This window comes from Rutilus rutilus, assembly GCF_951802725.1.
Source record: "Rutilus rutilus genome assembly, chromosome: 3".
NCBI classification, from domain to species: Eukaryota; Metazoa; Chordata; class Actinopteri; order Cypriniformes; family Leuciscidae; genus Rutilus; species Rutilus rutilus.
The window spans coordinates 129,746-201,834 of NC_140211.1; the positions used below are offsets into that span (position 1 = coordinate 129,746).

Sequence of the window (72,089 nt, forward strand, 5' to 3'; positions counted from 1 at the left end):
ACGGGCTATGTTCATTCATAAACATTACCGACGTGTGTGCACTATCGGGAGTTTCCCCATGCTACTGTTTATTTACAAAAGACTGCAATAAGAATCGAGTGGTTATGCAAATGCAATGCATAGTTTAAAGAGATACATAGTGTATTGCAAGCTATGAATTTATGATTCTTTTATTGAATGTTGAAATAATTTTTTATATATATAAGCCTATATATATATAAATATATATTCAGCCTTTCATCCAGACTATGTTAACTTGTCTGGTTAAAAGCTTTTGCTGTTTGATTCTGAGGAATTAAATAAGTAGGCTGCATTTAAATTTGCATATCTGACTTTCATTAGTTAGATTCATGTATAAGTTCAGCATTTCATCCAGACCGTGTTAACTTGTCTGGTTGATCTTTTACTACATTTAATTGTGAGGAATTAAATGGTATAATTCGGTGCTGCAGCTGTCCACCTCCGAGGAGATGGATGTGCTGAGCATCGAGTTAAGGGAATTGAAGCTTCTCCATCTCAATCCCCTGTGTACAATGAGTTTTGGAGTTTATAGCTTCCAAGTCAGGGCTTTCCAGTTTTTCCCGATCTCTACTAATAAAAAATGATATCCCGGATCAACCCTTTCTACCTGGATTTTCAATTCAAAAAATTGATGTTTAATAAATTGAGTTGAAAGAGCTTGGGCATGGCCGATGCCAAAGGCAGAACAGATGCTTGCGAGCTATTAGTACTGTTACGGCTTAGGCTCCCCTTAAGGCTCGGCATTACTCTCCAGGCCAGTTAGAATCTCTTGCCGCTGTTGGGTAAGGCGTAAATAGGGCTGCTGTGCGGAGCAGCCCTGGCCATTAACAAACTCCTTGTACAGGACAGAGTATCTCATAAAGATTTGCGACCGGAATGGCATTCTCAACAGAAGCCTTTGAAGCAGAAGATGGATCTGAGGACCGTTTTTTCTGCGAAAAAGGCTTCGGCCAAGGTCCTGACGCCACTGGTGTCAGACCTCTGAGGGCAACCCTGACCGGGGTGGAGCGGTGTACACCTCAGTATACGGTGTACTCACCCGACAGAGTATCTGGGTTTTACAGCCGCTACTTTATTGCGTCCCATTTTAGATCTTCGTCTGTTGAATTGTGCAGTCATGAAACTCAAGTTCCAGATGCTCACACTCAAACAGATCGTGACCAAAATCAGATCTGAGGACTGGTTTGCCACGATAGATTTAAAAGACGCTTACTTCTATGTCTCCATACCTCAACACAGGAAGTTCCTGAGGTTTCCTTTTGGGGTAAAGAATACCATTATCGGGTGCTTCCATTTGGTCTAGCTCTATCACCCCGCACGTTCACAAAGTGCGTAGATGCAGCTCTGGCCTCGCTCAGGCTGCAGTTCATACGCATTCTGAACTACATCGACGACTGGCTGATTCTGCGGAATCAGAACAGTTAGCGGCCCGGCAATGAGATGTCGTCCCCGCTCACATAAGAAATTGGGGTTGAGACTCAATGCCAAGAAGAGTGTGCTTTCTCAACTACAGAGAGCCACTTTCCTTGGTGTGGTATGGGATTTAGTTACAATGCGAGCCACACTATCGCCCGTTCGTGTAGCTGCTATCCTCACAGCCACAAAAGAGTTGAAGCTAGGCCAGTCACTCACTGTGAAAAAGTTCGAGAAACTGTTGGGCCTCATGACAGCAGCGTCCAATGTGATACCCTTTGGCCTGCTGTACATGAGACCCTTGCAGTGGTGGCTCAGAACCAGAGGGTTCTTCCCGAGGGAAAACCCACTTCGTACAATTAAGATCACGCGCGGTGTCTCCACGCCTTGGTTATATGGAGGAAATACTGGTTCCTATCCTACATGAAGAAATTGGGGTTGAGACTCAATACCAAGAAGAGTGTGCTTTCTCCACTATAGAGAACCACTTTCCTTGGTGTGGTATGGGATTCAGTCACGATGCGAGCCACATTATCGCCCATTCGTGTAGCTGCTATCCTCACAGCCACAAAAGAGTTGAAGCTAGGCCAGTCACACAATGTGAAACAGTTTGAGAAACTGTTGGGCCTCATGGCAGCAGCGTCCAATGTGATACCCTTTGGCCTACTGTACATGAGACCCTTGCAGTGGTGGCTCAGAACCAGAGGGTTCTCCCCGAGGGGAAACCCACTTTGTACGATCAAGATCACGCGGCGGTGTCTCCGCGCCTTGGTTATATGGAGGAAATACTGGTTCCTATCCCAGGGTCCGGTGTTGGGAGCTCTTTGCCATCGAGTTGCTATCTCGACAGATGCTTCCCTCACCGGCTGGGGAGCGGTAATGGAAGGCCGCTCAGCCCAGGGCCTGTGGAGGAGTCATCATCTTTCTTGGCACATAAACTGCCTGGAGATGATGGCAGTCTTCAATGTGTTGAGACATTTCCTCTCAGACCTGAGGGACCATCATGTGCTTGTCCGTACAGACAACACATTGGTGGTCTCTTACATAATCGGCAGGGGGTCTGCGTTCTAGTCCACTATGCAAACTGGTGCACCAGATTCTCTTGTGGTCCCCAGGGAAGCTGCTCTCCCTGAAAGCAGTTTATTTCAAGGGCATCAGAATGTAGGAGAAGACATCCTGTTGAGGCAGAGGCTGAGGCCCGGGGAATGGAGGCTCCACACTGAGGTGGTGGAGCACATTTGGGGGGTTTATGGCCAGGCACAAGTGGATCTCTTCGCGTCTCAGGATACGACGCATGGTCCACTTTGGTTCTCCCTCACACACCCAGCTCCATTGGGGCTGGACGTTGTGGTATTTACATGGCAGAGGCTACTTCTGCACATCTTTCCCCGATTACTTTGCTCCCAGGAGTTCTGGAGAAGGTCCGCCGGGACGGAATAATTCTACTACTAGTAGAACCGTACTGGCCGAGCTGACTGGTTCTCGGACCTGGTGTCTGTCCTCAACGGCTCTCCCTTGGAGATTCCAGTCAGGAGGGACCTTCGGTCTCAAGTGGAAGGGGTGAGCCTTTACCCCAGCCCAGAGATTTGGAACCTGTGGGTTTGGCCTCGGAGGGGGCCCAACTCATTGACTTTGGTCTCTCAACTGAGGTTGTGGAGACCATACTTCACTCCAGAGCTCCCTCCACGAGGAAACTGTATGTATTAAGTGATGGGTTTTCACTTCATATTGTGGATCTCGGACAGTGGGGCCCAGTTTACTGCCCGATTGGTACAGTGCTGGAGTTACTGCGGGTTCGTTTTTTCGCAGGGTTATCCCCTTCCACACTGAAGGTGTATGTGGTGGCCTTAGTGCCTACCATGTCCCTTTTGGTGGTACTTCCCTGAAAGGAGGGAAACCTTCCTCCGTGGTGCTTTTAGATCAGGACAGGAGTATGGCGGCTTAGAAGTCTTATTATATATGTAGATATCCCTGTAGGATGTGGTATGCGGCAGGCTGGTCCTCTCCGCTCACATTCGTAAGGCTTTCCAACTTCGACGTGGGCGCGTCCCCAGGTTCTCAGGTGCTCTTGTCTTAGTTGTGCAGTATTCACACAGACAGCCTGGAACAGCCTTCCTACCATTGTCCGGGAAGCAGACACACTCTGTCAGTTCAAATCTAGATTAAAGACACATCTCTTTGACATAGCGTTCACATAATACATTATAGACTTCTATAATTCAATATTAGGCTGCATAGATTAGGTCAGCTGGAACCGGGAACACTTCCCATAAATCCTGATGTACTTGTTACATCATGAGAAGAATGGCATCTACGCTAATTTTAGTGTCTTTGTTTATCCCAAGGTTTTCCCGCAGCCTGCCGGATCCAGGCCGTTTCCAGATCTGATGAAGGACCTTCGCCTGGACCCGGTGTCAACGCAGTGCTGAAGTGCCAACTAGTCTCTCCCTATGGAGGATCCCTTTCCCACTCTACAGATAACGCGTCATCGGGAAAACTCAATTTGCGTATCTACCCCGAATTGATAAAATAAAATAAAATTCTGAATCAAAACTATAAGGAAACACCAGTAATTTGTTTAGGTTTGGTTTGTAGGGAATTCCAAACCTGCACACATATATTCAAACGCACATAACTATAGAACCCGTTCTTAATGCGCATCTGAACGCCATCAGCGTTTCTCACAGGTTCGCGTTTAAAGTCTGTGTAGAGAGAATGGTGTCGTCTTGGCGGCCCTAATTTAAAAACAAATGATCGTTGCGACGGAAGCGAATCAATCAAAACTAACTTTAGCTGGAAAATAACTTTATTAAAGAACCGCTATAAAGCCAAAACAATCTTACGTTAAATTATACATTTATCTCTGTAAAGCTGCTTTGAGACAATCTTCATTGTTAAAAGCGCTATATAAATGAAAATGACTTGACTTGACTTGACAGGCTCTGGTTCGTATGCCGTTTTGGTATTCTCATTCCCAAAGCATCATTGATGCATCGCGAGTTCCCTCGAAAGGGAACGTCTCAAGTTACGACTGTAACCCTAGCTCCCTGAGAAGGGAACGAGACGATGCGTCACTTTGCCATACTTCCTACATCCCTGTGATCGACTTGCTTCGGCCCTTTTCGAAGCTAGCGCGGTTCTATTCCGGATGTGCTTTCTCCTTTCCTGGTCGTGACGTCACCCGCCCATGACGCCCACTCTCGTCATTGGACTAGTTGACACAAGTGCTTCAGACGCAATCACGCAGGAGCGTTCCCAAAGCGTCATTGACGCATCGTCTCGTTCCCTTCTCAGGGAACTAGGGTTACAGTCGTAACCTGAGACGTTCACTACATGCTATTCATGAGACTGGATCGGGTGAGTTAATGTTGAAATTAAGTGTTATTTCAAGTTTTCTGATTTAATGGATAGGTTAGGTTAAACAAAACTAGAGGTTTTTCGCATTCCGTGGAGAGAGAGCATGACTTTGTACAGAAAGGCCTTGAAACTGCTAGATCTGCTTATTTTTCAACCTTCTAAGAAGAAAACAATTATTTAAAACAGTGGCTAAATTAACAAGAATTAAAGCTTTAACCCCAGTTGTTTCCAAACAGCACAGCAGTAATGAGTTTATGAACTTACTTACAAGATTGATAATTGTGGCGAGCACGACGAGGTCGAGGGCCGTGGGAGGACGGCGCGAGGCCGGTGGCGCGATTGATAATGAGCGACACGTGCGCGACGCACCGGTCTCGCATCTCTCACGGAGGAGCGGAAGCATAAAGGAGGAGCGACGACAGTGAAGAGCGAGAGAGGACAGGCCTGTGTTTTAGTTGATGTTTTGTTTTTGGTTTATGTTGCCAGCAGTCGTCCGTGAGGGGCTGCTGGCTTTTACTTTTATTTTGTATTTGTGTCATTTTATTCATTAAATATTGTTGAATGTTCGCCGGTTCCCGCCTCCTTCTTCCCGTAACAACATACCTCGTTACACTGGTGCCGAAACCCGGGAAGAAGGAGGGACACACTGTCGGAGAGCCCTCGCTGCTGGGGGGGATCGCGGTGCTGAGGAGGTCGGGCAGCACGAGGGAGCGATGGCCGCCGATTGCTGCCCGAGGCGATGGTGCTGGAGCGATGGAAGAACTGGGGGGACGGAGCTCGAGCTCGCTGCCGTGCTCCTGGGTCGAGGAGGGGTGGCTGCCGTCCGAGAGGGAGCGGAGGAGTCCCGTTTGCCGTGGGCCGGAGCCTGTTGCCGTCGGCCATGATGGGGGCGGAGCAGGGAACGGGAGACTCGCTGCCGGCTGCCCTCAACCGGAGGAGCCATCGCCGTCCGCCAGGAGGCGGAGGAGCGTCGAGCTGTTCCCCAACGGATGTCCAGTACCATCGCATGGCACCGCGAGTGACTCTCAGCTGGTTGAGGACCGAGCGGCAGTGTGTCCGGGAACCGGATCAAGAAATATTTTTTTTTTTTTTTTTTTTTCCTCTCTCCCCTCTCTCGTCTCTGTCGCTCCTCGTGCTTCCGTCTCCTTTTCCCTCACCTCGTCTATCCATACCTCCAGCCCAGGTACCGCAGCCGCCGTGATCGGTCCCCCCGGGGAGGGGGGGAGGGGGAGTAAGCGCAGTCTCGTGGGTGCCCCCCGGCCTGCGAGGGGCGATGGGGGTATGTGGCGAGCACGACGAGGTCGAGGGCCGTGGGAGGACGGCGCGAGGCCGGTGGCGCGATTGATAATGAGCGACACGTGCGCGACGCACCGGTCTCGCATCTCTCACGGAGGAGCGGAAGCATAAAGGAGGAGCGACGACAGTGAAGAGCGAGAGAGGACAGGCCTGTGTTTTAGTTGATGTTTTGTTTTTGGTTTATGTTGCCAGCAGTCGTCCGTGAGGGGCTGCTGGCTTTTACTTTTATTTTGTATTTGTGTCATTTTATTCATTAAATATTGTTGAATGTTCGCCGGTTCCCGCCTCCTTCTTCCCGTAACAACATACCTCGTTACAATAATATTAGAGAGAAAATTATAACTATGCAACCGTATACTACAGTATCGCATCAGATAGTGCATTGTAGTCTCCCTGAGGAAAAAATCGATTTGTTGCTTTTTTCTAAACTCGTTAAATCATCTAAATCGACAACATGTATGTTAGACCCTATACCGACTAAGCTACTGAAAGAGATGCTTCCAGAGGTCACAGATCCTCTTCTTAATATCATTAATTCATCTTTGTCATTAGGATACGTACCGAAAACTTTTAAGCTGGCTATGATTAAACCGCTTGTTAAAAAACGAAACTTGATCCTACAGAATTAGTCAATTACAGGCCGATCTCGAATCTACCTTTTCTGTCAAAGATACTAGAAAAGGCAGTATCTTCATAACTATGTTCTTTTTTTTGAAAGAAATGGAATCTGCTAGGATTTCCAGTCAGGATTTAGACTGTACCATAATACTGAGACAGCTCTCATTAGAGTTACAAATGATTTGCTCTTATCATCCGATCATGGTTGTATCTCTCTATTCGTGTTACTCGATCTTAGTGCTGCATTTGACATTATCGACCACAACATTCTTTTAAATAGACTCGAAAATTATGTTGGCATTAGTATGGTTTAAACCATACTTATCTGACCGTTATCAGTTTGTAGCAGTAAACGAAGAGAAGAGTCATATCAATCACAAGTTCAGTATGGAGTACCACAAGGCTCAGTACTAGGACCACTGCTGTTCACTCTGTACATGCTACCCTTGGGAGATATCATTAGGAAGCATGGAATTAGTTTTCACTGTTATACTGATGATACTCAGCTCTATATTTCTTCACGCCCTGACGAAACGTACCAATTCACAAAATTAACGAAATGCATAGCTGATATAAAAATCTGGATGACTAGTAATTTCCTACTACTAAACTCTGAAACAACAGAGATTCTAATTATTGGACAAAAACCTCCGCACGTAATAACCTAGAATACTGTCTAACACTTGATGGCTGCTCTGTCAAGTCTTCGTCATCGGTTGCAAACCTGGGTGTGCTCTTTGATACCAATCTTTCATTTAAAAGCCACGTTTCTAGTATCTGTAAAACCGCATTCTTCCATCTTAAAATATATCTAAATTACGTCATATGCTTTCAATGAAAAATGCGGAACAGTTAGTTCATGCGTTCATGACATCAAGGCTAAATTATTGTAATGATGTTATGGGTGGTTGCACTGCACGCTTAATAAACTACAGCTGGTCCAAAACGCAGCAGCTCGAGTTCTTACCAGAACCAGGAAGTATGACCATATTAGCCCAGTTCTGTCAACACTGCATTGGCTCCCTATTACACATGGTATACATTTTAAAATATTGCTAATTGCTAAAGAACTAAATGGTTTAGCTCCGCAGTACTTGAGCGAGCTCTTAACACATTATAGTCCTTCACGTCTATTGCGATCTCAAAATTCTGGCCAGTTGATAATACCTCGAATATCAAAATCGGAGGACACGATGACAACGCAGTCCTGAAGTGTCAACTAGTCTCTCCCCTGTGAAGGCCTCAAAATTATTCCAGTTCGCATGGATACATGGAAACGACAAAAAAAGCTGTATTATGGCCACACAAGTACGCCCCTGCGCACATATATATTCAAACGTGCATATCTATAGATTAAACACGTAATACACATGTACATGCCGTCACCGTTTCCACAGATTTACGTTTTTGAAGTTTACACAAAGATGATCACGTTTTTCAAAATGTTTCAAAACTTGCACCTTGGATCCTGTTTCAAAGATGGGTGTCGGTGTCGTGTAAGCGGCTCCTAAATTAATAAGCAATGATTTTTACAACGGAAGTGAATCAATCAAAACTAACTTTAGCTGGACTATAACTTTGTTCTAGATCTGCTGTAAAGCCAAAACAATCTCTGTTACTGTCATTTCCTATCATCACTGTAAAGCTGCTTTGAAAAAATCTGTATTGTTAAAAGCGCTACATAAATGAAGGTGACTTGACTTGACTTAAAGGCAAAGTCTTAACATCTCTCATATATCATTGTTTACTAGCCTGTTGTGTTTTTTTTAGGATGAGCCTTTAAACATGAGGCATCATGTCAGGTTCACAGTGAAGTAAATGCTGGACCTTCAGTCATCTTGATATGAGGAAAAGAAGTTCCAAACATTTAGATCTGGTTTCATTTGGCCTTCTGTCACCTGCAGGAGATGTTCATCATTTGTAGGTCAGCTTCAGTAAAACCATCTGCTAAAAAGTAAATGTAAATGTGCTGCATTAAAACATATTTTTAACATTAATAAGTATTGTATGAATTCCATGTGAAAAGCATAAAGTAGTAATAAAAATATAGACCTTTTCCTCCAGTTATAGTTTGAGAAGGTTATACATGTGAGGGTTTTGACCCACTCAAGATGAAGTTTTCTTTGAACTGCATGTGACTTGATCAGTCTCCTGTTGAGAGCCAGCCGCCAGCAGCAATAACAGGCTCTGAGATGAATGTGGGCATGTGTACGTGTGTGTGTGTGCGTGCGTGTGTTGTGTGTGTGTGGCTGTTCTGCTCCTGACCGCAGGGTTTGAAGGCTCCGGGTCTCTCCGAGCTCTAGTTTGTTTAATTGCCTTCCTCAGTCATTGATCAGCAGTGGCGGCCATTTTGCTGCAGAGTCTGAGAGAAACTGTGAACGGCAGGGGCTCCAATCTGTTACACTGTGACTGTCCATCAAAGTCATGCTCCCAGGCAACCCTGTCGCCTGGCAACCTTCATGGTTCACACACAGACAGAGAGAGAGAGAGAGAGTGAGTGAGAGAATCTCTCTACAAACCTATCTATCTATCTATGAGGTTTCCATATCTCATATCAGGTCAGTTTGGTCTTTCTTGGATTTCATTGTTTCCAGTGGTTGTAAACGCTCTTTGGGCCCTATTTTAACGATCTGAAACTTAAGTATCAAGCGCAAAACGCAAGTAACTTTGTGGGCGGGTCTCGGGCGCTGTTGCTATTATACCGGCGGGATAAATGACTCTTGCGCCCGACGCAAATCGAAAATGGGTTGGTCTGAAGTAGCTTCATTACTCATAGGTGTGGTTTGGGTGTAACGTGAAATAAACCAATCAGAGCGTCATCTCACATTCCCTTTAAGAGCAGGCGCGCTTGTTCCATGGCGGACTGCTATTATAACGGCGGATTTGCCAGACGCGCGCCAGCAGCGGTTCACAGCCGAGGAGACCGACGTTCTCGTCAGGGCCGTAAAACACAGAGAAGTGACATTGGGGATGGAGAAACACACACAAATTAGCTTCGGTTAAACAGGCGTATAATAATTTGGGTAAATGTGTAAGCTAGATTTATGCCTATTTTTTCACATCTTCATGGACACCACAATGATTTCCCTCGTGTGGTAATATTTTTCCTTGTAATAATTTATGATTTGCAAAAATGAAAACTGCTGCTTCTGTGTAGATGAGAGAATCAAAGTGTATGCGCGTTGTGCACACGCTACATTGATTATGGCCAAGCATGCGCCCTTAAAATAGCATATGAATAACATAATCAACGCGCCACTGACTTTAGACGAGGTTTCTCCTGGTCAGTGGCGGAATTATTGAAACTGCAAAATAGCACCAGGGAAAGTTTGCGCTGGAACACGCCTCCTCTTTGCGCCGGAACACGCCTCCTCTTTGCGCTGGAACACGCCTCCTCTTTGCGCTGGAACACGCCTCCTCTTTGCGCTGGAACACGCCTCCTCTTTGTGCTGGAACACGCCTCCTCTTTGCGCTGGAACACGCCTCCTCTTTGCACTGGAACACGCCTCCTCTTTGCGCTGGAACACGCCTCCTCTTTGCGCTGGAACACGCCTCCTCTTTGCGCTGGAACACGCCTCCTCTTTGCGCTGGAACACGCCTCCTCTTTGCGCTGAACCGCCCCCGGGAGCGCAAATGCATTTCCTAATTTACCGACGTGCGTCTGTGGAGGGAAAATAGTGCGCGGGTGAGAAATTGGAATGATAGATGCGTCGCTGTACAAAGTCAATTGCGCTGGGTGCGAGATAGGGCCCATTGTCAGTAAAAGTTTTATATTTCTATAACAGGTTCATATGAAATTCACATCATACATAAGCAGTTCTAATGGACTTCTGAGACCAATGAGATGAAAAATGAAAAATCTTGGGCCAGATTTCCATCAGGCTTTCAGCGTTCACAATCAAAACTTGAGCCTAACATCACGATGAAAATGGAGGGAAAGAATATTACTTGACTTTACTTATGTTTCTTCATGAGATTTTGAGACAAAAGCAGAGCAAAATAGTCATGAAGCCACTAATCCAGCCCTGCTGTTGTGATATGACAGATATTGCAGCAGTGTGTGCATGAGTGTGTGTGTGTGTGTGCGTGCGTGGGTGTGTGTGCATGAGTGTGTGAGTGTGAGTGTGTGTGTGTCTGTGTGTGGGTGGGTGGGGGAGCGCTGATGGAGGCGTCAGAGCTTTTACACACTTCAGCCGCAATTACCTGCTAACAGCTGGTTACTGCATAGCAATCAGCAAACCATTAACACTCCACATCCAACAGGCCGAGAGCTTTTACTCTCTCTTTCTTTCATCCTCCTCCTTTTTCTGTTCACAAAATGTTGCATTTTGTCACAGACCTTCAGCAAAAGCGACATTTACCTATATAGGATCCAACTTTTCCCCGACTATGCACATAATCTGATTATCATGTCTTTGCTTGGGATTCCTGAAGGGTCAGTGAGGGTATAAGACACAAAGTATAGAAATGCATGATGGGATTGCTGTGTAATGTAGTGTGATTTGTTTAAAGACACTTGTTTACTGTAGTGTCACCCCAACATTTCACACCAAATGTGAGACCACAGGTATATGACAAGCTGAAAGAAACATATGACTAAATTAACAAATATACTAACATTGAGTTTCTTGTGATGAAGAAAAAATGTAAATGCAACTGGCTTATTTACTCAAATAGAAATTATAGCATTTCATTCTGTTCTGTGACTTTGGTGCATCTAGTTTCAAAGCAGAAAGAACTTAATTGTTAACAAGACATTACGATCCTAAAATGAATAAATGTTCTATAATCATTTAACCATTACAAATCTAATATTTATTTTGTTTGCTGTGGAAAAAAACAACCTCAAACGCACCAAAAAAAATCATAAACATAAAATTTTCATCATGTGCTGTAATTAAAATATTCTAAATCCATATGATTGTGTTGTGTGAGAAACAGTTCCAAATTCTTTCTTCGGCTACAACCTCCGTAACAGTGAAAATGTAACTATAAATGAAACCTGCATAATTCCCTGCGGTTCATCATATAAAGAGGCTTCACTTTCAGTCCTAACAGACACCGCTTCTACTGCGTTACTACTTCTACCGCTCTCACATACTCTCACATACTTTCACCTGCTCTCACCTGCTCTCACCTGCTCTCACCTGCTCTCACCTGCTCTCTCCTGCTCTCACATACTCTCACCTGCTCTCACCTGCTCTCACCTGCTCTCTCCTGCTCTCACATACTCTCAGCTGCTCTCACATACTCTCACATACTCTCAGCTGCTCTCACATACTCTCACATACTCTCTCCTGTTCTCACATACTCTCACCTGCTCTCACATACTCTCAGATGCTCTCACATACTCTCACATACTCTCAGCTGCTCTCACATACTCTCACATACTCTCTCCTGTTCTCACATACTCTCACATACTCTCACATACTCTCTCCTGTTCTCACATACTCTCTCCTGCTCTCACATACTCTCACATGCTCTCACATACTCTCACATACTCTCACATACTCTCACATACTCTCAGCTGCTCTCTCATACTCTCACATACTCTCACCTGCTCTCACATACTCTCAACAGCTCCCACATACTCTCACATACTCTCACCTGCTCTCACATACTCTCACATACTCTCACCTGCTCTCACATACTCTCTCCTGTTCTCACATACTCTCACCTACTCTCACATGCTCTCACATACTCTCACATACTCTCAGCTGCTCTCACATACTCTCACCTGCTCCCACAAACTCTCACATACTCTCACCTGCTCTCACATACTCTCACATACTCTCACCTGCTCTCACATACTCTCACATACTCTCACATACTCTCAGCTGCTCTCACATACTCTCACATACTCTCACATACTCTCACCTGCTCTCACATACTCTCACATACTCTCACATACTCTCAGCTGCTCTCACATACTCTCACATACTCTCTCCTGTTCTCACATACTCTCACCTGCTCTCACATACTCTCACCTGCTCTCACATACTCTCACCTGCTCTCACATACTCTCACCTGCTCTCACATACTCTCACATACTCTCACATACTCTCAGCTGCTCTCACATACTCTCACATACTCTCTCCTGTTCTCACATACTCTCACCTGCTCTCACATACTCTCACATACTCTCACATACTCTCACATACTCTCAGCTGCTCTCACATACTCTCACATGCTCTCACATACTCTCACATACTCTCACATACTCTCAGCTGCTCTCACATACTCTCACATACTCTCAGCTGTTCTCACATACTCTCACATACTCTCACATACTCTCAGCTGCTCTCACATACTCTCACATACTCTCTCCTGTTCTCACATACTCTCACCTGCTCTCACATACTCTCACATACTCTCAGCTGCTCTCACATACTCTCACATACTCTCACATGCTCTCACATACTCTCACATACTCTCACATACTCTCAGCTGCTCTCACATACTCTCACATACTCTCACATACTCTCAGCTGCTCTCACATACTCTCACATACTCTCACATACTCTCAGCTGCTCTCACATGCTCTCACATACTCTTAGCTGCTCTCACATACTCTCACATACTCTCAGATGCTCTCACATACTCTCAAATGCTCTCACATGCTCTCACATGCTCTCACATGCTCTCACATGCTCACATACTCTCTCCTGCTCTCACATACTCTCACATACTCTCACATACTCTCACCTGCTCTCACATACTCTCACATACTCACATACTCTCTCCTGTTCTCACCTGCTCTCACATACTCTCTCCTGCTCTCACATACTCTCACATACTCTCAGCTGCTCTCACATACTCTCACATTCTCTCACATACTCTCTCCTGTTCTCACCTGCTCTCACATACTCTCACATACTCTCATCTGCTCTCACATTCTCTCACATACTCTCACATACTCTCACATGCTCTCACATACTCTCACATACTCTCACCTGCTCTCACATACTCTCACATACTCTCTCCTGTTCTCACATACTCTCAGCTGTTCTCACATACTCTCACATACTCTCACATGCTCTCACATACTCTCAGCTGCTCTCACATACTCTCACATTCTCTCACATACTCTCACATACTCTCAGCTGCTCTCACATACTCTCACATTCTCTCACATACTCTCACATACTCTCACATTCTCTCACATACTCTCGCATACTCTCAGCTGCTCTCACATACTCTCACATTCTCTCACATACTCTCAGCTGCTCTCACATACTCTCACATTCTCTCACATACTCTCACATACTCTCACATACTCTCACATTCTCTCACCTGCTCTCACATACTCTCACATACTATCACCTGCTCTCACATACTCTCACATACTCTCACCTGCTCTCACATACTCTCACATGCTCTCACATACTCTCACATACTCTCACCTGCTCCACATACTCTCACCTGCTCTCACATACTCTCACATACTATCACCTGCTCTCACATACTCTCACATACTCACATACTCTCACATACTCTCACCTGCTCTCACATACTCTCACCTTCTCTCACATACTCTCACATACTATCACCTGCTCTCACATACTCTCACATACTCTCACATACTCTCACATGCTCTCACATACTCTCACATACTCACATACTCTCACATACTCTCACCTGCTCTCACATACTCTCACATACTCTCACCTGCTCTCACATACTCTCACATACTCTCACCTGCCCTCACTTACTCTCAAATGCTCTCACCTGCTCTCACATGCTCTCACATACTCTCACCTGCTCTCACATACTCTCACATACTCTCACCTGCTCTCACATGCTCTCACATACTCTCACCTGCTCTCACATACTCTCACATACTCTCACCTGCTCTCACATTCTCTCACATACTCTCACATGCTCTCACATACTCTCACATGCTCTCACATACTCTCACATACTCTCACATACTCTCACCTGCTCTCACATACTCTCAGATACTCTCACCTGCTCTCACATACTCTCACATACTCTCACCTGCTCTCACATTCTCTCACATACTCTCACATGCTCTCACATACTCTCACATGCTCTCACATACTCTCACATACTCTCACATACTCTCACCTGCTCTCACATACTCTCAGATACTCTCACCTGCTCTCACATACTCTCACATACTCTCACCTGCTCTCACCTGCTCTCACATACTCTCACATACTCACATACTCTCACCTGCTCTCACATACTCTCACATACTCTCACCTGCTCTCACATTCTCTCACATACTCTCACATGCTCTCACATACTCTCACATGCTCTCACATGCTCTCACATACTCTCACATACTCTCACATGCTCTCACATACTCTCACATACTCTCACATACTCTCAGCTGCTCTCACATACTCTCACATACTCTCACATACTCTCAGCTGCTCTCACATACTCTCACATACTCTCACATACTCTCAGCTGCTCTCACATGCTCTCACATACTCTTAGCTGCTCTCACATACTCTCACATACTCTCAGATGCTCTCACATACTCTCAAATGCTCTCACATGCTCTCACATGCTCTCACATGCTCTCACATGCTCACATACTCTCTCCTGCTCTCACATACTCTCACATACTCTCACATACTCTCACATACTCTCACCTGCTCTCACATACTCTCACATACTCACATACTCTCTCCTGTTCTCACCTGCTCTCACATACTCTCTCCTGCTCTCACATACTCTCACATACTCTCAGCTGCTCTCACATACTCTCACATTCTCTCACATACTCTCTCCTGTTCTCACCTGCTCTCACATACTCTCACATACTCTCATCTGCTCTCACATTCTCTCACATACTCTCACATACTCTCACATGCTCTCACATACTCTCAGCTGCTCTCACATGCTCTCACATACTCTTAGCTGCTCTCACATACTCTCACATACTCTCAGATGCTCTCACATACTCTCACATACTCTCTCCTGTTCTCACATACTCTCACCTGCTCTCACATACTCTCACCTGCTCTCACATACTCTCACCTGCTCTCACATACTCTCACCTGCTCTCACATACTCTCACATACTCTCACATACTCTCAGCTGCTCTCACATACTCTCACATACTCTCTCCTGTTCTCACATACTCTCACCTGCTCTCACATACTCTCACATACTCTCACATACTCTCACATACTCTCAGCTGCTCTCACATACTCTCACATGCTCTCACATACTCTCACATACTCTCACATACTCTCAGCTGCTCTCACATACTCTCACATACTCTCAGCTGTTCTCACATACTCTCACATACTCTCACATACTCTCAGCTGCTCTCACATACTCTCACATACTCTCTCCTGTTCTCACATACTCTCACCTGCTCTCACATACTCTCACATACTCTCAGCTGCTCTCACATACTCTCACATACTCTCACATGCTCTCACATACTCTCACATACTCTCACATACTCTCAGCTGCTCTCACATACTCTCACATACTCTCACATACTCTCAGCTGCTCTCACATACTCTCACATACTCTCACATACTCTCAGCTGCTCTCACATGCTCTCACATACTCTTAGCTGCTCTCACATACTCTCACATACTCTCAGATGCTCTCACATACTCTCAAATGCTCTCACATGCTCTCACATGCTCTCACATGCTCTCACATGCTCACATACTCTCTCCTGCTCTCACATACTCTCACATACTCTCACATACTCTCACCTGCTCTCACATACTCTCACATACTCACATACTCTCTCCTGTTCTCACCTGCTCTCACATACTCTCTCCTGCTCTCACATACTCTCACATACTCTCAGCTGCTCTCACATACTCTCACATTCTCTCACATACTCTCTCCTGTTCTCACCTGCTCTCACATACTCTCACATACTCTCATCTGCTCTCACATTCTCTCACATACTCTCACATACTCTCACATGCTCTCACATACTCTCACATACTCTCACCTGCTCTCACATACTCTCACATACTCTCTCCTGTTCTCACATACTCTCAGCTGTTCTCACATACTCTCACATACTCTCACATGCTCTCACATACTCTCAGCTGCTCTCACATACTCTCACATTCTCTCACATACTCTCACATACTCTCAGCTGCTCTCACATACTCTCACATTCTCTCACATACTCTCACATACTCTCACATTCTCTCACATACTCTCGCATACTCTCAGCTGCTCTCACATACTCTCACATTCTCTCACATACTCTCAGCTGCTCTCACATACTCTCACATTCTCTCACATACTCTCACATACTCTCACATACTCTCACATTCTCTCACCTGCTCTCACATACTCTCACATACTATCACCTGCTCTCACATACTCTCACATACTCTCACCTGCTCTCACATACTCTCACATGCTCTCACATACTCTCACATACTCTCACCTGCTCCACATACTCTCACCTGCTCTCACATACTCTCACATACTATCACCTGCTCTCACATACTCTCACATACTCACATACTCTCACATACTCTCACCTGCTCTCACATACTCTCACCTTCTCTCACATACTCTCACATACTATCACCTGCTCTCACATACTCTCACATACTCTCACATACTCTCACATGCTCTCACATACTCTCACATACTCACATACTCTCACATACTCTCACCTGCTCTCACATACTCTCACATACTCTCACCTGCTCTCACATACTCTCACATACTCTCACCTGCCCTCACTTACTCTCAAATGCTCTCACCTGCTCTCACATGCTCTCACATACTCTCACCTGCTCTCACATACTCTCACATACTCTCACCTGCTCTCACATGCTCTCACATACTCTCACCTGCTCTCACATACTCTCACATACTCTCACCTGCTCTCACATTCTCTCACATACTCTCACATGCTCTCACATACTCTCACATGCTCTCACATACTCTCACATACTCTCACATACTCTCACCTGCTCTCACATACTCTCAGATACTCTCACCTGCTCTCACATACTCTCACATACTCTCACCTGCTCTCACATTCTCTCACATACTCTCACATGCTCTCACATACTCTCACATGCTCTCACATACTCTCACATACTCTCACATACTCTCACCTGCTCTCACATACTCTCAGATACTCTCACCTGCTCTCACATACTCTCACATACTCTCACCTGCTCTCACCTGCTCTCACATACTCTCACATACTCACATACTCTCACCTGCTCTCACATACTCTCACATACTCTCACCTGCTCTCACATTCTCTCACATACTCTCACATGCTCTCACATACTCTCACATGCTCTCACATGCTCTCACATACTCTCACATACTCTCACATACTCTCACATGCTCTCACATACTCTCACATACTCTCACCTGCTCTCACATACTCTCACCTGCTCTCACATACTCTCACCTGCTCTCACATACTCTCACATACTCTCACCTGCTCTCACATACTCTCACATACTCTCACCTGCTCTCACATACTCTCACATACTCTCACCTGCCCTCACATACTCTCACATACTCTCTCCTTTTCTCACCTGCTCTCACATACTCTCACATACTCTCACCTGCTCTCACATACTCTCTCCTGTTCTCACCTGCTCTCACATACTCTCACATACTCTCACCTGCTCTCACATACTCTCACATACTCTCACCTGCTCTCACATACTCTCACATACTCTCACCTGCTCTCACATGCTCTCACATACTCTCACCTGCTCTCACATTCTCTCACATACTCTCACATACTCTCACCTGCTCTCACATACTCTCACATACTCACATACTCTCTCCTGCTCTCACATACTCTCACATACTCTCACCTGCTCTCACATACTCTCACATACTCTCTCCTGTTCTCACATGCTCTCATATACTCTCAGCTGCTCTCACAAGCTCTCGCATACTCTCAGCTGCTCTCACATACTCTCACATACTCTTACATACTCTCAGCTGCTCTCACATACTCTCACATACTCTCTCCTGTTCTCACATACTCACATTCTCTCACATTCTCTCACATACTCACACCTGCTCTCACATACTCTCACATACTCTCTCCTGTTCTCACATACTCTCACATACTCTCACATTCTCTCACATACTCTCACATACTCTCAGCTGCTCTCACATATTCTCACATTCTCTCACCTGCTCTCACATTCTCTCACATACTCTCACATTCTCTCACATACTCTCGCATACTCTCCGCTGCTCTCACATACTCTCACATTCTCTCACATACTCTCACCTGCTCTCACATACTCTCACATTCTCTCACCTGCTCTCACATACTCTCACCTGCTCTCACATACTCTCACATACTCTCACCTGCTCTCACATACTCTCACATACTCTCACATACTCTCACATTCTCTCACATTCTCTCACCTGCTCTCACATACTCTCACATACTCTCACATGCTCTCACATACTCTCACATACTCTCACCTGCTCTCACATACTCTCTCCTGCTCTCACATACTCACATACTCTCACCTGCTCTCACATACTCTCACCTGCTCTCACATACTCTCACATGCTCTCTCCTGCTCTCACATACTCTCACATACTCTCACAAACTCTCACATACTCTCACATGCTCTCACATACTCTCACCTGCTCTCACATGCTCTCACACACTCTCACATACTCTCACATGCTCTCACATACTCTCACCTGCTCTCACATGCTCTCACACACTCTCACATACTCTCACCTGCTCACACATACTCTCACATACTCTCACCTGCTCACACATACTCTCACATACTCTCACATACTCTCACATGCTGTCACATACTCTCACATACTCTCACATACTCTCACCTGCTCTCACATAATCTCACCTGCTCTCATATACTCTCACATACTCTCACCTGCTCTCACATACTCTCACATACTCTCACCTGCTCTCACATACTCTCACATACTCTCACATACTCTCACCTGCTCTCACATACTCTCACATACTCTCACCTGCTCTCACATACTCTCACATGCTCTCACATGCTCTCACATAATCTCACCTGCTCTCATATACTCTCACATACTCTCACCTGCTCTCACATACTCTCACATACTCACATACTCTCACATTCTCTCACATACTCACATACTCTCACCTGCTCTCACATACTCTCACATACTCTCACATACACTCACCTGCTCTCACATGCTCTCACATACTCTCACCTGATCTCACATACTCTCTCCTGCCCTCACATACTCACATACTCTCTCCTGCTCTCACATACTCTCACCTGCTCTCACATACTCTCACATACTCTCACATGCTCTCACATGCTCTCACCTGCTCTCACATACTCACATACTCTCACATACTCACATACTCTCACCTGCTCTCACATACTCTCACCTGCTCTCACATGCTCTCACCTGCTCTCACATACACTCACCTGCTCTCACATACTCTCACCTGCTCTCACATACACTCACCTGCTCTCACATACTCTCACCTGCTCTCACCTGCTCTCACATACTCTCACATACTCTCACATACTCTCACATTCTCTCACATACTCACATACTCTCACATACTCACATACTCTCACCTGCTCTCACATGCTCTCACATACTCTCACATACTCACATACTCTCACATACTCACATACTCTCACCTGCTCTCACATTCTCTCACATGCTCTCACATACTCTCACATACTCACATACTCTCACATACTCACATACACTCACCTGCTCTCACTTGCTCTCACATACTCTCACATACTCTCACATACTCTCACATACTCACATACTCACATACTTACATACTCTCACATTCTCTCACATACTCTCACATACTCTCGCCTGCTCTCACTTACTCCCACATTCTCCCACATACTCTCACATACTCTCACCGGGCACAAGCGAATCACGTGCCCTACAGATCCACACCCGAAACATCTCATCGCTTCTGATGTTACATGCACAGTATAATAAAAATGTTCAACTTTAAACACCAAGTTTAATTCTTCATCACTCCTTTTTAAGAATCATGTGAACTTGTCTCCTAAAAGACACAACATGTTTAAGATGATGAGACTTACAGTACAGCTGATGGGAATCATCTTTATTGGAGACACTATTTTTCCGTGTCTCCCCAGCTCCTTTTCCAAAAGCTTGTTTTTCAGAAATGGGGGTACATTCGAAATAATTTTCCTTTTTAGCAGGACTTACTAGGGACAAAACTGGTGTATAGGAACCTTGAATCACACCTCCGCTCTCAAGTAGCTGTTTTATTTTGTCCATGTTTTCTAGAAAATCACAATAGCACTATTCATTCTGCAAGCAGATTTAACACTTTCTTATCCAACAATCTCACCTACTGCTAGACTTCACTCTTCAACCGAACACCATCAGAAGGAGACAGTTTAACAGCATGTCTGAGCGTCAGTTTGTGCGAGTTAAACTGTTCACCTGCGGCCATGCTGACCGGCCACAAAAATAAACCTCCACCAAACACTGTTTCTCAGAGAGAGAGAGAGAGAGAGAGCGAGAGAGAGACAGAGAGAGAGAGAGAGAGAGAGAGAGAGAGAGAGCGAGAGAGAGAGCGAGAGAGAGAGAGAGAGAGAGCGAGAGAGAGAGCGAGAGAGAGAGTGAGAGAGAGAGAGAGAGAGAGAGAGAGACAGAGAGAGAGAGAGAGAGAGAGAGAGAGAGCGAGAGAGAGAGAGAGAGAGAGAGACAGACAGAGAGAGAGAGAGAGAGACAGACAGAGAGACCAATTAGCCTTAGCTTTCATTTCCACACTGCTGGAGCTCAAGACTGTTTTACACAGCCAGGACTAAACACACACACACACACACACACACACACACACACACACACACACACACACACACACACACACACACACACACACAATCATTGAAACAATGTTGAGTCAATGTTGATGCTTCAATGCTAATGGCATTGAATTAACATTACAAAGTGATGTTGGTTCAATATCACTTTTGCACCTGCAATTAATGTTGAAACAATGGCGAAATTTCAACAACAAAAAAATCGATGGTAATGTCATTGCATCAACATTACATTTTGATTGATTATACATCACTGACGTTGAATCAATATTTAAATTAACAAAACTAATCAATGGTGATATTGCTGAATCAATGTTACACTATGATGGATTATAACATCACTGCTGTTGAATCAACATTGAAATTAACAAAAATAATCTTTGGTAATATTGTTCGAAAATGTTTACTATATGTGATATTGATTCTAAATAACTTTTGTTGAAACACTGAAAATACAACTATTGCAACTTAACTCAAGGGAAATATGAATAATTAATTAGAACTTGTTATAATTAATTATAAATGTTTGGATCCGTTAATAGAATTAACTTGATGTAGCTGAATTAATACCACAATCAATTAACCTGTTAGTCAAACAAGACTTAGACTAACCAGCTACACTTCAGTGTCATGTCAACAAATTCCTGACCATTTCAAAGTTTGGGGAAAACCTTTTAAAATATAAATGACACCTTTCCAGCAAGTGAGTCAATGACGAAAAAAATATAAATGATCATTCTTTTAAAAAAAAAGTGGGACAAAAGCATTACAATCTTTAAAAATAAAATTAGTTTCAGAAGTCTGATGTCATTATAACTACAGGTGGTCCAACGGTTCAGGCTTTACATCAGACGACTGCATCTTTTCCTTTGGCTTCCCTGAAATCTGAAAAAAGAAAGATGTTACTTAAGATCAATTCAGTCAATTCAGTTGTCATACAGTCACATTCAAGAATGTTAATATGCTAAACACAGTATGATTCACTTTCTTTAAATCGCTCAACACAAAATATTCTAACTATGATTGTAGTATCTATTTTTCTAAAAATGTATTGAGTCAATATCAAATGAAAGCACTTTGGCTGGGAAGTCCAATTTTTCCATCCAAGTTTATCCCAGCCCTAATTAAACAAACCTGAAGCAGCTGATCAAGGTCATTAGGATCAATGAAAACTTCCAGGCAGGAGTGTAGCTCAACTCTTCATGAAGAGGAATAAACACCTCTGAACTTCGGCCACCTCAGTTCATTTCCCAGTAAACTACAAAGCATTCAAGTGACACGTTTATCTTGTAGAATAAAAAAGCTTATGATTTCTTTAAAGCTCTGTTTAAATATCACAAAATAGCCATGTCAGTCAGTTTCTCATTAACACAAGATGTTTTTTGTGATTGTTTCAGTGGTAACATGCTAAACTGAATGGAAATCAGTTACATTAGTCAAATATAATAGTCATTGAGGAATATGAATGATTACCTGATTAAGCAGTAATCAGAGAGCAGGATAAAGCATCAAAGGTGATTATGCTGTCGACTACAACTCAATGTATAATCGATGTCAGCATTATCAGGAGGTGCATCTCATTTTTCAGTTGTCCATCCTCATCTGCCGTCACTAAAGGAGAGAAGGCAAGGTGTTCCGCAAGGCTTCTTGCAACAGACTTTTTGTCCAAAAAATCCTCAATTGTGTGGTGTCATTACGACTATTTCACTGCTCCCGATCGTGCTGGAGCCCGCACTATCCCAGATCGTAAATGTCAAACATGTTTGATATTTCTGACTCTGACATGAGACCCGCGATAGCCAATGAGAGCGAGCTTCACCAACCGACCTATTTAAGAAAATATTAATTTATTTATATAAATTTTGTGGATATATATATATATTATTTTGCTAAAAAATGACATTTTGTTGCCTGGGGTCTCTGAGACCCCAAACAGCCCAACTGTTAACTGTAAAAGAAAATGTTTTATCTATCTATATATCTCTATATATATATCTATATATATATATATATATATATATATATATATATATATCTATATATATATATTTATATATATATAAAAGACAAATAACAAAAATAACAGTGCATACAGACAATTTATGAACAGTAGATATGTAATTTAAAGGGTTAAGTTATGTTTATGCACTTAACAAGACCAATAACCTTGATTTATTAACCTATTAACACAGTATACCCATTTTCCCATTATATATCTTCTTTCAAGGCATCTGCCCACCAGCAACTATAGTTGCCGCTTGGACTTTTGACTAAGTATACAAAAAAACTATAGATCTCTTGTAAGATTTGTTTTGTTTGGATGATTCTAGAGACCTTCATGATTATATAGATATATATATATGTCAACAAAAAATACTTATTAGTAACATGAAAATGACCTTTCTTTGGGAGGGTTTGCCTTCACCATGCTTCCTGGAAGTAGGGGTAGGAAGTTGACAGCCTCATGTGACAGGAAGGAAGTGAATACCTTTTCTTCTTGAAATCCTTTATTTGGTTGTTTGCTTGCATTGTCATTGAGACATAAAACATGGATAACATCTAGAAAAATACTTACAAAAGGAAAATGACAACTATACACTGCGGCAATTGTAGTTGCCGGTGGGCTTAAATTAATAATCAATCATAAGTTGTTAAAATTGATTATGAATATTTGGATCAGTTACAGTTTTTCTCAATTGCTAAAACACTAAAACCCATTGGCTGAACAAAGTTCTCAGTTGCCTGAACTCATTTAGCTAATTGTGCAGTCTGTTGTCAATACCTTAAACCATTTCACATGGTAAAACCCAATTTGCAGATCTCACTTAGACTTTTCAGCAAAACTCTAAACACATTCTCATTCTCAAAACACATGTCATCCATACTGATAAACACAAGTGGCAACAATCAAATATAAATAGAGAACACACGTCATTGATTGAACACAACCTCTCAAAACTGATTTAACCTGTTTCAAATGATGCCCAAAGACAAGAAGAAGCTCATTGATCACATGTTTACTCCTTTGAGTTTGGTCTCTTTTAGTATTGTATACTGTAGTGCAGTGCATTGTAGGCTGTATACTGTACAGTGAACACATTGTATGGCCTGAACATTGTGCTTTCCATTTGTTAACAGCACTGACTGCTCAATAGATTTTGACTGGTTGCAGGTTCATATCAACAAAGAACAAGAATTACAGTATCACAGTCCTGTAAGAATAGGGGTACAAGGAGGAGGAAGAACACAAACAATTGCAAAGACCAAAGCAGAGTAGTAATATCTGATCATTTTTGAGCTACTATGATAGAACATATTTTCGTTCATCAAAAGACAATGACGGAAAAATATGAATTTTTTTTTAGATTAACAATGTACTTCTGTCACAGTGTCTGGTTTGTGTTCCCCGAGTAAACACTAGAGGTCCTCTTCCTCCACAGTGTCATTCACTCATTTGACTACATTTCCCATCATCCTGTTGTGTCTATTCATTGATCATTGCACACAGCTGTTTCCCGTCACCTTGTTAGTTTCTGTGTATTTATACCCTTGCTGTTTCAGTGATTGTGATGGAGTCCTTGTTTAATGTCACACCACTTCCTGAGGTCTGTTCTTGCTTGTTTCTCGTCTGTTTCTTGTTTTGTTCTTGTTTTTGGATTGCCTGTATGGATTTTGACCCTTGCCTGGACTGGATTACGAATACGGATTACCCAATAAAATACTGCAATTGGATCTACCTTTTCCGTGTGTGTATCGTGACAACTTCTCCCTGAACTTTTTGATGGTACAGTAAGGTGTCACGGGTAAGTCTACAAACAGAATAGCAGTCCATAGATATCTTTCGAGAACTATATGTTTTGAACAATGTGTTTTCTATTATTTGGTGTATTGTTTACTGGCTGCTTGATAGTGTATATCATTTTGATCACTTTGTCAATGATTTGAGAGCAGTGTTAGATTTTGAACACAGGTAAAACTGTTTTGAGGTGAAAGTTTCATTTTGCAAGAGGAGTCAGAGGTTTTGTAAATAGTGCTTGAAGACGAGGTTTTGTGTTTAATGTTTTCAGAAAATGGAGCAAGGTTTCAGAAATTGTGTTTAAGCAATTGAGAATACCTGTAATGTAGTAAAATTAACATTACTATCAATCCACCTGTTCGACCCGTGAACACTCAGTGTTAATTGTTTATTAATTCTAAGAAATGTTCATTTCTTTCTGTACAGTACTATAGTCAGTACGAGTAAGAGCCTGTAGTCAAAATCTAAATCATAAAATAAATTTTGTTGCAAACAGAGAATCAGAACCAAATACGTATTGTGCACAAGTTCTGTCAACTAAATCACAAACATAAGTAAACTAAACACACATACATAAATGCCTAGGTAAAATGGTGAGTGACAGAATGAAACCGGAAGCAGGAAATGGAACTATGAAAAGAACCATGAGTTTATCATTTTCAGAGCACCTCATTAAATGTATACTTGCATGGCCTTTGCAGTGAAACATTTCATGAAGTTCCTGAAGAAGGATTTTGATGGTCCCATGAGTCTCAACTGATTTCTTCGGCGTTGACTGAAGAATTGGTGATAAACTTGCGTGGTTGGTTTGACTCTGTTCCCATGGCTGGAGTGCCGATTGTGGCCTGGGCCAGAGAGGACATGCAGAGCAAACAGGAGAAGGGAGAAAGTCGGAGTTGATGGTTGGAGTTGTGATGGACTTCTGTTGGGAGGATTTATGGCTCTGTCTCAAGTGTGGTTAGACATAGGCCTTGCTGTTTGTGTTCATTTATACTCAGATAGATATAACAAACACACACTGCATTCTATGAGAAGGGAATGTACACTAAAGTGTGAGTCATTAAAGGATTAATTAGATAGGAGACATGATACATGTTGGTTCTATCATAAAATACATTGTATCAAAAGACACTACACAAGACAGTAAATCATTCACTCAGTGTCCTGGGGTGCATGTTCATTTACAGATCAGTTTGTCCATAAAATAATGCAGGAAAGTCTGTTTTAAGGGCTGTGGGTCTTTCCTATGGCCTCTGCTTTTTCAACGTGACCACATTTTTAACAGCAATAAAAACAACTTATCTGATCGTAGTCATGGTAACCAAGACCCTTCTTGCCCATGTTGGGGGGATTGGACCATAGATCAGATTATTTGTTAAATATAACAAATAATTGTGTCTGATTTGTCTCAGTCGTTACACTATATGGTGATGACGTTGCATTGTTAGGTGTACGCCAACAACAACCACAGCATGGAGGGGTTTGGAACACAGCTGTGGTCTTATTTACACCATGAACACATGTATCCGGCGCGCTGGACGACTGCATCTTCAGCGGCAGAACCGGAGGAGGTGTGAGCGACTTTATTCAGTCCTGTCGTCTCCACTGGTTTAAAAAAAGTCTCTGTTATATTGTCTTTTTCTGCTCGTCCGGCACCTTTACGTTTTACTTGCCGTGTAAACCATGCAAATCCGATCAGAGCAGTCAGACTGAAATGGATTTCTAGAAATGAGATTTGAATAGTATTTCAAACCACATATTAATGTAGCTTGTAACTGAACTGCTGTCCACACTTGCTAAATCTGATTTCAATCTGATATGCACAAAAATCAGACTTGGACTGACATAGTCTTAGACTACTAAGAAGTGCACATGCAAAACCAAATTGGGCGTTTACCAATCAGTGGCCATTTGCAATGGATGTTTTTCAACCAGTTTCAACAGACTTGATAAAATCATTATGGCCCAGCCCTAAACCAAACGGATTAATCAAATTGGGTAAAGCAGTTGGAAATGCCCATCATGCCCCATGATTGAGTAACACCCACTTGTGTCCTGCAGAGACACTTACCTGCATGATCTTGTGGTCATCAACTACCAATCAATGTTAGTTCAGTGTCACTGTCTCCAACCATGTGTGCTGTCGGCTTTCATCAAAACTGCAGGACTGCTCGACAGGCAGTAATGAGTGATAAAGACCTGGCTACGGATCGTAGTGTTCACTGGGAAATGTGCTAACTTCTACATTAGCTAGCTGCCTGTTTTAAATGGACTAAGTGTCTGTGCTTTAAGTGGCTTATAGTGTTTTAAATGGGCAATGTCAGTTCATTGAATGGCAAATCTCTCTGTCTGCTTTAAATGGACTGAATTTCTGATATGTATGAGAAGTTTGATGGAGTTTTAAAAGCGTATGTGTGGCAAGGTTTAATGACTCATTACATGTTGAGAGAAAGAGAGATTGGGACTGACATATTGCTGTATACTATAGTAACTGGTGCGGAAGGCAAAATCAGACATTCACTACCTCATTCCTGCCACTCCTTTTCAAATTGAAAAGAGAGATTTGTCAGGTAATATTACAGGCATTTAATACCAGCTGTTTTAAATGTTAAAAATGCCATTCTAAATTTAAATGTTGGAATTTCAGAAATTCAGCATATCTCTAAAATTTTAAATGAATGAATGACTTTTTTGCAATGACAACAAATTGGCATACAGGGATGGGCAGTATTTTAAAATACGTATTTGAAATACAAAATACTATTTTGTGTTTAAAAGCCTACATATTTTAACATATTTAAATACATTTAAGTTTAGTATTTTCAAAATACTTTGTGCCCGTCAACCTCTTTATTAGGCTGCTGATTTCCTATATCAACTAGTTCAGGCCCCCAAACCCCAACTTTCATGCATGTGAGCTGCAGCCCTACGACTCCATCTAGCAGTGGGTGAGCGAATTTCTGTATTATTGAGGTTTAAGATCAGGTGAGGATGTCATGGTCGATTCGACTTGTTGATTAAGGTTAAAACGAAACATCAATCTGATTTTCCCTCAGTTAACATGAAGGAATAAAAGAGCACTGGCAAGGGGGAAATAGCATTAGCCAGTCAGTCTTAATAATTAATTAGTTGTTTGTTTTCTAAATAGTAAGTCAAATGTCTTTAAGCATTGTAGGAGCCATTTATGTGCCTTATTTGAAGGATAATTGTATTAATCTTTGTTTTCTTGAGATGTGCACCCTCTGCAGGACAGGAGGATCTTAAAGGCCTGGCTGTGGCTTGTTGGAGTGTGGCCTGCTGGGAGCACAGGGTCTTCAGACCTTCTGTTTGCTTGCCAGCCAAAGTTGTTTGATTCCATTAAGTTTGCATTACCTTTTCTAAAAGTTTTATTTTCTCAGTTTATTTTTCTGTAATCAAGTTTATAATAAACAACAAGAAGAGCATGTGCAACTTGGTGGACAATGGATCTTACGAACAGACTCACAGGAGTGTGGGTGAGGTTTCGCCAGGAGCCGGTTGGAATCATGAGTGGCATTGAAGCAATGTTTCACCAACTAAAGGGTAGCAGAAGAACATGTTGACTTCTTAAGATTTCTCTGGTGGCCATGAGGTGATGTGAGTCTCACTCCCTTCGAGTATCGCATGACAGTAGATATCTCAGGAGCCGTAACCTCACCCAGCTGTGTACGTTATGCACTTAGAAAAACAGCAGAGGACAACAAGCAGTATTACATGCCTGAAGTGACTGACACCATCTTATCTCATTTCTCGGTGGATGACTATTTGAAGTCTGTAGTCACCAAGGAGGAAGCAATCTTACTTATCCAAGACTTGACAGCTGCCTGTGAAAGAGGAGGATTTCATCTTTCCAGAAGGGTAAGCAACAGTCGATTGGTGCTGTCCAGCATTCCAGAACCTGATTGAACCAGGGAAATAAGAAACCTAGACTTGGACAAAGACAAACTTCCATTAGAGGGAGCACCGTGTGTATATTGGTGTGTGGAAAGTGATAATTTTACATTCAATGTCACGATCCAACCACAAACACATACCAGACAAGGAATACTGTAAGTTTAATATATGACCCTCTCTGGTTCCTTGCTCCTTTCACTCTACCTGATAAGCTGCTGTTACAAGAACTTTGCAGAATGAATATCGGCTGGGATGAAGAGAGACCAAAGAGCTTAAATGAAAAGTGGGTGAAATGGAAAGATGATCAAGGGCAAATAACCAACTTCCAAGTAAGCAGTTGAGTAAAGCCTAAACATGTTGGCACGCATACACAAGCACATCTTCACCACTTTGCTGATGCAAGCGAGTAAGGGCATGGAACTGTGAGTTAACTCAGACTTGTGAATGAACAAACTGCAGTGCATATTACCTTCCTGGTGGGGAAATCCAGAGTTTGCCCTCTGAAAAATTCCACAGTTCCCAGACTGGAGCTATGAGGTAGCAGTTCTAGCTATGAAGGTAGACAAGGTAATCAAAGCTGAGCTGCAGCTGATCTTAGGAATGTCCATTTTTTGGACAGACAGTGAATCTGTACTGAAATATATAGCCAACAAACACACAAGCATCCACACCTTCGTTGCAAACCGAGTCTCCCTGATAAGAGAAGCAACAGAATTGTCGCAATGGAAATTTGTAGACAAAAACAAACCCTGCTGATGAAGTCTCAAGAGGTCAGAATGCAGAAAGGCTCCTGCAGAATAAAAGATGGATTCATGGTCCAGACATCCTTTGGAGAACAGAATGTGACTGGCCCTCAGTAACGCACATGAAAACCCACTCTCTGTCTGAAGATGATCCAGAAGTAAAGAAAAGTCCAACTGTGAATGTAAATATCTAAAGAAGGCCTGCATACGGTATTATGTGAAGTAGAGGCTATTTTAATACTCGTCCAATATCTACAGTATCTGATGATCCTCAAGATTTAGAGCCTCTCACTCCAAACCACAGTCTGCTCTTCAAATCCGAATCAGTCTTTCCACCTGGATTATTTCGCAAGACGGACCTGTACATAAGATGAAACGCACATGTACACTACCATGTCATCAGTCATTTATTTAATCATTTATTTTGTGTTACTGAGTAATTGTTACTAAGTGAGAAGTGATGATGGTGATGGAAAGATGTAATTGTACTTCTTTTCTTTTTTTGTAATTAAGGTGCAGATAGATTTCAGCCTAATAGAGATACTTCACTGAATGTCCAACTTCACAAAATATTGTGCAATAATATTTCACACAGGTGATACAGATGAACTGATAATGGCAATGAAGATGACAGGCAACTAAACAAAACACAACTGTGACAGCTATAGTTATTTTGTGTTGTTTTATCTCATTTCTGTCAACTCATTACAAATGAGACAAAAAGAAGCAAATTACAAACAATAGGGAAAATAAAATATAACTGTAATCAGAACATTTTATTTAACATGTAGTTAGAATTAGTACAGAAATGTAATAATCAAATATAAAAATAAAATATTCATTGTATGAATTAAACGTACATTTATTCTTATTAAAGCCCCAAAAAGTTAAGGTTAGGATTAGAGAACTGAATTTGCGATGTCATGCTGACCACATTGAGTGCTCGTATCACTCTTTTTAGCATCAAGCATGTCCCAATCTTTAGATTCTCACCATATATTAGGGCTTGGCGGTTTGACGATATATATTGTTAATATATGTATTACGTGTGTGTGTTTAGGTTAATCAGTACACAGATAAATGTATGAATGATGGAAGGGAACAGAAAGACAAAACAAAGCACCATCACTGACATTATCTTTGACTTTCAAAAAAGAATTCTGCATATCAATGACTGTGTGAAATAATGACCTACTCCTCACTAAAATCTCTCAGCCCTGGTAAACGATTCATAAACACCAACCAATCGCCAAAAATGTGCTGCAGTTTTGATTGCACTTCGATCTGGACATTTGTGTCAGCCAAAGGCAATTACTATGTCAGACAGAAACAGGCCACTCTGAGACGAGAACACCTACTGACAGCACCATTAACGTCATGCTAATGTCAGCGCTTTGCTAACCCCCATGTATGCATATGACTCAAGCTAGCAGACAGTAATGGAGGCACAGGCATCGAGACTCCCTGATCTAAGAATATTTCAGACCAGATAGCTCATACTTTTCAGAAAATGGCCAGTGCCATTAGATGTCATTACATGGTGAATGTGGTAAATCTACATCACAACTATATGCTGCTATGAAGTTCTGCTCCAATCCAAGCATTTACTGGTTTCCCTGTGCCGTAAATGTGAATGACTGCATGAACTGTGTGACGGAGAAAGCTGTTGTTCCTCCAGATGAAGCTTCCCCTGATTTATGCTGTGAAAGTTCAGTATGAGGGTTTGTAACATGCGTTTGAGTTTCCCACGAAACGCAGTCACGCGTGTCGGACTGATCCTCCTCTCTCGAGTGATGGAGCATATGGAGGAAAGCAGAAGAGTGAAGGTTTGGGTGAGGTGATTGGCACAGCCTGACATTACAGAATGAGTCCAGGGGTTTGGAGGCTTGCTGGTCTGTCTGGCTCTCGTCAGGCCTCAGAGTGCATGCTGGGTAATGAGTGATAACCCCCCCCCCCCCCCCCCCCCCCCAACTGATCCGTTTCAACTCAAATTAAAGTACTTCATTGGCATGACTGTGTCTACATGCAATATTGCCAAAACATTATACACACAACCTGTTTATATAAATGCTTCTGCTTAAATGTTTGAAATCAGTTTTGTAGACAATATATATATATATTAACTTCTTTACAAAACTGAAAAATAAATGAGTTCATGAAGGAAACTTAGTCATTTAAAAAAGTTTGAAACTGAAGGACATTTAATATTCAACAATAATATTGATCTCCTGCATTGACACCATTATATGAGAACTGAACTGAGCTGGACGATGACATCACGGTTTTCTCCAGAGCGGCTATATATATATATATAAATGAACTAAATTAATAACTTTTTTACAACAGAAATGAACCATCACTGAACTGACTTAAGCTGGACTGTGACGCTATTTTCTTCTGGAAACAAACTTTGTTGCATTATTTTCCTGTTATCTCTGTAAAGCTGCTTTGAAACACTCTGTATTGTAAAAAGCGCTGTATAAATAAATGTGACTTGACTTGAAACTCATAATCACACTTGAGTTTAAAGCATCCCAGGAGGCTGACGCTGCTGATGAAAGTCCAGAATCTAGACTGTCGAGAGGCTGGGATCACATCACACACACTGTTTGATCACTTGCCAATGACTGGATTATTTCTGTTCTCCAGATGTGATAATAACAGTAAAGAATGGGGTGGTGAGTCGAGACCTTTGATCGCTCCTGTATCTCTTCATCCTGTGATTCCAGCTGAAGGCTCGTTTGGTCTCTGTCCTCGCCGGCAGTAAATGATCTTGTCTTGTGGTGTTCAGATGTTACAGCTTTCCCACGCATGTCCTCCTGTCCTCTCAGTCCAGTGTGAGGTGATGATCTCTTTCAGTTTTACCTTTCTCTGTCCTTTAGGATCAACAGAGGAGAGAGAAAAGAAACTCTTCAGAAACAGAGTATGGTGGAGCATTGAGGTCAGTTGACAGAACAAGTGAAGGTCCATATGAACCCCAGGAGACGATCAGCTCCATTCTTTACTATTATTATAGCCTGTTTTATATTATTATATCAAATAGTCAGGTTTTTCTTCACACGCTATATTTAGTTCTTTGTCTTTTTTATGTATAATGTGATCTCTGGACTTTGACGTGACCTTTGACCCGTGATGCATCTCCTCTTTGCTGTTCCCATCTCTAGTGATGATAAAGTCCAGCATGAGCCTGTCAGACTCAGTCCCACTGTCCTAATGGCTTTCCCATGTTCCCACTTGTCTTTCCTGAGTTACATTCCCAGTTTCCAGCTCTCAGACTCTCTCAGATCTGACCTCTCATGTCTGATTTTACTTGATTTCCATTGGAGCAGAAGTGTGTGTTTCTATATGAAAGATGTTGCACTTGCTGGATATTTTATTTATCTTTAATGAAATGTTGTGGTAAAAAGAGGAAAGACATCTTTGTTGGATCTGATTTATGGAGTGTTTTATGTTCTCTTATTTAGTGTGATGGCCACGGTTAAACAGGATTCATTTCCACCTTGATCAATTTTCTCACAGACATTTTTCATGAGAGGAACAAGTGTATCTGGCCCTGCGAGGCAAGGGCTTATTTGCTAATAGAATCTCTGTGAGGGGTTTCATCAGCCGTTGAGCTGAAAACAGGGAACCACATCAACTGCCCAACAACTATTCTGAGCCATTAACATTTAAACGGCTTCCACGATTGATTGGTCATTTCTAAATGGTGAATTTACTGCACAAGTGATTTATCTGTGCTGTGTGACAGCGTGACATCAGATCTCACCTGCCACACACACACACACACACACACACACACACACACACACACACACACACAAACAGGCACACACACACACACACACACACACACACAAACAGGCACACACACACACACACACACTCAAAAAAATTCTCTCTCTCTCTCTCTGTCTCTCTCTCTCTGAGTCAGTAATGGTGATGTGTGTATTTCCTGTGGGACGACCACGACTCGAGCGAGGCATTTCCAGCGGTGTGTCCCTGTCCTCTCTGAATGCCTCCATTAGAGTCCCCACACACACACACACACACACACACACACACACACACACACATACACACACACACATACACATTCCCTTCCTCCAGACCAACAAAGAGACATTTGATTTCCTCCCCATAAATCCCAGCTATCGATTTCTGCTTTTCATTAGCTGGAACCGACACTGACGCTTCCAGGTGGACTTGTTTTGACTTCATTGTCTCAATCAAACATCCACTGAACTGGAGGAGTGACATTAACATTAACTCTAAAACACAGACAGTGCTGAAACAAACGTGCATATAGTAGTGTGTGTGTGTGTGTGAGGAGTGACATTAACATTAACTCTAAAACACAGACAGCGCTGAAACAAACGTGCATATAGTAGTGTGTGTGTGTGTGTGTGTGTGTGAGGAGTGACATTAACTCTAAAACACAGACACAGCACTGAAACAAACGTGCATATAGTAATGTGTGTGTGTGTGTGTGTGTGTGTGTGTGTGTGTGTGTGAGGAGTGACATTATAACATTAACTCTAAAACAGACACAGCGCTGAAATAAACGTGTAACAGGAGGACGAGACACAGATATGAGCTCTTCTCAGATGATGATCGTCCACAGTTCATTATTCTGAACCCGATCGTTACGGGAAAACAGTCTGTGCTGTTATATGATGTATATAATAATGTGTGTGTGTGTGTGTGTGTGTGTGAGAGAGAGAGAGAGAGAGAGAGTTTGTGTGCATATGTGTGTGTGTGGGAAAGGGAAATCCTGCAGTTGGTAAAGGAAAGTTGCCTCCTCCGGAAAGCGTGGAGGAAGGCCATGGACCACGAGAAGGAGAACTTTCATAATTTTTGGGCTCAGATTAAAACTAGACTCACAAGCCTGAGGCGAGCAGAGAGGATCATGAAACGCAGACACCGTAAGGAGAAAGCAAGGTCAAGCTTCTTCTGTGACCCTTTTAAATATGCCCAAGGCTTATTGGAGGAGAAGAAGAACGGGACTCTGCACACCACTGAACAGGAGTTGGAGGACTACATCAAGATGCAGATTAGTGACAGCTTGAAAGAAAGCCCCCTAGGTACCTTGGTACTGCTGGGGCACGTCCCTCGCCCACCAGAGCCGTCCATGCAGTTTTCGACACCACTCCTCCAAAGTGGTCAGAAGTTAAGCAGGTTGTGGAGCGAGCAAGAGCGGCCTGAGAAGGTGAGGCTGGTATTCAAGCTGAAAGACTCACCGGATCCGGCAGTGCAAAACACAAAGGCCCAAGTGCAGACTGGAAGGAAATGGAAAGCCTCGCAGTCGGTACAGCGGGCCATAACCCGCCTAAAACACCAGGAGGTTGTCAGATTGGTGCAACATAGCAGGGCAGGCCTTGGTTGAGGAAAATCACCTAAGATGTGGTCCAAAGCCTCAAAGACAGAGAGAAAAAAAACTGGTGATCTCCGAAGGCGTGAGGGAGGAAAAGGAGGGCTATAAGATCAAAGCAGTGAGCCAGGGAGATGGACAACCTGGGAGGCCGCCATCAACAGGGTCTTGACGAGGGCCGATTTATGGAGAATGTCTCAAGCAAGGCTGAGCTTCCTAATCAGGGCCATGTACGACACCCTCCCGAGCCCCCAGAATCTGCATCTCTGGTACAGCTCATAGGAGATCTGCAAGCTTTGCGGCCATCAGAACCCCAGCTTACAGCACACCCTGTCCAGCTGCAAAACAGCAATAACTCAAGGACGTTATGGATGGCGTCACGACCAGGTCCTGTGAAAATTAGCTGAATCCCTGCTGTCACCCGGAGGCAACTGGGAGCTGAGAGCTGATCTTGATCGCCAGCTGAAGTTCCCACAGCAGATCACCATAACCTCCCTCTGGCCATACATTGTGCTCTGGTCTACTTTCGCAAGAGCAGTCATTATGGTTAATCTGACTGTGCCATGGAAAGATGTCCTGGAGTCTGCTTTTGAGAGAAAGAAGGAGACGTATACAGACCTTTCAGCTGCATTCACAGAGGCAGGGTGGAGTGCTTTCACCTATCCAGTTGAAGTAGGCTGTCGAGGCTTCACTGGAACCTCCAGTCAGCGGTTCTTGAAGTCTCTTGGTGTCAGAGGCGCCAGGGTATCAAAGGCACTAAAGATGTGGCTGAGGAGGCAGAGCAAGGGAGCTTCTGGCTCTAGCTCCGGAGAAAGCACAAGGTGTGGGGGAAAGGAGGATCCTAGGGCTGGCTGCAGGGAGCGGTAGGGAGACTATGAAGATAAAACAGTAGCAAAACTCGAGAGCATGTAAATGTGAATTTGAGAACTTGTACAATAAATATTCGTACTTGTACATGAACATTTACACTCACAGCTCCAATGTGAAACCCTGTAAAATAAAAATCTGAAGTTGAATGTTGAAATTTGCACTCGCAAACAATAGTCACAAACCTGTATTCTGAATCTGAAGCTGCAGACAAGTAGACACAAATGTGTAAAATGCCATTCACAGAAATACAACGACAGACACAAACTTGTAATATATATTTTGCGTTTAATCTTACGTTCACATTCGTGGTACTTCCTCAATTAAGCACTTGCAGCTTCTCAAATCTGTCACTGCAATTTCAAATTTCGCGCCTTGACTTTTGCTACTCTTTTCGTGATATATCAGGTGCAAAACTAATTTGTGCACTTGAAACTCAGAGGCGGTGAGAGGGAAAGGGGGGCGGGAGGAGGGGGGGGGGGGGGGGGGGCAAAGGAGCCGTTTTATTGGTTGGCACCTAGCCAATGAAATGGGAGTTCGATGATGTCACGAAACCCGCGTGCACTGAAACACTAACATGGCTTAATGCATTAGACTGATATTAAAATAAATAAACGAAATTATCAAACTCAGTAGACACAATGCTAATGCATACTACAGAAAAGCAGATGAGCACAGAATATGACGTAAAACATATGACGTATGCCATATATATATATATATGCCCTATATATATATATGTATACCATAGACTGTAAAAGACACACACACACACACGTACGTATATATATATATATATATATATATAATTTATTTATGTTTCGTTTGTTTTTGTGTGTCCAACAGTTAGGCTAGGGTGAATATTTAAAACATTTACATTTTTCCAAAGCGACTTACATTGCATATTAAGGTATACATTTTACATTCTTATCAGATAATTTAGGTGCATTTTCATATTGCAATGGAATTGGCACATATATATATATATATATATATATATATATATATATATATATATATATATATATATATATATATGAAGAGTTCAGATGCAAAAGCCTCTAAATGCCATTTGAAATTTTCTTATAGAATGATCATTTTTATCAAGCTCATATATTTAAGTTCAGTAATTTCACTTGAATGATAATTAATAGGTAATCTTCACTGCCATTTAAGTGAAATTATTGAATTTAAATATACGAGCATCTGAACTCTTCATATATATATATATAAGCAAATGTGTGTTCAGTGCAAATAAACTTGCTGCCTAGTGTTTTATTATTAAAAGAACAAATTATGTGGGTTTTTTTATTGTTTTTAATTTTTATTTTATAACTGTTGGTCCATTAAGCCTCATTAAGCGTTTTCTTGGGTTTCGAGGAAAACGTACAATTAAACGCATTGCGTTCATATTCTGTGCTCAATTTTTTTCTGTATAGGCTATATGGTGTTTCCTGTTTGGTCTTTTAATACCACTGTCTCAATTAAACGCGTTGCATTCATATTCTGTAAAACTATTCCAGTAAGACTAATGATATTTCATAAAAATATTTTCCAAGCGTTTTAAAAAATAGCTGATACATATGCATACAAATGTTTGCATTGTGGCTGGCGTTGTTCATTGGTGAGGCATCGACCAATAAAATGACTTCATTCCGACCCCAGCCCCGCCCCCGACTCTGCTCTCTCAAGTTTGCATTTACAAGTGCACGAGTGAGTTTTGCTACAGGCATATCGCAAAAAGAGTAGCAAAAGTCAAAGCGCTAGGATTTGAAGCTGTACTGCCAGATATGAGAGGTTGTGAGTGCCGACTTGTGGTTGTACAACGAAACTGAACTAAAGCACAAAGATAAATGTGTAGTACACAATTGTGCCTGTCATTTTGTTTATGTAAATGACACTTTACACATTTGTAACTATTAATCTGCAACTTCGAATTCAAAACACAGGTGTTCTGAGTATTGTCTGTGTGTGCAAATCGATAGATGCAGCTTTTCACATCAGAGCTGCAAGTATAAATTTCAACTTACAAATACAAATATTAATTTTACAAGTTCTCACATTCAAATTAGCAAGCTCTCGAGTTTTGCTACTGTTTTACCTTCATAGGAGACGTCCCTGTCCTTGCTCCACCACCTGGAGATGTTCCGGGATTAAAGGAGCGAAACATCAACGATGGGTGGCTCCCGGCTGACGACTCTGCAGCCCAAATGGCACAGGCGGAGGTGCGTCAGGCAGAAATGCTTTGCAGGTATTCTTACTTGTGCTTACGTCTGTGTGTGTGTGTGTGTGTGTGTGTGAGACACAAGCTTAGAGTAAGAGGGAAAGAGTAGGAAAGTAAGAACACTTGAAGACTGACAGAAACAGAAACATGAGGTTTCGGTCTCAGCTGTTCATTCTCTCCCAGCAGCCCAACACACACACCTGGAAAAGATGAGGTACTTGTAATTTAAAAGCACTTGAGTGACATGAATGGAGTCTTCATGTAGACAAGCACTTTTTATCAATGTAGATCAGCTTTAGAAATGACCAAGAGAATAACCTTGTCTTCCTATCAGCAGAAAGTATAAGTCAAAATGACAAGTATTCAGAGAAAACATACCATATTTTTTTCATTTCGATTGCTTTTTCACACTCATTCATCAATGATTTTATCATCAGAGACTTTAAGCAATGAATTTCATTTCCAGACTTGAAAGAGAAATGATTTGCAATGAAGAGTTCACACATGTGTGTGTGTGTGTGTGTGTGTGTGTCATAACATGTTTTAAGCATTTTTCAAGCCTTCTAAAACCTTAAAAGATGAATACACAGATACATAATGAACTGTTGACAAACCAGGACAGCTAACGAGGATATTCAGATGTCTTTCAATAACAGCTATTCACAGGATTCAATAACCTTCAGTGTGACTCATAATATCACAAAGCTTGCCTTGCAGAACTGGCTGAATACACTCTCGTAACAGTGTTTGTATCGCTCCTTTATTCTGCTGGTCTCTCCCTCTGCTGACAGGTGGCATATCTGACTGAGGTAAACAGGGGTCCTGAGAGAGAGTGAGGATGACCCTGTGGATGCCTGACTGGATTACGCTCTCTGTAACTCCATTAGGGCTTCAGTCAGTCAGCTCCTCCTTCAGGGTCCTCGTGATCAGAACAGATGGCCTCGTTCTAGGAGCTCACGCTGCTCGCGATATGAGTCTGTCAGAATCATCAGCATACGATGGGACACACACTCAGAAGAGTGTGCCACGGATCTGAAGGGTCCAGGTCATGTGTGTGAAAAGCTTAAACCGGTGAGTACATAAATAGATTGTAACATACTGGTTTTTCTATTGTGGTGGCAAACAATTTTCTAATACTGAATAAGAGACAAACACGTATCAATTGTCTTTAACAATAATTTATTCCCTTGCAAGGAAAGGTCAGCAGTCATACAGTCATTACAAAGTGCCTGCAGAGTGTGACAACGAGTGGGGGGTATCCTTCATTCTTTATAGTTGTTCCTCCCCCAAGGTTGTTTTCCCGAGGCTACATCAAGATACATCTTAGCCATACCTAACATATTGTTTAGATTTGTCTATCTTATTTAATCATATTACACCCTTGAATGGAGACTCTCTGTCTCAGTCATACATTCAGTCACATTAACTTTTGTCCGGTCATATACAAGGACATACACATACGTATATTCATAAGGGTATGTATCGACACTACATTCATCTGATTATCATCATATTTCTAAGATTCTATGAATATAAGAAAATGCAAACATATAGAACATATTAAATTTCTTCTACACTATGTTTTCTAAAATAAAAAAATAAAAATAAAAAAATAAATCAAATGCAGCCAATTGTGGCTCAACTGACCTGCATCAGATTAATGTGATGACCTGAGAAAGGCCTCCTGGAAGTTTTCTAGGAAGGAGACACTGAACGAGAGATATACATCTACAACAGGCTGGAAAACAACATTCATCTGTGCAATAGCAGCATTGATCTCTATTCTGAACTGCCTTTTAAACAGGAGGCAGAATTGAATGTAAGAAAGTAGAACTTAAGTCAATTGAAATTGTTTTTAGAAAGAACAAGATACACTTAGAATGTTGGTTTAACGAAAAGCCTTATTTAGGAATTTGAAACCATTTAAAGAGCCTTGAAGTTTGAACAGAGATAGATAGATAGATAGATAGATAGATAGATAGATAGATAGATAGATAGATAGATAGATAGATAGACACTTTTGTTTCATTTAAGAAACAGCTTAAAAGATGGCTGAATAGCCAGCAGCCATATCACCCTGTAGCCCAAGACTGGTTGCCCACTGAAGCTAAGCAGGGCTGAGCCTGGTTAGTACCTGGATGGGAGACCTCCTGGGAAAACTAGGTTGCTGCTGGAAGAGGTGTTAGTAAGGCCAGCAGGGGGTGCTCACCCTGTGGTCTGTGTGGGTCCTAATGCCCCAGTGTAGTGACGGGGACACTATACTGCCAAAAGAGCACCGTCCTTCGGATGAGACGTAAAACCGAGGTCCTGACTCTCTGTGGTCATTAAAAATCCCAGGATGTCCTTCGAAAAAGAGTAGGGGTGTAATCCCGGTGTCCTGGCCAAATTTGCCCCTTGGCCTCTGTCCATCATGGCCTCCTAATCATCCCCATACACTGATTGGCTTCATCACTGTCTCCTCTCCACCAGTAAGCTGGTGTGTGGTGGGCGTTCTGGCGCAATATGGCTGCCGTCGCATCATCCAGGTGGATGCTGCACATTGGTGGTGGTTGAGGAGATTCCCCCCTTCCATGTAAAGCGCTTTGAGGTCTCAGAAAAAGCGCTATATAAATGTAACGAATTAACAATCAAAACTGTGAACATTAGGTAAGAACTATGTATAGGCACTTTAAAATAGGTACATTTATAACAAGCACTTTAGGATGTCTATGCACATGCACTTTAAAAGACACACTTTAAACAATTATTATAACAAGCACGTTATTTAAGCATAGTCACTTTTAACTCTTTTTAGCTCTATACGTCTGTTTGGTATTATGTTTGTTTTTTGTTTGTTTTCCATGTCTGGGACTATGGATGGAAATTAGCATTGTGCTAAATCCGGCGTATTTACGTTAATTTATATTGTACGTTCATCAATATGCATTGTCCCATCCAAACAAATGGAAAAAAAAAGAAAAAAGGAAGAAAAAAAAAGAAAAAAAGAAAAAAAAGATAGATAGACAGGTAGGTGGATGGATGGATGGATGGATGGATGGATGGATACCTCACGGCTTGGCATATTCCTTGTTAGTAAGTCGATGTCAGTTCCTGTTAGCGATTGCTGGATTATTATGCAGACGTAGTTTAGCCTGTTGAGGAGCAACTCCTGATGGCCATTATTTCATGAGATGATTAAGACCGTGGCTGCGGAGAGAGTGAGATACGCTGGCTAATGCGTGTGCTAACAGAACACGCTTCCAGAATCCGTCTTACATTTACATTTACATTTAGTCATTTAGCAGACGCTTTTATCCAAAGCGACTTACAAATCAGGACTAAATTAAGCGAGTCATCATGAAGAGGCAAAAGACAACAACGCAAGAAGTGTTCAGAATACGAAGTTCAGGCATTATTCAGAGTAGCATAAGCATGATAAGTGGGATTTTAAGGGAAAGGTTTTTTTTTTATTTTTTTTTTTTATGAGTTTAGGTGCTCATGGAAGAGATGGGTTTTCAGCTGTTTTTTGAATGTTGTCAGGGATTCAGCATTCCGGATGAGGGTGGGGAGAGTGTTCCACCAGCATGGAACTGTGAATGAGAATGATCTGGAAAGTGATTTTGTGGCTTTCTGTGATGGAACCACGAGACGTCGCTTGTTGATTGATCGTAGGCGTCTGGTGGGGATGTAGGCTCGTAGGAGTGAGTGAAAGTAGGAGGGAGCTGAGCCTGTGATAGATCTGTAAGCAAGCGTCAATGCCTTGAACTTGATGCGAGCAGCGAGAGGTAGCCAGTGCAGAGAGATTAACAGAGGAGTGACGTGGGCCCTCTTGGGCTCGTTGAAGACAAGACGAGCTGCAGCATTCTGGATCATCTGAAGAGGTTTGGTAGCACATGCTGGAAGTCCGGCCAGAAGAGCATTGCAGTAGTCAAGCCTAGAAATGACCAGGGCCTGGACGAGGAGTTGTGTTGCGTGCTCAGTTAGGAAAGGCCTGATCTTCCTGATGTTGTGCAGCGCAAACCTGCATGATCGAGCTGTCTTTGAAATGTGATCTGTGAAGGTCAGCTGGTCATCAAACGTTACTCCCAGATTTCTGACCGACCTTGATGGGGTGATTGATGATGAATCAAGCTGGATGGTGAAGTCGTGCTGTAGAGACGGATTGGCAGGGAGGACGAGCAGCTCAGTCTTTGCCAGGTTGAGCTGCAGGTGATGTTCCTTCATCCATGTGGAGATGTCTGCCAGACAGCTCGAGACCCGTGCAGCTACTGTGGGATCATCTGGTCGAAATGAGAGGAAGAGTTGTGTGTCATCAGCATAGCAGTGGTAGGAGAAACCATGTGCCTGTATGATGTGTCCCAGTGATGTAGTGTAGATGGAGAAGAGGAGGGGACCAAGAACTGAACCCTGGGGAACCCCTGTGGTCAGTTGATGTGCTCTGGATACCTCGCCTCTCCATGCGACTTTGAAGGACCTACCTGTGAGATAGGATTCAAACCAGTCGAGTGAAGTTCCTGTGATGCCCAGTGATGAGAGGCTGGACATAAGGATCTGATGGTTCACGGTGTCGAAGGCAGCAGACAGATCAAGGAGAATGAGGAGTGAAGATTTGGAAGCAGCTTTTGCAATCCGTAGGGCTTCTGTGACCGACAGTAATGCAGTCTCAGTTGAATGCCCTTTCTTGAAGCCAGATTGGTTGACATCCAGCTGGTTGTTTAGAGACAAGAAGGATGTTACTTGGTTGAAAACAGCTCTTTCAAGTGTTTTTGCAATGAATGGTAGGAGAGAGATGGGTCTGTAATTCTCTACAAAAGATGTGTTTAGCGTTGGTTTTTTAAGCAGTGGAGTGACCCGAGCCTGCTTGAATGCTGTAGGGAAGGTGCCAGTATGGAGGGATGAGTTGATGATGTGTGTGAGTGCTGGTAGAAGTGTGGGAGAGATGGCTTGTAGAAGGTGTGAGGGGATGGGGTCTAGAGGGCAGGTGGTAGGGTGACTGGAGAGGAGAAGTGTAGATACTTCTTCCTCTGTTAGCGGCGAAAAGGAGGACAGAGGGGTATTGGCTGTGGAAGGGGTCGGTCTGGGTTTCTGTGTGTGTGGAGCTGAGAATTGACTGCTGATAGTTGTTGTTTTGTTGGTGAAGAAGTTTGCAAAATCATCGGCAGTTAAGGAGGAGGAGGGTGGTGGTGGAGGTGGACAGAGGAGTGAGTTGAATGTCTTGAAGAGTAGTCGTGCGTTGGAGGAGCTGTTGATCTTGTTGTGGAAATAAGAAGATTTTGCAGCATGAACATCAGCAGAAAAGGACGAGAGGAGAGATTTATACATACTCAGGTCAGATGAGTCTTTTGATTTGCGCCATTTCCTCTCCGCTGCCCTGAGTTCGGTCCGGTGTTCACGGAGAACCTCAGATAGCCAGGGGTTAGAAGGAGTAGCGCGTGCTGGCCTGGAGGAGAGAGGGCAGATTTTGTCTAGAGTAGAGGTTAGTGTGGAGCATAGGGTATCCGTTGCAGTATTCACATCCAGAGATGAGAATTGTGAGGGTGGGGGAAGAGAAGAAGACACGGCAGAGGAGAGATGGGAGGGGGAAAGTGAGCGTAGGTTTCGCCTGAGGGTGACTGGTGGTGGGGTTGGTGGCGCAGGGGTAGCGAGTTGTAGACTGAAGGTGATGAGGAAATGATCTGAAACATGGAGAGGCCTCACCAAAATGTTGTCTGTGATGCAGTTGCGTGTGTAAACCAGGTCCAGTTGGTTGCCTGATTTGTGAGTACCTGTGGTGATGTGTCGTTTGAGATCGATGTGTCTTAGCATCATCATTAGCCTGCTAGCGAGTGTCTGTATATGCTAATGGAGCAGAGAGCCTCTTCACTGTACTGGACTGAAGTAATCTTTAATAAGGTGTCATAGGGATGCTGCTGGGGAATGCTAGTCTCTCCAATGTTCTCAGGGTCCTGCGTATCCCAGATTTATAATGAACACAAAACAGAGGCTGTACTGTATGTCCCCAGGATTAGGGTCAACGTCAGGGTTGCACAGGAGTTTAGATGGGAACACAGACACACTCCCGTTTGCCGGTGAACAGCATGGCTGACATATTACGCCCCTTTTCACAAGATGAAATATAAATCTATAGTGTCCCCAGAATGTGTCTGTGAAATTTCAGCTCAAAATACCTGTTTAGAAGAGGGTTGATCGATCCTTTACACGAGCTTCAGATACTCTGGTAATAACAAAACACACCAATCTCACTCATCCAAACTCTCAGAAATAACCAGTAGCGAGTGCAGCCTTACGGAGAGACTCAGGAAGAGTTTCACATTTAGACGTTTCTGAATGTTTGTGGAGACATTTATGTAGTTGTTGTGGAGTTACACTGATCATCTCATCATCATGTTGAACTTCTCCACAAGTGTCCACAGTTCCTGAGGTTCCTGCTGTCAGTCACACATATGGCGGTTCCTGCTCAGGTCAGTCGCACACGTATGACGGTTCCTGCTCAGGTCAGTCGCACACGTATGACGGTTCCTGCTGTCAGTCACACATATGGCGGTTCCTGCTCAGGTCAGTCGCACACGTATGACGGTTCCTGCTCAGGTCAGTCGCACACGTATGACGGTTCCTGCTGTCAGTCACACATATGGCGGTTCCTGCTCAGGTCAGTCGCACACGTATGACGGTTCCTGCTGTCAGTCACACATATGGCGGTTCCTGCTCAGGTCAGTCGCACACGTATGACGGTTCCTGCTGTCAGTCACACATATGGCGGTTCCTGCTCAGGTCAGTCGCACACGTATGACGGTTCCTGCTGTCAGTCACACATATGGCGGTTCCTGCTCAGGTCAGTCGCACACGTATGACGGTTCCTGCTCAGGTCAGTTGCACACGTATGACGGTTCCTGCTGTCAGTCACACATATGGCGGTTCCTGCTCAGGTCAGTCGCACACGTATGACGGTTCCTGCTGTCAGTCACACATATGGCGGTTCCTGCTCAGGTCAGTCGCACACGTATGACGGTTCCTGCTCAGGTCAGTCGCACACGTATGACGGTTCCTGCTCAGGTCAGTTGCACACGTATGACGGTTCCTGCTGTCAGTCACACATATGGCGGTTCCTGCTCAGGTCAGTCGCACACGTATGACGGTTCCTGCTCAGGTCAGTTGCACACGTATGACGGTTCCTGCTGTCAGTCACACATATGGCGGTTCCTGCTCAGGTCAGTCGCACACGTATGACGGTTCCTGCTGTCAGTCACACATATGGCGGTTCCTGCTCAGGTCAGTCGCACACGTATGACGGTTCCTGCTGTCAGTCACACATATGGCGGTTCCTGCTCAGGTCAGTTGCACACGTATGACGGTTCCTGCTCAGGTCAGTCGCACACGTATGACGGTTCCTGCTCAGGTCAGTCGCACACGTATGATGGTTCCTGCTGTCAGTCACACATATGGCGGTTCCTGCTCAGGTCAGTCGCACACGTATGACGGTTCCTGCTCAGGTCAGTCGCACACGTATGACGGTTCCTGCTGTCAGTCACACATATGGCGGTTCCTGCTCAGGTCAGTCGCACACGTATGACGGTTCCTGCTCAGGTCAGTCGCACACGTATGACGGTTCCTGCTGTCAGTCACACATATGGCGGTTCCTGCTCAGGTCAGTCGCACACGTATGATGGTTCCTGCTGTCAGTCACACATATGGCGGTTCCTGCTCAGGTCAGTCGCACACGTATGATGGTTCCTGCTGTCAGTCACACATATGGCGGTTCCTGCTCAGGTCAGTTGCACACGTATGATGGTTCCTGCTCAGGTCAGTCGCACACGTATGATGGTTCCTGCTGTCAGTCACACATATGGCGGTTCCTCCTCAGGTCAGTCGCACACGTATGATGGTTCCTGCTGTCAGTGCTGCTGATCTGAGATGATGGGGTCTAACCTTGAGGAAATGATGGATAGGAATCCCCCTCACAGGTTTATTAAGATCTGCTACAGACACACATTCACTAATGGTGTGGTAAAATAATGCACCTGTTATTTGCAGAAAGCACATTTGATTTTGTTGTCTAAAAGTGTGTCTGTCCTTTAGTGTATTTCAAAGACAAGTGTCTCCTCCATTCAGACTGCAGCTAAACCTGCTTAAAGATCCCATGTTGGTCCAAGCTGGATTATGCTGGTTTATCCTGGTTAGAGCTGGTGTAGCTGAAGACCAGCAGATCAGTGTCCCATGCTACACAAACCTTGTGCTGGAGAACAGAAACACTGGATTTTTCAGCAGGAAAATTGGCATTAAGTGGCTTTTTTTTTTTTTTACATACACACACTTACACACACACTTACACAAAGACACTTTTCTGTGTTTCTATATCCAGGTCACACGGGATCCGGTTTGAGGAATTTGTCTTGAGTCGGTTCTGTCGAACTCCAGAGAAAATGTCCTATTATTTTAAGATCTTTCCTCTTGTTGAAATATTCAGCATGATGACATTTCCACGAGTCCTCCAGCCGTACGAGCTCTCGAACTGCAGCACAGAACATTCTGTGAAGATCTGGAAATTATTAAAGCTCTCACAGGCCGTTCTGGGAGTCTACGCTGGGAGTATTTCATATTTCATACGCACTATATCAGAAGGCAGGATTTTGTTGCCTTTCTAATGGACTTTTTCTTCTTTGGTTTGCAAATGTGAAATTTCAAACCCAATTTTTTATTCAGTGTCGGGGAAAAACTGTGTGACGGCGCTTTCGTTGAAAAGCCCCTCGGCTCTCACTGATACCGCTCTCGTTCTCGTGAAGATAAGTGCTCGACAATTTACTCTCTTACACAGGAGCGCCGGCCGTTCAGACTCAGGCAACTTTATTTAATTCCAACTTTCACATTTTTGGTTAAAATATGTCGGATGAGTAGAACAGTGTGTGTTTAACAGGCGTTGCAGTGCAGGAGAGCAGAGAGAGAGCTTTACTATGTAGAAAAACAGGATGAGACACAGACACAGACACACACACAGACTTCTCACCTGAGAGGGCAGGCAGTCTGTGTAGTGGCTGACAGCATCTTCAACACACACACACACACACACACACTGACACAGACACAGACACACACACAGCATCTGTCTGCTGGATCACTGATACGTTTCCTATCTGGCTGTCGTGTTGTGGGACAAAACGACGCATCACAAACGACATAGAGCGATGGATGGAGAGGCAGATGGACTAAGATGAAACTGTCTGTCTGTCCTTCATACACACATACACACATATACACATTTTATATATATATATATATATATATATATATATATATATACACATACACACACACACACACACACACACACACACACATAGTTTATCACAGGTGTTTGTGTTAGAGGCTTGGTTGAAAAATCACAAACAATTATTGTACACGCATTGTGTCTCTGTGTGTCTGTGTCTGTGTGTGTGTGTGTGTGTGTGTGTGCGCGCGTGCATGTGTGTTTGTTTGACTACAGTAGTGTTAGGCTTTTGCTTCCTTTCAAAGCAGCTTTACATTGATAACAGGAAAAGAATGCAACAAATTTTGTTTCTAGAGGAAAATAGTGTCACAGTCCAGCTTAAGTTCAGTGATGGTTCATTTCTGTTGTAAGAAAGTTATTAATTTAGTTAATTTATATATATATATATAGCCGCTCTGGAGAAAACCGTGATGTCATCGTCCAGCTCAGTTCAGTTCTCCTATATTGTGTATGTACTATGAGGTAATTCTTGTATACGTGATGTAATGTTTTTTTTTTTTTTATGAGTGTATATTTATGTTTATTTGTATATTATTATATTTGATTAAGGTGTAAGTAAAAGTGAGAGATCTCTCTCTCTCTCTCTCTCGACAGTCCAGTCGCTCACTACAGCTGACGGTGTGGAGAAAAAGCTGACCTTTGACCTGCGTGATCGTCCTCTCCCAGCTGTGTGTTGTGTTTTGGCTGCTGTCCATGTACACTTTCAATCCCATCAAACAGAACTGTGCGTGTGTTTTACGCCAGGGACGCGTCATTGACTTCTGCTCACAGTAATTGATGTAAATGGACTCTTTATGTGCTGCCTGTGATGTTCTCATAATGACTTTCTATATGATTTGGCTGTTCTGCAATTTCAGATAATAACATGGAGATGGAGATGGAGAAGATGGAGAAGGCGGAACGATGGGCTCTAAAGGCACCCAGCTGTCCATCGCTTCTAATCCCAAACCATCCATCCAGTGATGGCCATCAGACCAATGGAGAAGCTAACAGAGTTATAACCAGGTTTAAACCCTAACCCTAACCCTCCAGGTGTTATAACCTCCTTATGTCTGAACCTTCAGTTCTTGTCTTGTGCTGCACCTGAGTTGAGTTTATGCTACCAGAGGGGCAGCTGAAGTAACGGAAGAGGGTGATGACGTAACGAAAGAGGGTGATGACGTAACGAAAGTGGGTAATGACGTAACGAAAGTGGGTGATGATGTAACAAAAGAGGGTCATGACGTAACCAAAGAGGGTCATGACGTAACGAAAGAGGATCATGGAGTAATGAAAGAGGGTCAAGGAGTAACGAAAGAGGGTGATGACGTGACCAAAGAGGGTGAAGACGTGACCAAAGAGGGTGATGACGTAATCAAAGAGGGTGAAGACGTAACCAAAGAGGGTGAAGACGTGACCAAAGAGGGTGATGACGTGACCAAAGAGGGTGATGACGTGACCAAAGAGGGTGATGACGTGACCAAAGAGAGTGATGACGTAACCAAAGAGGGTGAAGACGTGACCAAAGAGGGTGATGACGTGACCAAAGAGGGTGAAGACGTGACCAAAGAGAGTGATGACGTAACGAAAGAGGGTGAAGACGTGACCAAAGAGGGTGATGACGTGACCAAAGAGGGTGAAGACGGGACCAAAGAGAGTGATGACGTAACGAAAGAGGGTGAAGACGTGACCAAAGAGGGTGATGACGTGACCAAAGAGGGTGAAGACGTGACCAAAGAGAGTGATGACGTAACGAAAGAGGGTGAAGACGTGACCAAAGAGGGTGATGACGTGACCAAAGAGGGTGAAGACGTGACCAAAGAGAGTGATGACGTAACGAAAGAGGGTGATGACGGGACCAAAGAGGGTGATGACGTGACCAAAGAGGGTGAAGACGGGACCAAAGAGAGTGATGACGTAACGAAAGAGGGTGAAGACGTGACCAAAGAGGGTGAAGACGTGACCAAAGAGGGTGAAGACGTGACCAAAGAGAGTGATGACGTAACGAAAGAGGGTGAAGACGTGACCAAAGAGGGTGAAGACGTGACCAAAGAGGGTGATGGCGTAACCAAAGAGGGTGATGGCGTAACCAAAGAGAGTGATGACGTAATCAAAGAGGGTGATGGCGTAACCAAAGAGGGTGATGGCGTAACCAAAGAGAGTGATGACGTAACCAAAGAGAGTGATGACGTAACCAAAGAGGGTGAAGACGTAACCAAAGAGTATATGACGTAATCAAAGAGAGTGATGACGTAATCAAAGAGAGTGATGACGTAATCAAAGAGGGTGATGGCGTAACCAAAGAGGGTGATGGCGTAACCAAAGAGAGTGATGACGTAACCAAAGAGAGTGATGACGTAATCAAAGAGAGTGATGACGTAACCAAAGAGGGTGATGACGTGACCAAAGAGGGTGAAGACGTAACCAAAGAGAGTGATGACGTAACCAAAGAGGGTGATGACGTAATCAAAGAGGGTGATGACGTAACCAAAGAGGGTGATGACGTAACCGAAGAGGGTGATGACGTATCCGAAGAGGGTGATGACGTAACCAAAGAGAGTGATGACGTAACCAAAGAGAGTGATGACGTAACAAAAGAGAGTGATGACGTAACCAAAGAGGGTGATGACGCAACCAAAGAAGGAGATGAAGTAACGAAAGAGGGTCATGACGTAACGAAAGAGGGTCATGACGTAACGAAAGAGGGTCATGACATAACGAAAGAGGGTGATGACGTAACGAAAGAGGGTGATGAAGTAATCAAAGAAGGAGATGAAAGAGGATGATGACGTAATCAAAGAAGGAGATGAAAGAGGATGATGAAGTAATCAAAGAAGGAGATGAAAGAGGGTGATGAAGTAATCAAAGAAGGAGATGAAAGAGGATGATGACGTAACGAAAGAGGGTGATGACGTAACAAAAGAGGGTGATGACGTAACGGTGATGACATAACGAAAGAGGGTGATGTCGTAACGGTGATGACGTAATGAAAGATGGTGTGACGTAGCGCAAAGCATTCCCAGCAATACACAAAGTGTCCCATTCACATTTTTGTTGGGCATAAATAAATCGCTACTATTATGAAACTAAAAGCTACCTAGACACTAACAGAGCAATATTACTACATAAAACAATAAGGGAAATTACCTAGGCCAACATATTTGAAAATGCAATTTTTTTTGCTATAGTAACATAATATACAGTAAACTAGAAAGCAAATGCAGTTGGTCAAGTCAAGTCACCCTTATTTCTATAGTGCTTTATACAACACAGATTGTTTCAACGCAGAAGGGTTGCAACACAACTACTAATTCCACTGCAGATAATTTCAAGAAAACTGTAACCCACAGCCTACATTTCCCAGCACCCCTAGCAGAGAGGTTAAAGAGTAAGTCATGCTTGATTGGTCAGCAGCTCTTACAAGTGATTTATTACATTTACATTTACGCATTTGGCAGACGCTTATATCCAAAGTGACTTACATTTAATTTCAAGGTACACATTTACATTCTTATCAGTTCTTGCTTTCCCTGGGAAACGAACCCATGGCCTTGGCGTTGCAAGCCCCAACGCTCTTCTGTTTGAGCTACAGGATTCGCACGTGTTTCTGAGTACATATGGTAATATGTGAAACCAAAGTCTGATAGTGAAAACAAATGGCTCATTAAACTCATTGTTTTGTCATTGTGCAGATGAAGAGCTCATGGAGTTAAAGCTAACGTTGTCGTTTCCCGCATGCATCTCCACGCTGAAATGGTGATGAATCATCAGAGCTGATATTGCCTTTCACATAATATTCTCTGGATTTATGGCCAGTGTCGTCTCAGCTGTTTTCTAATTTGGAAAATCTATTTTTCATTCTGTCTTCCTGCCTTCCAATTAGCTCTGAAACAGACCAACAGATTTCCCTCTTTGTCACAACACAAATGTGGCTTTTTGCAGATTTTTGGACACACACACACACACACACAGACACAGACACAGACACAGACACACACACACACACACACACACGTTGTGTTTTCATGTTTAAAGGGACTTTCCATAGACATAATGATTTTTATACTGTACAAACTGTAAATGATGTCCCCTTACAATAGCCCCACCCCTGAACCTACCCATCACACACAACTTTCTGCATTTTTACAATTTCAAAACACTTAACTTAGTATGAGTTATTAGCTGTTTTCTTCATGGTGACCCAAAAATGTCCCCGCAAGGATAAGGATTTCGGATATTGCCATCTTTGTGGGGACATTTTGTCCCGATTGTGTAGGGTTTACCATGACACACACACACTCCTGAATTCAGGTCCCATTCTCTCCAACCTGAACTTAATTAACAGTAAGGCTCAGCCATTACAGGCCAATATCTCCTGTTACAGAGACACAAAAGTCGCCCTTCTCTCCCTCTTCACCCTCTACCCTCTGAATTCACGCTTTCGCACCGAGATGAGGGAAAGAACTGCACAATGCAGCTGTCGGATCTGTCTATTCTCTGCTTTAATTGGTTTGTCTCTCCTGAGAGTAAGCTCAGATCTGCAGGTTCTTCAGTGTGGACTCAGATGATAACCGTGAGCTCTACTGAGAGCCTGGTCAGCCTGAGAACTACAGCTTTCAAAAACTCACTAGCTATGTTTCCTTCCACAGGTATTTTTATCAGATTTTTGGGATCTTGCATAAAAAAAAATGCTGGACGGAAATGCCAAGATGTGCATATATTCTAAAAATGCTGTGTAAAAAAAGGTTTATGCTTGATTGAGGGGGATCGTTTGTTCATCCGATAAGAAGACATGCGCATAAGCTACGATGGAAACTGAATAAATCCCTGATGCGCAACAACAATCTCAGGTGACTTTCCCTGAGATAACTGGAGTAACCAGTGGACCAATCACATCGCAGCATCTCAAATGTTGGTTTGGTATTTCTGAAAAGCCGGAGTCGAAGTGTGTGATCAGAATGATCTGGTTTAATTCCCTCCAGAAGCGTCTCACACGAGTGTGTTCCCGAACGCAAGAGAACCTGACAGCGTTTATTGTGTTTCGTCTGACACTCTGAGGCACACTCGTTTATGATGGAGGGAAAAAGAGCCCGATTGCAGAAACTTACTGTTTATTACTGATATTTTGCACCAATTTCCCTGGAAGTGATGATTTTGTTCTCTTAAACACATGGGATGGAAACAGAAGCAGACTCAAGAGATGGATAATGAAATTAACAGGAGTTTGTTGACAACACTGAGCGGAGACAGAATGCAAGTAAGTGATATGAACAATGATACTTTGGACAGCGGTGTGCAGGTGATGATTGGAATGGTTCTTCTTACAGGTATGGAGACTGATTGTGAGTGAGACGGATGGCAGGAACAAAGAACGCTGGAGATGGCGACGCTGGAGATGGCGACGCTGGAGATGGCGACGCTGGAGATGGCGACGCTGGAGATGGCGACGCTGGAGATTGGCGACGCTGGAGATTGGCGACGCTGGAGATTGGCGACGCTGGAGTGGAGCCTGGAGAATGGTCATTTGGAGAATCAAGGTTAGCGATAGCAGGGTAAGTAGTCTTCTTCCTATGAACTAGACCAGACAGTGAACTGAAGTGAAGAGTGAGTATTTATAGTGGTGGTGATGATGGTGATGATGAGGTGCAGGTGTGTGTGATTAGGAATGACTTGCAGGTGGGTACAGAGGAGAGTGATGGGAAGTGTAGTGCAGGAACCTGGCAGACATGTAACAAGTGCTTTATTTGAAATGTCTATATATATATATATATATATATCAGTTGTGGGCCGTCAGGGCCAGCAAGGCCTTCTCTGCTGACCTAAACACTATCAGAATCACTGACTTGCACTTTAATATATATATATTTTTCCCTGAATGCGTATTAAATTATTCCCAATAGTCCATTTTCTTAATTTCATAGATTTTCTCTTGGTTGCGCTGCTTCCAGTGGTGTATATTTATTTTAGTGATTTTATCCAATCATATTTCAGCCATCATGTGTTGCCAGGGTCAAATAAATCTGCCTTGAGGCCTTCAGAATCGACAATGTGGGCGCCTGTAGCTTAAAATGAATGGCAATGAAACCCTTGCTTTAACCAATCAGATTATCATTCAGATTGAATCAGCCAATCAGATTTTGATTTGACTGCAGTGGAGCCATCTAGCAGGCGTACAATAACGTCTGCATTTTCATGTCCTTTGATTGGATGGTCAGAGCGCGTACTATCACTGGTAGTCAGAGCTAGCTAACCGCATCTGTAGCGAACTGCATAAATTAAAATATATTCCTGTAGATTTAATCGTTTTTCAACCCACAAATTAATGTTTCTTTCCCTCCTCGACCCCCAGCAGATTCAAACCTACAGGAAAAAAAGGACACCACTGAAGGCCCAGGTGTGAAATGCATGGCCCGCATGCTTCAATGTCTTTGAGCAGCCAAAGGTGACTGAGGAAAAACTTTGTACGAAAAAAAAAAACTAAAAACATGGAGTTGTTTAGAGGAGCTCTTCCTTCTCTGGCATTAAATCAATGTCCCTAAAACCATGTCCTTTAACTCAATGGCACATGTATCACCGGTCGTCTGTTCATTAAGCACTGCAGTTATTTAGGCAGTGATCAAACTGTAAGGTAATGTTGTGCCGAGACCCTTTTACCAGCGTGGCTTTCGCACTGCCCTCATGTGCCTCATCTTCACTCTATGATTTTAACAGTAAATCACACTGGCACAGCAGAATCTATAAACGCTAGAGACAGACAGATTGAGGGAATAGATATCAGTGTGTTTGAAGGACGAGAGACGCTCTGAACAGTGATTGATGTGGGCTTCCCTGTCTCACTCTCTGTTCCTGTCTCACTCTCTGTCCCTGTCTCACTCTCTGTCCCTGTCTCACTCTCTGTCCCTTTTCACTCTCCATCTCTATCTCACTCTCTCTCCCTGTCTCACTCTCCGTCCCTTTCTCACTCTCCATCTCTATCTCACTCTCTCTCCCTGTCTCACTCTCCGTCCCTTTCTCACTCTCTCTCCCTGTCTCACTCTCCATCTCTATCTCACTCTCTGTTCCTGCCTCAATCTCCTTCCCTGTCTCACTCTCTGTCCCTGTCTCACTCTCCTTCACTGTCTCACTCTCTCTCCCTGTCTCACTCTCCGTCCCTTTCTCACTCTCTCTCCCTGTCTCACTCTCCATCTCTATCTCACTCTCTGTTCCTGCCTCAATCTCCTTCCCTGTCTCACTCTCTGTCCCTGTCTCACTCTCCTTCACTGTCTCACTCTCTCTCCCTGTCTCACTCTCTGTCTCTGTCTCACTCTCCATCCCTGTCTCACTCTCTGTCCTTGTCTCACTCTCGGTCCCTTTCTCACTCTCCATCTCTATCTCACTCTCTCTCCGTATCTCACTCTCCGTCTCTGTCCCTGTCTCGATATCTGTCCTTGTCTCACTCTCCTTCACTGTCTCACTCTCCTTCACTGCCTCACTTTCTGTTCCTGTCTCACTCTCTGTCCCTGCCTCAATCTCCTTCACTGTCTCACTCTCTGTCCTTGTCTCACTCTCTGTTCCTGTCTCACTCTCATTCACTGTCTCACTCTCCTTCACTGTTTCACTCTCCTTCACTGTCTGACTCTCTGTTCCTGTCTCACTCTCTGTCCCTGTCTCACTCTCTGTCCTTGTCTCACTCTCTGTTCCTGTCTCACTTTCCTTCACTGTCTCACTCGCTGTCCCTGTCTCACTCTCCTTCACTGTCTCACTCTCTGTCCTTGTCTCACTCTCCTTCACTGTCTCACTCTCTGTCCTTGTCTCACTCTCCTTCACTGTCTCACTTTCTGTTCCTGTCTCACTCTCTGTCCCTGTCTCACTCTCCTTCACTGTCTCACTCTCTGTCCTTGTCTCACTCTCCTTCACTGTCTCACTTTCTGTTCCTGTCTCACTCTCTGTCCCTGTCTCACTCTCCTTCACTGTCTCTCTCTCTGTCCCTGTCTCACTCTCTGTTCCTGTCTCACTCTCTGTTCTCTGTTCCTGTCTCACTCTCTGTCTCACTCTCCTTCACTGTCTCACTCTCTGTCCCTGTCTCACTCTCTGTCTCTGTCTCACTCTCTGTCCCTGTCTCACTCTCTGTTCCTGTCTCACTCTCTGTCTCTGTCTCACTCTCTGTCCCTGTCTCACTCTGTCCTTGTCTCACTCTGAACACTATATCATGTCTGTATATGTGTGTGTAAACCTGTGAAACTGTACATGTGTTGTCTTCCAGTGCCTTCTGTATCCTGTGATGTGATGGAGGGATGGAGGTGGCAGAGAGGATGAAGGAGCGGTCGTGGGGTAGAAAGGAGAACAGCAGTGTTCAGGCTCCTCAGTGCTGCTTAAATATGCAGTGTGTAATGAAGCGGTGAGTCCCTGTCCCTCCGCAGGCGTGAGTGAGAGAGTGTGTGTGTGTGTGTGTGTGTGTGTGTGTGTGTGTGTGTGTACACTGAGGAGCGACACCTGGTGTTTTCATCAGTCTGAGTCTGGAGCGAACATCTCTACAGTCCAGAGCAGGACAGGACAGGACAGGACAGACCAGCCGATCACTGATGACCACAGGTGTGTGTGTGCCTGAGAGTATGTGTGTGTGAGTGAGTGAGTGAGTGAGTGAGTGAGTGAGTGTGTGTGTGTGTGTGTGTGTGTGTGTGTGTGTGTGTGTGTGTGTGAGAGAGAAAGAGAGAGACAGAGAACACCAGTGACCTATCTATCTATCTATCCTGTAGCTCAAACAGCATAGGCAACATCAAGGTCATAGGTTTGACCAGTGAATGCATGAACTTATAAAATATCATCTTTGAATGCAATGAACTGTTAGTTGCTTTAGATAAAAGCGTCTTCCATGAATATGAATGAAATTGTTCATGGTCTTCCAAACTCAGACGCAGCCCAGATAAAAACCTCTCTTGTGTGCATCAGAGGTTTTGCTGTATGTAAACCTGAATAAAGCTCTAAAACTAATATCACTTACCATAGCTGACATGATGTCCAAACTAATATCATTTTATTTTACGATGTTTTCCAGCACATGTTTGGAGAAACGAGGCTTGTGTCCCACGGCTGTCTTCACCTCTTCCTCTCTGACATCAAAGCCCACGCTCACCTCAAACTCATCATGTCACAGCTTCAGTCAAATTATCTGCGGGCTTTACCACTATTCTGTCAAATATTTGTGTTTAACTGATCACTGTATCAGTGATTTCCCCCATATCGCTGCTGTTATTCTTTCCTCACCGAATAAAATCATTAACACTCTGATCAATATTAATCATTATTCCATGTCTGTTTTAATAGCGTCATGGTTTACTTTGCGATAATGAGTGATTAAAGGTTCATCCTCCCTTTTCTTTATTTGTCTTTTTCCTTGTACACGTAGATCTGATACTCACAGACAGACTTATTTACCAGGACAGCTCACAGCTTACAGGACTTTCATTTAAATTTGGACTTCAGGTTTGATTCAGTCGCGGATCCGGAGGGACCGTCAGTTTCCCGCATGCAGAAAAGAATTACGATAAAGGTTGTGAATGAATAAAATGTTTAAAGATTATTTCAAAAGCGCTCGCCCCGTAGGCCAAGCCTTCATATCAGGACAAGCGACTGGGAAAGAGAGATTTGAAGGTTTAGGGAGGACAGGCCAGGGATGAGGTCTACTTTAGATGTTTTACACACTGTACATGTACACGACATCTGACATCATCACTAACTGTGTCCTTTAAATAGTCGAGGAGACTCTGTGATGGACAGCTGGTGTCAAAGGTCAAGGCTGTCATTAAGGAATAATTCAAAGCATTTCTGAGCCATGTAAAACTGAATCAGTCATTTAACGTTGCTGGTTTCGCTGCTAGCTGTTAAAAACCACAAGTGTGCCTCATTTGGCGGATCACTCTGGGTTAATGGATGTTACGCTAGGCTAAAGTTCAGCCAGAAACCGTTGCTAAGTTACCATGGACTGCTCTGGGCCGGTCTCTCTGTGACATGCATTCTGTATTAGCCTGGAGACACACACACTTTTGGGGCCCTTAACATGCTCAAAAACTCTTGAAACTTTGCACACACGTTGAATCAGGGCCTGGCACAAGTTGACGTGGGGGGGTCATGGGGGGTCTGCAGCGGACCATTTTATATGGTTGTGTTTGGAGGGCTCTGTAACGTATGTCTTTTCACATACACTAACCAAACCTTATACACTTAAAGATCTCATCAAGCAGAACAACTTTCAAACTCAAAGTGATATGCCAGCCCAACAGGGAGTTGGCTATTATGGGCTGTTTGATGAATGCATGCTCTGGATTTTTTTTTTAACCAAACTCTGTCAATATGAAGCCAAGGCATTGAGGATGCTAAATTGCAAACGGATTTTTGATATCTCGAATGGTTTGGCCACGGCGAGGCAACAAATTTATGGCGAAATAAGGGAAACAGGAAGTTTGTTATAACTTCTGCATACGTTGACTGATCTTGATGAAACTTCAGCAGTGTGTTCGTTGTTGGAGGCCGATCACATAGATGTAAATATCGTGAGTCAAAGTTTTAGCGCCACCAACTGGTAGCAGTAAATGTGTCAAGTCAAGTCAAGTCAAGTATATTTGTATAGCGCTTTTCACAATACAGATTGTATCAAAGCAGCTTCACAGTATTAAATTAAAATAATACAACAAGGTTTGTTTCTAGTGGAATTTATTGATAAAATCAAATTAGATATCCCCAGAATATCCCCAACTGAGCAAGCCAAAGGCAACAGTGGCAAGGAACCGAAAAGTGACCTAATAGTGTCCTAAAACTCCATCAGGTGACCCAATGGAGAAAAAAAAACCTTGGGAGAACCCAGGCTCAGTCGGGGGCCAGTTCTCCTCTGGCGTTTATTAACTAGAGGCCGGATTGTAATTTGAACTGTAAGATTAAAAATATTATATGAATGCCTGGCTGAAGAGATGCGACTTTAATCTAGTTTTAAACTGGGAGAGCGAGTCTGAGCAACGAACAGTATCAGGAAGGCTATTCCAGAGTTTTGGAGCTAAATGTGAAAATGCTCTCCCTCCTTTGGTGGTTCTGGATATCCTAGGTATGACCAAAAGCCTTGAATTTAGTGATCTTAAAGAGCGCGATGGATTATAGGGCGATAGAAGATCCGTTAAATAGACTGGAGCTAAGCCGTTTAGGGCTTTATAAGTCAGTAGCAATACCTTGTAATTAATACGGAACTTTATAGGTAACCAATGCAGTGATGATAAAATCGGTGTTATATGATCATATTTTCTTGATCTAGTAAGAACTCTAGCGGCGGCATTTTGGACTAACTGTAGCTTGTTAATTGAGGATGCAGGACAACCGGCTAATAAAGCATTACAGTAATCTAGTCTCGAGGTCATGAATGCATGAACTAACTTTTCTGCATCAGAAACTGATAGCATATTACGTAGCTTAGCAATGTTTCTAAGGTGGAAAAAGGCGGTTTTTGTAACATATGAAATATGATTTTTGAAAGACAGGTTGCAATCGAGTATAACACCCAGGTCTTTTACTGTAGAGGATAAAGTAACAGGACATCCTACTATATTAAAGTTGTATTGCGAGAGGTTTTGTGGGCAGTTTTTTGAACCGATAAGTAGTACCTCTGTTTTGTCTGGATTTAATAAAAGAAAATTACGCGTCATCCAATCTTTTATATCTTTAACACACTCTGTCAATTTGGATAATTTATCGTTTTCATCTGGCCGTGATGAAATATATATTTGAGTATCATCAGCATAACAATGGAAACTAATTCCATGTTTCCTTATAATATTTCCAAGTGGCATCATATATACTGAGAATAATAGAGGGCCTAACACAGATCCCTGCGGCACTCCATAGTTTACTGGAGTTATGATCGATTTTTCTCCATTTAAATAGACAAAATGGTAGCGGTCAGATAAGTATGATCTAAACCAGCTTAATGCTTGTCCTTGAACACCAGTATAATTTTGTAGTCGATCTAAGAGTATTGTGTGATCTATAGTATCGAACGCAGCACTAAGATCAAGTAAAACTAGTATTGAGATACAGCCTTGGTCAGAAGCTAAAAGTAAATCATTTGTGATTTTAACGAGCGCAGTTTCTGTGCTATGGTGCGGCCTGAAACCTGACTGAAACTTCTCATAGATATCATTTTCTTGCAAGAAAGAACACAATTGAGCGGACACCACTTTTTCTAATATTTTAGACATAAATGGAAGATTTGAAATGGGTCTATAATTTGCTAGGTTATTATGATCTAATTGTGGTTTCTTAATGAGAGGTTTTATAACTGCCAATTTAAATGTTCTTGGAACATGACCTAAAGATAAAGACGAGTTAATAATATTAAGGAGAGGCTCTTCCACTACAGGTAACACTTCTTTCAGTAGTTTAGTTGGTATCGGATCTAATAAACATGTTGTTGTTTTAGAGGAAGTGATAAGTTTATTTATCTCTTTTTGTTCTATAGTTGTAAAGCACTGTAATTGTTCTTGCGGGGTGATAATTAAGGCTGAATTATAAGGCGCAACTGAAGATTGAACGTTTACAATTGTGGTTCTGATGCTTTCTATTTTCTCAGTGAAGAACTTCATAAAATCATTACTACTAAACTGTAACGCGATATTTTGTTCGGGTGATGTCTGTTTATTTGTTAGTCTAGCCACGGTGTTAAATAAAAACCTTGGATTATTTTGGTTATTTTCTATTAGTTTGCGGAGGTGCTCAGCCCTGGCTGCTTTTAGGGCCTTTTTATAACGTGACATACTGTCTTTCCACGCGATTCTAAAGACCTCTAAATTAGTTTGTTTCCATTTACGCTCTAAAATACGGGTTTCTCTCTTTAGAACATGCGTAGTATTGTTGTACCACGGTGCTTTAATTTTCTCTCTGACCTTTTTTAATCTAATAGGTGCAACAACATCCAATGTTCTAGAGAGAATAGTGCTCATAGTGCTAGTTAGTTCTTCTAGTTCATCTGTTTGTTTGGGTTCACTGAGCAGCTGAGACAGATCAGATAAGCAATTTGAGAAATTATCTATGGTGGATGGAAGGATTGTTCTGCCTGGTTGATAACGCGGCGCCGCATGACATATTACAGCAGTACGTAATATGCAAGTTACCATGTAATGGTCAGTGACTTCATCACTTTGCGGTATAATATCTATATCGGTTGGATCGGTTCCATGTGATATAATTAAATCTAGTGTATGATTAAGACGATGAGTTGGTCCGGTGACGTTTTGCTTGACCCCAAATGAATTTAATAAATCTGTAAACGCAGCCCCTAACGCATCATTTGGATTATCTACGTGTATGTTAAAATCTCCAACAATTAATGCTTTATCGACATTGACTAATAGGTCTGAGAGAAAATCTGCAAACTCTTTTAGGAAATCAGCGTAAGGCCCAGGCGGTCTATATACGGTAGCCAAGGCTAGAGATAATAGGGATGTTTTTCTAACATCTAAGAGCGTAACATTTAGTACAAGTACTTCAAACGAAATAAACTTATAACCCGTTTTCTGAGTAACATTGAGAATATCTCTATAAATTGTCGCAACACCACCGCCACGACCAATCAGACGGGGCTCATGCTTATAGGAGTATCCAGGAGGAGCAGACTCATTTAGACCGAAATAATCATTTGGTTTAAGCCAGGTTTCAGTTAGGCAAAGTACATCGAAGCTATTATCTGTGACTATTTCATTTACAATAACTGCCTTAGGTGTGAGTGATCTAATGTTTAGAAGACCTAGCTTTAGAAATTGTTTTTGTTTACTAATAGCAACATTTTCTGTTTTAATAACAATTAGATTTTTCCTAGATCCTGCAGTAGATTTGTTATTTGATCTCACTAAACGAGGAATAGACACGGTTTCTATGCAATATTCTACACTAGTATTTATATCAGTTAAATTGGTGCAGCAGAGACTATGATTTGGACTTTTGGTTACTAGTCAAAAGGTATTTAACATTTTGGAGATGTTATCCGACAGAAGATCTGCTCCGAATCTGCTTGGGTGTAAGCCATCGGCACGGAAAAGCCTAGGACGCTCCCAAAACAGATTCCAATTATTTACAAAGAGCAGTTTCTGCTCATTGCACCATGACATTAACCATTCATTTAGCGCAAATAATCTGCTAAACTTTTCATGTCCTAGTCGGTACGTGGGAAGCGGTCCTGACACTATGATCGTTGTTTCAGGCGATGTGCTGCGTACCGTATCGATCAGATTCCTGAAGTCTTTCTTCAGAATCTCTGTCTGGCGCATCCTGATGTCGTTCACTCCCGCGTGCAGGACAACAGTTCCGACGCGCTCGTCACCGTTCAGAATCTCGGGAACGTGAGTAGCGATTTCAGAAACACGAGCACCAGGAAAGCAGTGACTGTGCACCTTACTTTTACCTAACGTTGCGCGTACGTGCCGAATGATGGAATCGCCGATGATCACAGCATCGCGTTCTGTTTCGCGAAGAGGGGAGAAGCGGTTTTGTGTGGATAACTCGAAAACCGGGAGGGTCGGAGAGAGTCTTGGTCTAGACCTGACTCGCGTCTTCCGCTGCGGAACCACCCAGGCTTCGTGGTGGCGTGTTGGAGCCGGAGTGAACGAGACCATGGCTGATCGCGACCTCGGCGCTCGGGACCTATGTTGAGAAACGCACGGAGTAGACGAAGTCGGAGTCAGCGGGTTAGTAACGTTAATCTCTGATTTGTGTGCATCGGCGCGTGATGTTTCAAGAGCTAACCGCCGGTCTATCAGCTCGGCTTGTCTCAATAAAAGGTCGTGGATCTGTTTCTCAACAGCTTCCAGCTCAGACTGCAGTGCGTGCAGCTCAAATGTGTCCTCACCTGCACCAAAAGGTAGACTACTTTCATCTGATATATTCGCCATTTTAACAGATGGACAGTAAGTTAGCAACGAAGCTACCAGTGATGCTATCAATATTAATACTAATTTATGACTGAAGTTTTAGATATAATCCGTCTTTTTAGTGGTACGGGTGTAGAGTAGACGCACGATAGGCGAAAAATGTTTGTAAGTGAGTGTTGAGAAGACGCGTTCAGCCGTGATCCACGGACGTAACCTATAGGAGTATCCAGCGTTGGATCACTAATAGGCTTGAGGCGCGTCTGCTCAACAGTCCGCGTTGTAACTATGAGGGTTGAGCAGTAGTGCTTCTCAGTGAGGTAAAGTAGAAAATGTTTGTTGTAAGTTTAAAGAATAAAATCAAGATTTATAAATCAAATCGATGGAGCTCCAAAGACAACAACGCGTTCAGACGCGACGCATGCGCATTCGAAAACAGGAAGTCAGGAAAATCACTTGACACTATGGAGAACAGAGGAGAACAGAATGCAACAGAGGAGAACAGAGGAGAACAGGAGAACAGAGGAGAACAGAATGCAACAGAGGAGAACAGAGGAGAACAGAATGCAACAGAGGAGAACAGAGGAGAACAGAGGAGAACAGGAGAACAGAGGAGAACAGAGGAGAACAGGAGAACAGAGGAGAACAGAGGAGAACAGAGGAGAACAGGAGAACAGAGGAGAACAGAATGCAACAGAGGAGAACAGGAGAACAGAGGAGAACAGAATGCAACAGAGGAGAACAGAGGAGAACAGAGGAGAACAGAGGAGAACAGGAGAACAGAGGAGAACAGGAGAACAGAGGAGAACAGGAGAACAGAGGAGAACAGAGGAGAACAGGAGAACAGAGGAGAACAGAGGAGAACAGAGGAGAACAGGAGAACAGAGGAGAACAGAATGCAACAGAGGAGAACAGGAGAACAGAGGAGAACAGAATGCAACAGAGGAGAACAGAATGCAACAGAGGAGAACAGAATGCAACAGGAGAACAGAGGAGAACAGGAGAACAGGAGAACAGAATGCAACAGAGGAGAACAGAATGCAACAGGAGAACAGAGGAGAACAGGAGAACAGAGGAGAACAGAATGCAACAGGAGAACAGAGGAGAACAGAGGAGAACAGGAGAACAGAGGAGAACAGAATGCAACAGGAGAACAGAGGAGAACAGAATGCAACAGGAGAACAGAGGAAAACAGAGGAAAACAGAGGAGAACAGGAGAACAGAGGAGAACAGAATGCAACAGGAGAACAGGAGAACAGAGGAGAACAGAGGAGAACAGAGGAGAACAGAGGAGAACAGAATGCAACAGGAGAACAGAGGAGAACAGAGGAGAACAGAATGCAACAGGAGAACAGAGGAGAACAGAGGAGAACAGAATGCAACAGGAGAACAGAGGAGAACAGAGGAGAACAGAGGAGAACAGGAGAACAGAGGAGAACAGAGGAGAACAGGAGAACAGATGAGAACAGGAGAACAGAGGAGAACAGGAGAACAGAGGAGAACAGAATGCAACAGGAGAACAGAGGAGAACAGGAGAACAGAGGAGAACAGAATGCAACAGGAGAACAGGAGAACAGAGGAGAACAGAGGAGAACAGAGGAGAACAGAATGCAACAGGAGAACAGAATGCAACAGGAGAACAGAGGAGAACAGAGGAGAACAGAATGCAACAGGAGAACAGAATGCAACAGGAGAACAGAGGAGAACAGAATGCAACAGGAGAACAGAATGCAACAGGAGAACAGAGAAGAACAGAGGAGAACAGAATGCAACAGGAGAACAGAATGCAACAGGAGAACAGAGGAGAACAGAATGCAACAGGAGAACAGAGGAGAACAGAGGAGAACAGAATGCAACAGGAGAACAGAGGAGAACAGAGGAGAACAGGAGAACAGGAGAACAGAGGAGAACAGGAGAACAGAATGCAACAGGAGAACAGAGGAGAACAGGAGAACAGGAGAACAGAGGAGAACAGAGGAGAACAGAATGCAACAGGAGAACAGAGGAGAACAGAATGCAACAGAGGAGAACAGAGGAGAACAGAATGCAACAGAGGAGAACAGAGGAGAACAGAGGAGAACAGAGGAGAACAGAATGCAACAGAGGAGAACAGAGGAGAACAGAGGAGAACAGGAGAACAGAGGAGAACAGAGGAGAACAGAATGCAACAGAGGAGAACAGAATGCAACAGAGGAGAACAGAGGAGAACAGAGGAGAACAGAGGAGAACAGAATGCACAAATGCATTTCCATTTATTTGCTCATTGCATCTGCAACTCATTTCTGGATCTCATCGAATGAAACACACTTGTTTTTAGTTCAAGTCTCTTTTGAGACTGATATGATCATCATCTCTAAAAATCAGCTGTTTTTTTACGGAACCTGATAATTTTGATGATCACATTTGATCTGTAATGGACTAAGCCACAAAAACCCCATTGGAGAGAGTTTACTATTCACTGGTCAGTAACTGGACACAGACAGAAGTCCTGTGTGTTTGGAGGCTTGATTTCTCTCTCTGTTCACCTGAAACTAATCACAACTTTTCATGTCCTCCGAACAGGCCAGACAGCTTTATTTCTGGAGCACTTTATACAATACAAATAGTTTCAAAGCAGCTTCAAACGCACATGATGTGCTGAGTCACATGATCTTCAAAGAAGAAGAAGAAGAAGAAGTCACATGATCTTCTGAGTCACATGATGTTCTGGAGCACATGGCTTACGAGAGTTTGAAGATGGCAGGTTCAGTGCAATGCCTTGTGCAGTGGAAAGATGTGGGAAGTTAATCCTTGCAATTCCAAAAAGCTGTGAGGTAGAATGAACATTTCATTGATTGCCTTGGGATTTATGGACCTTTTTGGAAGTTTGCTTTTTTTGCCAAATAACAATGGAGGGCAGATAATTTGTCTGACTGAACAAGACCAAACAAGTATATCCTTATGATGTGTTTGCCAGTGGAGTGTCCATGAGACTATGTAAATGTTGTTTGAAGTCAAGTCAAGTCTAGTCACCTTTATATAGCGCTTTAAACGATACAGATTTTTTCAAAGCAGCTTTACAGTGATAATAGGAAAATAATGCAAAAAAGTTTGTTTTGGCTGTTCAGCAGATCTAGAAGAAACTAGTGTTGTAGTCCACCTTAAGTAAGTTAAAGATATATTATTAAGATGGAAGAATGCGGTTTTACAAATGCTAAAAATATGGTTTTCAAATGAAAGATTGGTATCAAAGAGCACACCCAGGTTCCTAACCGACGACGAAGACAGAGCAGCCATCAAGTGTTAGACAGTATTCTAAGTTATTACGTGCAGAGGTTTTTTGCACAATAATTAGAAACTCTGTTTTTTCAGAATTAAGTAGTAGGAAATGACTACCATTTTTTATATCAGCCATGCATTCCGTTAATTTACTAGATAGTGTTACATTAATCACCAACACTTCAAAATAATTATATTTGAAACTAGACTTCTCAGTAATTCTGAAGATATTTCAATAAATTACAGCAACACCTCCCCCTTTGCCTTTCAGACGAGGCTCATGTTTATAACTGTAATCTTGTTGGTGGACTCATTTAACCCCCTGGGCTCGACGGTCGCGCCGGCGATATCAGCTCGCTTTTTTTCTTATCAGTGCAAAACAGACTCAAAATACTCTGTTGATTTTGCTTGATTTTGTGTTATACATCATTCAAAGCTGTTAAATGTCCTCTTTTATTTGTGTACACTCATAATAAAAACGAAATGTTGTGTTTTTCGTAAAATAAAGAAAATAAACATGATGCGCATTCTGCCGTCTCTCTCAATGTGAAGTTCATTCTGAAACGCAACAGAAAATGATCTGTAACTCAGCGAATGCTCGTCACACAGACTTGAGACGTATGTCTATACAAAGTTTGAAGTCTCTAGCTGCTCAAACGTAGATATGTATAATATGGTAACACTAATATTTCATAGTTTGGAGCGGCTTGATCGCTTCAGTAAATGTTCTCTGCACGCGCTGTGAGTTTGAAAAGCAAAATGCACCAAACATTAGGCTTAATGTTTTACTCCAATCTTATTTCATAACGTCATAATGAATGGAAACGTTTGAAGTGACATATGATAATCAATATATTTTTCTCTAGTGTAGTGTTACTGAAGTGTTCCTTTTTAACGATTTATAGGCCGCCTGCTATAGGCTATTATTATTATTATTTTATGCAGCCCTACATGTATATGCCTACAAGGCACAACAAACCTGGTGTTCATTTTATATATATAAAATGAACACACACATATATATATATATTAGGTGTGACCCCGAATAGTCGAAGATTCGATGCTTCAATAGGAGGAGCCTGATTCGACTATCGATCTCATGGTCGAATCTTCGCAGAGGTGTTATGAAACGAGGATCATGCCACTTTGGCTATATGAGGGCGCTCAATGTCTGATTTCACATAGAACTACCGGTTTTCTGTCAATACGTTAATATTCAGCCTGTTATGATAATGCTGTATATAAAAATATGCAAAGAAAGAAGCTTTTAATAAATATTTTTTAACGTGTGTGAATAAATCTAAACACCCCGTGACAGATTTAAGTTTCACTTTCAATCCGTGACCGACAGAGGAGCGTCTTGGCGGCAAGGATTTAAATCTTTAACAATGTCTGGGATAAGAACATCTAAAGTGTGGATGTACACCATCAGAAAGGATATTCTCCAAGGCTGGATTTAGCATCAGGAAAACCATGATCGCACTTCTGCCGGCCAACGATAACAAGTTGGTTTTCCACGGGACATTCTAAAATGCTTAACGTGAAAAAAGCTTTTAAAATGCTTAAAAGGCACTTTAACGTGGCTTTATGTATGTACACAGAAACCATACTATGTGCAGATAAGCAGATGAACCCAGAATATGAACGCAATGCGTTCCTCCTATAGTAAAGCGTTTTCATATTTTAATTTAACTATTTTAGGAGATTAAGTCGTTAAACGTTTTTCACGTTGAGTGTTTTAGAATGTATTTTATCCGCGCGCACAAAAGACTCAAACAGACACAGACAGAGTGAAAGACTGGATTTGTTCTCTCATCAGGTAGGGTACAAGTGATTTTCAGCCGGTTCAACTTTTCAGCCGGTTCTAATTAGATTTTTGGATGCTGTGAACATTTTTAGCTAAAAAGACTGCCACTCCAGTTTAGCATTGTTGTTTCTGCAGTTAAAAAGACAAAGTTGAAAATTCTGGCTACTATCGTTATTTTAATCATTTCTTTATTTTAATGTAATTTATTGATCTGTCAGGGTTATCTATTTGTGGCTTGTGTTTTGAATATATGTTCCCCTGCACTTTAGGCATTTTGCACACATTTGCTCCTCATCTTGTGACTTGATTCTGATTTATTTCGTTTTGTATTTTTATTTATTAGAAGGGTATATTCTGTTCTAATTTAATTTAGTAAATTAATTGTTTATTTTTTCGGTGCATCGATGTTGTGCTGTACTTAGAGCCTGCTCGCACAGGTAATTTAGCTGATTTAATTGGATTTGCATGTGAAATATAAATCCTGTCTGCAGTGTGGCCTTAGAGTTATTTATGTTATTTCTTAGTTTTATTGATCCAAAATGTTTTTATACATTTTCTTCTATATCTTTGTGTGATTTTCTGCACATCGCGGCTTTGAAATGTTAAAGCCCCGGCCCCACACACATGATTCGACTATTAGTCGACTATAGGCAAGACTTGACGATTCTGATTCGACTATCAAAATCCATAGTCGGGGACACCCCTAATATATATATATATATATATATATATATTGTACATTTTAAATCGCAATTTTAACCAGAAAATTTTTAAATGTGTTCCCAAAATCGTGCAGCCCTATAGTTTATCTTGATATCAGTGTGTTTTTTACAGGGCCCAGATGCGACTGATGAGTCCTGCTGACTTCAACATTCACATGAGTCTCTGTACATGAACATGTTAAAGTGAAAAATCAAACACCTTGGAAATGACAGGTATGTTCTATGTTTCAGGAATGGCACAAAGGTGTGTGACAGTTCAAGTCTCTATCTTTAGATCAGTGTGTTGTAAATAAATCCAAACAATCAAAAAGCCATTCTTTTTTAAATATCTCCTCACTCTTTGTGCAAGGTTCCTCAGAATGATAGGGCCTGATAGCCCCTGATAGGGCCATTATGGGAGGGTCTTTGTCTTTCTCAGGTGTGAAACACATCAATATTCATGATGTGTTCACGCCTCCTCGCATAAAGCTTTCTTACACAAAATATGTCGTACAAATTTAAAATCGATATATTGTTTTATTTGAATGAGCAGTCAGGATGATTTTCACATAGTTTTGAAGCAAATATTCTAGGCTACGTGGTACAATTTTTTAAAAGTCTTGTGAAGAAATAATCAGTATGGGTTTCATGACCTTATTTCAGTGACAATATATATATATACTGTATATATATATATATATATATATATATTTTGTTTTTTACCAACCACGCATAAACGCCATTATCTCAAAACTACAAACTTTTACATACATGCTGCTGACATATTATTGTAGCAGAGTTTGTGCTGAATACAGTGTAATCAGACTTTAGCCATGAAAATGTCACAAGTAACAGAAATAAGCACAAATGTCAGAGCATGTCAGAACACCTCCAGGGCCCAGAAAAAACCTCAGACCCCAGAGGGTTAAAGTAATATATTTGTCTGGTTTTAGCCAGGTTTCTGTCAAACACAGCACATCTAGGTTATAGTCTGTAATCATATCATTAACAATAAGTGCTTTTGAAGTAAGGGATCTAATTTTCAGCAACCCAAGCTTTATCATTTGCTCATTTGTATTATATCTGTTTTTTATTTGTTGAACATATATTGAATTATTACCCTTGGAAGTTGTTTGTATTCCCTAATTCGGGGAACAGACACAGTCTCTATATGATGATAGCTAGGTGAAAGAGTCTCTATGTGATGGGATTTATCTGACCTTGGTGACGTGAGGCCGCTAGCAGACAGTCGGTTAAGCCAGTCTGTCTGCTTCCTGACCTGAGCCCCAGATTGTCATGTTTGAGCTCTAACACTATGTGCCATATTACTAGAGAGAAGAGCAGCACCATCCCAGGAGGGATGAATACCATCTCTTTTCAACAGGTCAGGTCTGCCCCAAAAACTTTTCCAATTGTCTATGAACCCTATAGTTTTATTGAAGTGCTGAAATAACTCTTTCTGAAATGCACAGTGAACTGGTTTGCTTAGTACTGGTTTGAATGGACTTAAGGATTCTTAAAGGCCTAAGTGCATATGGACTCTGATGTATAAGCTAATATGCTGGATTGTGATTTCAGTCTAGAACTGTTGATGTGAACTACATGTTCAATTAATTCTGAAACTGGTGGTTTGCACCCCAAATTAGTTGAAAATACATGAACTGAATTTAAATGAACTGAATCTAATTTTTTAATTAACTGATTTCTTTTTGTTGAAAGGTTTTGTCATGCAAAATGAGCCCCTGAATTGGGAATTGAGTATTTTAATTTCTGGGATATTCTTCTTATACATTTTTTATTACTTTGTATTAACTGTGCATTTGTGAATCATTAATGCTTTGCCCTCACAGAATGGTATTTTTCTCAAAAACGATTAACAGTTTCTATGAATTGAGCCTTGCTGTTTGTGTGTTTATACGTCATCCACATATTAAGGGTTCAAACTTTTTTAAATGTATGAAACCTTTGTTCAGTTCAAGTTTTGTTCTTATCCAATACTGTAAATCCCAGCGAAGGTTACTGTGGCAAGAAATGAAACTGATCTCAAAGAGCAGCGTGTCCTAATGTACTGATCCCACACCAACGCTTCATACTGAGCAGATCTGAGCTGTGTTCTCCGACCGGATTCATCCCGCAGTAATAAACACACTGCAGTCGCTCCAGATTTCTGGAGCATCTGAAAATGGAGGGACAGCATTTTTCTGGCAAATCTAAAATGTAATTTGATCTGTAAATGACTGACTGAGCAGATCCAGATGACATGGGGACATTTGTGATAATAAACTGAGACCCAAATGTTCATCACCAACAAAACACACTACTTTCATTTGATTGTGTGTGTGTGTGTGTGTGTGTGTGTGTGTGTGTGTGTGTGTGTGTGTGTGTGTGTGTGTGTGAGAGAGAGAGAGAGAGAATTTGTGATTTATAAGATACATGGACAAAACATGACATCAACCCCAAGAAGAGAGAGCACATCAACAGAAAAGGATGTCAAACATATTCAACATCAAAGCCGATGACTCCGAGTTCAAGGGTTGTAATCAAAGGTGCCAGTCAAAGTGATGATGATGTGATTAATAAAACATCATCTCTGTCTGTCTGTAGGAGCTGTAGATATCACTAGCTGTTAGCTCACGTTTTCTCTATGATTTCAGCTGTGAGAATATCATTTCACGAGATCAGATAGAGTAGTATGTGGATTTGGAGTGCTGTCTGAGGAGAGGCTCGAGCCCACAGTATTTCTGGTTAGGAAAGTAACCAGGCGAGTGTGAGGAGACGGGCTGGAGAAGTGATGCTGAAAACTGCGGAGGAACATTGGTCAGTCATGAAATGACTGTTAGAAATTAGTTTTCCTCAGAGAGTCCTTTCTAACCGACGTCAAACAGCTGAAGAACAAGCGGAAAAGTTTATTTAAACGGTCTAGCAGCTAAAGGTGAGAAGGTGAGAAGAAATACATTAAATTTAACATTTAATTTAATATTCATCAATATTATTGATCTCCTGCACTGACACCATTATATGAGAACTGATCTGAGCTGGACAATGACATCACGGTTTTCTCCAGAGCGGATATATATATATATAAATTAAAGCTGCAAGCAGCATTTATCGGGGTTCAAGCAATTAAGGCCTTTAAGCACAAAAGCATCAAAAGTTATTAAGTTGTATTTAGCAAGCATGTAACCACTGACATAATAGATGGAAAAGACCATGTTCTAGTGTGATTTACCACATTCTAGCATGTTTTACCATAGTTTATCATGATTTACCTTGTTCTAGCATAGTTTACCATGATTTTATCTTAGTTTACCTAGATTTACCATGTTCTAGCATGATTTACCATGATATACCACATTGTAGAATGATTTACCAGGATTCTAGCATGATTTACCTTGATACACCACATTCTAGTAATATTTACTATGATTTACCACATTACTAGCAATTATGTGAAGTGTCAGTGCAAATGAAGTGATAAACACTGACAAAATATGATTGTGTTATAATAGTTATTGTTATATAAGTGATTTTTTGAATGTCTAAATATGAATGATGCAAAAGCACATGTGAAAAGACTTCATTAATAAGTAGAATGGCCAGCAGAGGGCAGTAGAAGACCACTTATTGGCTCACTTTCACTTTAAACTTCATGATTTTCACCAGTTTTCTGCACTAAAGCAAACCAGTTTTTCCATGTTAACTCAATAATGCATGCTTACACACACACACACACACACACACACACAAACATACACACACAAATACAAATATGTTTGTGGGATATGTTATT

The 72,089-nt window shown here is 42.5% G+C and overlaps 2 protein-coding genes across 7 annotated transcripts; both read left to right on the top strand.

Moving 5' to 3' along the window:
* The first annotated feature begins 39,347 nt into the window (after nt 1–39,347).
* On the top strand, nt 39,348–50,447 carry LOC311287864 (uncharacterized protein). 2 transcript variants are annotated; one of them, XM_084404967.1, is made up of 2 exons: nt 39,348–39,505; nt 48,533–50,447. In XM_084404967.1, the coding sequence occupies exon 2, from the start codon at nt 48,945–48,947 to the stop codon at nt 49,887–49,889; it is 945 nt and encodes a 314-aa protein (XP_084261093.1). In that variant the 5' UTR covers nt 39,348–39,505; nt 48,533–48,944; the 3' UTR covers nt 49,890–50,447. The 2 variants fall into 2 exon arrangements, with proteins under 2 accessions (XP_084261093.1, XP_084261094.1); XM_084404968.1 differs by having other exon boundaries at nt 39,363–39,505; nt 48,270–50,447.
* A 55-nt stretch (nt 50,448–50,502) lies between these two features.
* Nucleotides 50,503–57,099, top strand: LOC311287865 (uncharacterized protein). Of its 5 annotated transcripts, XR_014626823.1 has the most exons (6): nt 50,503–52,504; nt 52,637–52,911; nt 52,982–53,206; nt 54,004–54,096; nt 55,897–56,031; nt 56,689–57,099. XR_014626823.1 is itself a non-coding variant. In XM_084404969.1 (5 exons), exons 1-4 carry the CDS (start codon nt 52,825–52,827, stop codon nt 55,918–55,920), a joined length of 381 nt encoding a protein of 126 aa, XP_084261095.1. In that variant the 5' UTR covers nt 50,503–52,824; the 3' UTR covers nt 55,921–56,031; nt 56,689–57,099. The 5 variants fall into 5 exon arrangements, 2 of the variants coding, with proteins under 2 accessions (XP_084261095.1, XP_084261096.1); XR_014626821.1 differs by having other exon boundaries at nt 50,503–52,911; XM_084404969.1 differs by having other exon boundaries at nt 50,503–52,911; nt 54,004–54,048.
* The last annotated feature ends 14,990 nt before the right edge of the window (nt 57,100–72,089 follow it).

Excerpts from the sequence above, each read along its gene's own strand:
- LOC311287864 (XM_084404967.1), top strand. The coding sequence starts at position 48,945 with ATGAAAGAGGGTCAAGGAGTAACGAAAGAGGGTGATGACGTGACCAAA.
- LOC311287865 (XM_084404969.1), top strand. The coding sequence starts at position 52,825 with ATGGGATGGAAACAGAAGCAGACTCAAGAGATGGATAATGAAATTAAC. Across the intron at positions 52,912-52,981 it reads TGAGCGGAGACAGAATGCAA|GTATGGAGACTGATTGTGAG; the intron begins GTAAGTGATATG and ends TTCTTCTTACAG. Across the intron at positions 54,049-55,896 it reads GGACACCACTGAAGGCCCAG|TGCCTTCTGTATCCTGTGAT; the intron begins GTGTGAAATGCA and ends GTTGTCTTCCAG.